The following is a 72089-nucleotide window of genomic DNA, read 5'->3' on the forward strand; positions in this document are numbered from 1 at the left end:
CTGTTTTATAAGTATTTTTTTCCATAGTTCCATTCTTTGATGTTTCTTTTTTTGTTGTTGTTTAGAAACAATTTGTAACTAAATAATTTTTTAATGCCTACCTTAAAATCCCTTTCAGATAATCCAAACATTTGATTTATCTCATTGGTGTCAGTTGATTCTCTTTTCTCATTCAAGTTGTGATTCCTGATTTTTGCTATGATATGTGATTTTTTTTATTGTATCTTGGACATTTAGTCCACAATGTTAAAGACTCTGGGTTCTGTTGTTTAACGGGCAATCACTCTATTTAGGTTTAGCATGCAGATTCTTGCCTAGAATTGTTGCAACACCTTTAGTCAATCTGGGGAAAAATTATGGTACCTGGGCTGCCTCCTGTTGCTAAGTTGGAAGTCAAGAAATACCAAACCTGAATTACCTTTTCCTTTTGGGTGGGGACATAAGGTATCCCATTGTTTTTTTTTGTTTTTTGCAAAGCATTTCACCTTCTTCTTACCATCTTTCAAAGTTTTTTCTTTTTTTTCAGTTGCCACTTGTATTATTTTCAGGTTTCATACTGTACTTAGTGGGGAGGAGCAGAGATAATGAATCTATAGTAGTCCCCCCTTACCCAGGGTAAGAATGTTCCAAGACCCCCAGTAGATGCCTAAAACCAGAAATAGTACTGAACTCTATACACACGTTTTTCTTTTTTCCATACATACATCTCTATGATAAAGTTTAATTTATAAATTAAGCACAGTAAGAAATTAGCAACCATAATTAGTAACAAAATAGAGAAATTATAACAATATACAGTAATAAAAGTTCTGTGACTTTTTCATCTTTACTAAGCACTTATCACTCACTGTGGCAATAACTTTTGCAGTTTGAGGTGCAACAGCAAAACTAGCATGAATTTCTTTTTCCTTCACAATTTCACAAATAGAAGATTGATTTTTACTGTAGATCTTAAAAACCTCAGTATACATTTTTTTCCTTTCCTTTATATTAAGTCAAGAACTTTCCATTTTTCACTTAAAATAAGCACTTTATGGCTGATGCAAATTTCCAGTGTCACTACTTTTGCACTTTGGGGCTATTAGTGAGTAAAATAAGGGTTACTTGAACACAAACACTGTGATACCACGATATTCATCTGATAACCAAGATTGTTACTAAGTGACTAATGGACAGGATACACTGGACAAAAGGATGAGTCACATCTTGGACAAGGTTGAACAGAATGGCGTAAGATTTCAGCAAGCCATTCAGAATGGCACAAAGTTTAAAGTTTATTAATTGTTTATTTCTAGTATTTTCCATTTAATATTTTCAGACATGGTTGAATGTGAATAACTGGAAACATTGAAAGCAAAACCACAAATAAGGGGAAACTACTGTACTTCATTTTGTCTATACTGGAAATGCTCTTGGCTTTAACATTACAAAAGATATTCAATTTATAAAATCATCTTGGTTAGGAAGCATTTCTTTAATGCTTTTGGCAAAGACACAGATCATTTTTGTGCGACTTCTATATGCCATGTAATTCAGGCAATTTCTCGCATGTTAGTACACATAATCAAATAAACATCCTGATGAAAGAATTATATTTTTATATACCGGAAAATATAAAGAGCTAAATTAAAGTTAAGCCATTTTTTTTTCACATCCTCTTATCTGGTGTATAGCTGGAGACATTGCTAAAATAAAACTAATAAACTTTTCTCCTTGCAGAAATCCAATACATGTCTATGTTGCAGGGAAAAGTATCAGTGCAAATTCAATTTCACAGTTAAAGTTTAAAGATATTTATTCTTAGAAGTGACTTAATTTTGGGAATTACCTATTAATAATTTAAATAATCATTGGAAGGACTAAGGAAACGGGAACTAGAGTGAGCACTCAGGAAAATTTCTCAAAAAATAAAACACAGAAGTGAAGTTGCCAAGGGAACTATTGTCTTGTTGTGATTCAAAAGATAAAACATAAGAATAGTGCTAAAATTGAAAACCACCAGGGTCTTTCCCCATCTACTTAGAATCATACCATCAAATTGATTCCTCATTACATTTATCTTTCCCAAGTCAACTCAATTTAGAAATAAAGAGCATATAATCAGGCAGAATGCTAACTTCAAAGGAAGTCTAGTAAATATGATTTCAGATTTCCAGGCTCCACTATACAACACACACTAAAAAGAGGTTGCTGATATATACACATAAATACTTGGAGAGGTAAAATTATCATTTTATTTACATGAGGAAGAAATAAATGATTTACTCTGCAATAGTTACTAGGAACTACTAGAATTCAGAAAATAGAAAATATCCATTTGCAGTACAATGGAAGTGATTAACTGAGGCTTTACTAGATTTGCATCTTGGAAGGTGGATATTATTTGATTATAAGATAGGGCATCCTTTCTTCATATATAATTCTCATAATGTTTTATTCACAGAAGGAACAATAATCTCTATATATGTGTATGTTAAGGCATATGTATATGTATATCTATGTCTATAGACTTGAATTAAATTTCACTTTAATTTTAAAAAGTAGGGGGACTTCCCTGGAGGTCCAGTGGTTAAGACTCCATGCTTCCACTGCAAGGGGCACAGGTTTGATCCCTGATCTGGGAACTAAAATCCCACATGCCATGCAGCACAAAATATAAAAAATAAAAAAAAAAATTCCTTAAAAAAAGTAAAATAAAATAAAAATTAAAAAGTAGGATAATAAAGTTTACAAATGTAGATACGAGAATAGCCTGTTGTAGCAGATGATAAAGGAAACAGTCTGGGGAAAAACACAAGCCACTTTATAATTTCATAAGGCAGAGTGCCAGAGAGGAAAGAGATCCACATAGAGGGGGATCCAGAGATATGAAGAGGATCACCCTGAAATCTTTAGCTGAGCAATAATCAGTGCAAATATATAATGAAGCTATCTATTGTTAGGGAAAGATATGTCCCAAAACAATTAGAGAGACTAATACCCTTAGGTAATGCAAGGTTAAGAATAGATTTTGTTCCCACCATAAATAATCAAAATCCTCATAAATAACAAGATATTGAAAAATATTAAGAGGAATTTTGCCAGCAGTGGTTCAAAATTAGCCCTAGACTAATAGTCCTCTAGTCCTACCAAATAATGCCTAAAATAAATACTACAAAGAACCCAGCTGTTTCCAAGTAACTTAACTATGTACCAGAAACACAAAACATAACTAGGAATGCAAAAATATCAAGCACCCAACAAAATAAAGTATAAAAATCAGGAAAATAGAACCAACTATGAAGAGAAAATTTAATCCACCCAGATATTACACAGATGATAGAATTAGTACACAAAGAATATAAAAAACAAGTATTGTAACTTACAATTGTCCAAGATGCTACAGAAAAGGCTAAAAATATTAAGTAGAAACAAAAATTATTTTTAAAAAGACCCAAATTAAAGTTTTAGAAATGGAAACTACAAGGATAAAATGAAAAACAATACAACTGGATGGGATTAATGGCACATCAGACATTGAAGAAAACAAGGTTAGTAAACCTGAAGACACAGCACTAGAATCTATCCAAAATTAAGCACAATGAGAATAAAGATTTTAAAAAATGAACAGCATTAATGATCTCTGGAAAACTCCAAATGACTTTATATACATTCCTTAATTGGGATGGTAGTTGGAGAGGAGAAGAACTATTTGAAGAAATAATGGCTAAAACATTTCCAAATTTGATTAGTAATATAAACTCACATATCAAAGAAGCTCAGTAAAACCCAGACAGAATAAATATGAAGAAAAGTACACCATGTTATATCATGACCAAATTGCGGAAAACCAGTGATAGAGAAAAATTTTTAAAGCAACTGGGAGATGGGGAGGAATACATTAGCTACAGGGGATAAAAGATCAGATTGATAGCAGATTTCTCTTCATTTAATAAAGCAGGAGACATTTTAAAATTTTTTGAAGTGCTGTAAAAATAAAAGGTGTCAAATTAGAAATCTATATTTCTTGAAAATATATGTAAAAAATGAAAAAGAAATTAAAAATACTTTCAGACAAACAAGCTGATTCATCACCAGAAGAACTCCATTAAAATAAATTTAGAAGGAAATCTTTCAGGCAGAAGAAAAATTAGACCAGAAGGAAATCTAAATAAAAGAAGAAACAAAGAAAACTGGAAAATGTAACTTTTTTGTGTTTAAAACAATAATTAATTAAAGCAAAATAATGACAATGTATTGTCAAGTTTATGACATATTCAGTAGTAAGATGTTTAACAGTAGTGCAACCATCAAGGAAAGAATTAGAACATATGAAGATTCTTACACTATGCATGAAGTGATATAATATCACTTGAAGATAGACTATACTAAATTTAAGATGAAAAATATATTCTTAAAAGAAACTACTAAAATGATAATATAGAAACTATAGATAAAAACAAAAAAAATGATAAAATGGAATCACAGAAATATTCAATTAATCCTAAGGTAGCAAGTAAAAGAGGAAGAATTAAACAAACAGATAATACAAGTAGAAAACAAATAGAAAAATGATAGATGTAAGCCCAAACTTATTAACAATTGTATTAAATGTAAATGGTCTAAAGACCTCAATTAAGAGGGAGAGGTTAGTAGTGTGTATAAAAAAGCAAGATTCAACTGTAGGATGCCTATGAAATCCATTTTAATTTTAAGGCATAATTAGATTAAAAGCAAAAGAATGGGCAATGATAATTCATGTTAATGCTAATCACAAAAAGCTGAAGGGGTAATATTAACATCAGACAAAACAGATTCCAGCAAAAAGAATATTACTGATAATAAAAAGATTATTTAATAATGTTAAAGGGGCAAATTCACCAACACGAACTACATTTCTAATAAGCTTGGAGTACATGAGAAAAAATAGAATTGCAAGAAGAAATAGAGAAATCCACAATAAAAGACATAAATAAATAAACAGAATAAAGCACCTTTTTCTATTTATAGAAAAAGTAAAGAGGAAATCAGTAAGGTACAGAAAATCTGGTTGTAAATTATATAAAAATAACTTTTGGCATGTCTATGATATCTGTATGATTGCAACAGAGGTAAGTATTGTTTAGATATCTCTACTAAAATTTATGAGTGTATCTCTGTTACAGTTTTCACCTGTCATCAGCATTATTACAATAGAATTTTAAAGTTTGTATGTCCACAGTAACCCAAGCTTCAGTCTCTTTGAAACTTACAAATGGAATTGAGTTTTTCTTTGTCATTTGTGTTTCTTATCCTTAGGATGATTTGAAGTCCTTTAAGCCAGAGAAATACAGCTCTGACAGTAGCAACAAAATTTCTTGATTTTTGTATACTCAACCTGGGTATTCCAACCTCCAGTTACAGTGGCACCCATTTTTAGTGGTACTGTTATTAAGAAACTTTGAAAATCCTATCATATACTGGGAAAATTTATTGTTGCCATCAGTCTCAATCAGAAAGAAATACAAAACTGATGGCATTCAAAAAAAATCAAACTGGCCAAACTCTCTGATATACAGATTTCCTGCTTAAATATATTACCCCTGGTTCTCAGGGCCATGAGACCCAAACCCTTTAGTATTCCTCAAATCTCATCAGATGAAGTTTTAACATGTTTTCTGTGAATTTGTGTGTTTTTCCCTGATTTCAGACTTTGCTTCTGGTGGAGCAGAATACTACAGAGGATTCACATAATACACACAGAATTATTGCAAACTATATAAGCTGCCTATCCTTCTTATTCTCTAAAGTAGACTATTCATAACATTGATAAGAACAGAGTAGAGGAACAAAGTAGGTAATTAAATAGTTAATCTCACTAAGGGATTTTAAGTAAAGCAAAAATATGGTAGACCCCTGTAAGTTAATGATCACTCAAGAAAGCAGGTTTGCTTAATCACAAAACAAAGCAGGCTTGCTTAGCAACAAAACCATGCAACAGAGCATGAGACATGCCCCAAAACAATAAAACAATGGTAGCATGAGACCCATATCCTGCCCATTGAACTCAGTAAATTAATGACCCCTAGGACAACCTCTCTGCACACATAAAAAACAATAATTCATGGAAAGGTGACATTTCAAAGTGAAAGATCCTCATTGTGCTGAGACCTGAAATAATTTTTCCATAGTGCCATGACAGTCCCAGCTTCACTATGTACGGACAAGAAAACTCCCCCGCCCAACATAGAGGAGGAACTGATCATGGAAGCATGGCGCCTACTCAAGAATGAAGAAGAAGGTGGTCTTTTCCCCCTCCTTACTTTTCTTTTGGTAATAAAACTGTAGCCCACTTAGTTCTTGGCATGGCAACTTCTTCCTTGCCCACTTGTGTCACAAGTCCTATTCTAATAAATCACTTCTTATCTGTCACTTTGCCTCTCACTGAACTCTGTCATCACTGAGACATAAAGAACTGGAGCTCCTCAGAGCCCCACAAAATGCCACCTAGTGGTTTCAGCATGAAACTTAGACACTTTGTCTCTTAAAAAAGATAGTGAAGAAAGTTACTTTAGCCAAAGACAACATCATAGCCAAGTTTGTTTCTCTTAAAATTTCCTCCAAAATAATGTAAACAACAAAAAGGGAAAGGGAATCTATACCAGAGCCATGTTCTCGAAAACATAAAGGCAGAGAATGCCTAGAATCAAAAATAACTATGAGTAACAAGAAAATAATAACCAAATCCGCATGTGCAGTCACTAGTTTAGCTATCCCACATCCACTTCACCATAAGACTTTGTGTTAAGCAAAGGCAAGAAACAAAAAAAACAAAACAGAAAACAAAAACAAACCAGTAAATGTGGTCAAGAGACAAAGGAGAACTATAGTTAAAGGGTCTACTACTGATATTAAAAGTCAGTCAGAAAGATTTGAGTCCACACTAAATCTTGAAATTTCAAAATTCAAGTGTCTGGACAAAAGTACAGACTATATAGAATAAACCTTAAAAGTTGTGTAATTTAAAAGAACAGGCATGATTAAATGGTAGGAAAAATTTAGAGGTGCAGGAGTAAAACAAAAAGGAAGTCTTAGAAACATATTGGTTCTGAGAGAAAGATAAAAAGAAGGAAGAAGCACCCTTTAGCAATTCACATGTGAGGAAGATAGAAGAAAAATGAGAAAAGTACAGTTGTGCAAGACAAAAGCAAACCATAAATTTGGAACACTCACAACTCCCTCCCCATGAAAACCAAAGAAATATAACCTGCTGAATGACTTCAATATAATTAGATCTGCATGTGCCATTAAACTAGAATATTATAACCCCCAAACCATAAAATAAACAAGAGAAAAATTTCATACATATCAATTGAAGAAAATGTTTTCCCCCTGAATAAAACCACGAACCAGAAGAAAACATTGTAAACACTCCAAAGAGAATTAAATATGTAAAAATAAGTATGTGAGGGTATGAAAGACAACTAGAAATGCTAAATCCAAAAATTAAAAACAGAAATGTACAAAAAATAGGAATAAAAATGTAGAGAGTTAATTGAACTCAAGAGAAAGGCATAATTATCTCAGAAGTGGAAAATAAATTATATCATGCATAAAAGGGAATAACATAAAAGAAAGTAAAGGACAAAGACAGGAGAGCAATCAATAAGAGAAAGAAAATAATATCAAGAAAGAAGTAAAAAAGGCAAAAAGAAAATAGAAATTGAAGACAAAGAGCAACATATTATCAAAATCTTTTAAAAAGTAAAAGAAACCAATAGAACAGACCTAACATTTAAAACTATAATCCACTAAATATTTCCAGAAAAAAAAATCTGAAAGTTGAAAGGGCTTATTGAGTACTTCAGAGTGGGGAGAGAGGAGGAAGAATGATCCACTCTGAGAAATAGCCAAATAAAATACTTAGCTTTCAGAAGTAAAGAAAAAGTCTTCAAGGCAAAGGTCAGATAAATTTCAAAGGCAAAAAAATTAGGCTGGCATCAGGAATTTCAAAATCAACATACAGGGCTTCCCTGGTGGTGCAGTGGTTGAGAGTCCGCCTGCTGATTCAGGGGACATGGGTACGTGCCCCGGTCTGGGAGGATCCCACATGCCATGGAGCAGCTAGGCCCATGAGCCATGGCCACTGAGCCTGTGCGTCCGGAGCCTGTGCTCCACAATGGGAGAGGCCACAACAGTGAGAGGTCCATGTACCACACACACACACAAAAAATCAACATAAAAAGCAAATAACAATGAAGCAGGTTTTTTTTCTAATCCAAAGAACAAAGGTAAAGAATTTTATTTCTAGCCATGTTGTCATTAAAATATCAATATTATAAAGAAAATCTTTTCAACATTAGCTTAGAAAATTCTGCATCCATCAGCACTTCTTGAGTAATATACCAGAGGTGACCTTCCTTCAAAAAAATGTTGCCTGAAAACAACTCAGCAAAAGTCCTAATGGTGAGTATTTTTAAATGACTAAATGTACACCTAAGGCCAAAACAAAAAAAGAGATGAGGATGGAAAAATAATTTTAAAATTAAGTTTTGATAAAACAGAAATAATACAACAATAAAGTAGGAGGAGAAGGGAGAGGAAAATGGGAAATTATTGTCAACCTTTTTAGTATTGTCAATAGGGGTATTAAATGATATAAAAGAAAATGGAAAATTGGTAAATATTTAAAAACTAGAAGACTAAAGACAATAAAAGTGTACAGGTACAAGAGTAACCACTACAATTAAATAATAAAAGTTCCTAAAAAGGTACAAACCTTTTCCTATGTGCAAAAAAAAAAAAAAAAAAACACATCTTGCAAGGAAACAAATAGCATATAAAGCAAATTATACAAAATTATAAAAATTGTGACTGAGCTTATACTGAAGACAGTCATATAAGTATCAATAAATGTCAATTGAATTAACTCATGTAATTAAAAATATTTTATCAATTTTTCTCACAAATCGAAATCTAACTATGCTCTACTCTGAGACACACCTAAAACCAATTCAGAAACACTACAAATAAAGGGTGGACAAAAGTATTATGGTTACCAAAGGGAGAAGGGGAAAGAATAAATTAGGAGTTTGGGGATTAACATATACACACTACTATATGTAAAATAGATAACCAACAAGGCCCTACTGTATAATACAAGGGAACTATACTCAATCTTTTGTAATAATCTATAAGGGAAAAGAATCTGAAATAGAATATATATATACATATATACATGTACATATACACATGTACATATACATATATGTCTATATATATAACTGAATCACTGCTGTACACCTGAAATTAACACAACACTGTAAATCAACTATACCTCAATTAAAGAAAAGTACATCAGGTAAATAAAATGAAAAAAAGCAGGAGTGAATGTGCTAATGTGTAGAATATATATGTAGAATATAAACTCCAAACATTAACCCTGACAAAGAACAGTTTATTAATGCTAAAAGCCACAGTTCACAATGAGCACATAATATATATTACAATTTATGAACCAAAGAACATAGTATCTGCCTGAAGCAAAAACTGCAGAGGATGCAAGGACATAGTTATAGAATCACACTAACAATAAGAAATGTTAATCTGTCATTCTCAGTACAAAGTGAATCAAGTGGACAAAAAAGTTAGGAATATAAAATATTTAAACAAAATAAAACAAGGTAGACTCAGAGATATATTTCAAACTCAACCCCTTGATAAGAGAGAATACATCTTTTTTCCAAGTGTCCATGAGATATTTACAAAGAAAAATGTTTTATAATAGGTTTAAAAGAAGCGATGAATTTTTAGAAATTAGAAATATTGCAAACAATATTTTCTCATCAAATACAAAAAGAAACTAGAAATTACTAACAAAAACAAAGAGAAGACAAATAAAAAAACAGACAGATCTTTTTTACCTAGAAATTTTTTAACCTTTTATCAAACAAATCTATGCACTGAAATTACAGACTTAAAAAGTTAATCACAAAGAAACCAATTCACATCAGAATACATGGCACATTCAATTTATTAATAGACAAAATTCATATCACTAAAAATTTTACCAGTAATATAGAAAGAATGAAAATTAGTGAGTTACTCTTTATAGTTTAGAAGACTAGATAAATGAAAACAAAATAAAGCTGTATGTGGAAATCAAAGGAAGATAATAACGGCAACATATTATGAGCCAAAGCATACAAAAAAATATATAGTTAATAGATCAACATTCAGAGACTGCTAGCTAATTTGTTCAAAGAAAAAAAGAAAAAAGCACAAAAAAACAAAATAGGAAATGCAATGGGAGAAATAACCATTGAAACACAAGTGACTTAAAAAATTCTAAGAGACTAATATGTAGATCCCTGTGAAAATATGAAACCTTATATGAAATCAATAATTTCCTAACAAAATATAGACTATCAACATTGATCTCATGAGTTAGCTTACATATTCCAAAAGGAAATCAAAGAAATTGTGATAGTTATTAGGAAAATATCCGCTCCCCCCCAAAAATCAGCAGAAATAGAAGACTTCACAAGAAAATTCTGCCAGATAATGAAAGATCACATAGTCCAAATGTTGTATAAGTTATCCTAAGCATTAAAAAGGTAGAGAAACTTCCCAGGCCTTTGTAAAGCAAATACAATACTGTGCGTAAAACTACAGATCAATCCTTCTCATGAATATATGACATAAAAATAATAAAATATCAGTGAAAAGAATCTGACAAGTGGATGCTTGTGCTGTCATATAAAGATGCACATCTGAAATGATAATCTCCACACAGTACAGGTACATCTTCCAGCTTAGGCCAGAGAATGACACATAGTAGGTTACTGACAATTGATATAACTAGCATCAATAGTACTCAACTGACAGCATCTGCGTTAACACGACTCTGTTACAGGAAATTTTTATTGGGGAAAATAGGATGGTAAGTAAATAAGAAATTTTACTGTTTTCTTAAAGAAATTCTTACAAACCAATTTGTCTAGCCAAACAGTTTGTTCATGTGGACAAACTTCTCTCATATTGCAACAACAGATTGCTCACAGGGACACAGCCCACTTACCAGACAACAGTTTTTTTAATAGCTTTTCCAAAAATACTATGTTATTTTTATCTAATCCCTATTAGCACCCCACCTTAAAAGACTTACCTTAAAACACTGGACCCTAGACACCAAAAATCTATAAATATCCTTCTCCATCCTACTTCTGAGACACTATTATCAAGTTATGTTCTCCCTTGATGTGGTAAATTTAATGAATTCAGATTTCCTTTATCAATATGTTTCTCTGCTAGCCTTTATGGAGCATAAAATTGTCAACACAATGCCATTTCATGTCGAAAATATAATCACCACGATAGAAGCACATATTTAATTTAAAGCTTTGAAAATCAACTAGTTACAAATAATCCTTCAGACAAATTTAAAATTAGAACTCAAAAGTTGTCAAAGATTTAGAACTAATTTTTGCATTCATTTGCACATGTATCATGTTCACACACATTCTTATTTTAATGGAAACAACGCTTTTTAACAGACAAAATTCAAACAACAAAAGAAAGTTTTGTAAAAATGCTTACCTTTACTATTACTTATTTTATGTATTTTTCTTATAACTATCTGTTATAGTCTTACAAACTATTTGCCCCATGGCCTAGTAGTTTAAGGCTAAATACAGTTGTATTATTCATTTTAACTTTATGACTACAAGGAAGTCACATTACCTCTCAATGCCTCAGAAGAAAAATTGTATCTATCATCAATTCATATTTTGAAACTGCTTTATAATCCTTTACCAAATTATATTATAAAGTTGTTTCCATAGAATCTTTTAAACATATAAAAGAGTGTACAGTATTATATTTTCCTTCATACAAATTTGTAACCCTCACTGAAAAATTCATTTGCTCCAGCTGTCATCACAAACTTTTGCATGTCAATTAAGGTACTAATTGATATGTAGATCTGTTTATTTACTGAGGTGTCTAATGGCCTCTAGTGGTGCACTACATACGTGCACTATGAAAAGCAGACTTGCATTCTCCAAAACATATCACTGAACAACAGCTGGATAAGAGGATTGAGTTTTACAAAATCATTCACGATTTGGAACACCCAGTATGTTTTCTGCCTTCCTTCTAACTATGTATCTGTCAAGGACTAGAAATACATACCTTCTCCGGGTTACAGTTATTCCTACAGTAACAATAGAAAAAATGGGAGTACAGAAAAACATGAAACTATTATATTTATGTAAAGGTCACGTGGGAAAATGATTTCAAATATGCAAAAGACTTTTTTCTTTTTTACCCTTCCCCCTCCCCATATCCTCAGGTCCATGCTCTAGTAGGTCTGTGTTTTATTCCCATCCTACCCCTAGTCTCTTCATGAGATATTTTTTTCCTTAGATTCCATATACAGGTGTTAGCATACGGTATTTCTTTTTCTCCTTCTGACTTACTTCACTCTGTATGTCAGACTTCAGGTCCACCCACCTCACTACAAATAACTCAGTTTCATTTCTTTTTATGGCTGAGTAATATTCCATTGTATATATGTGCCACATCTTCTTTATCCATTCATCTGTTGATGGACACTTAGGTTGCTTCCATGTCCTGGCTATCGTAAATAGAGCTGCAATGAACATTGGGGTGCATGTGTCTTTTTGACTTCATACAAATTTGTAACCCTCACTGAAAAATTCATTTGCTCCAGCTGTCATCACAAACTTTTGCATGTCAATTAAGGTACTAATTGATATGTAGATCTGTTTATTTACTGAGGTGTCTAATGGCCTCTAGTGGTGCACTACATACGTGCACTATGAAAAGCAGACTTGCATTCTCCAAAACATATCACTGAACAACAGCTGGATAAGAGGATTGAGTTTTACAAAATCATTCAAGATTTGGAACACCCAGTATGTTTTCTGCCTTCCTTCTATCTATATATCTGTCAAGGACTAGGAATACATTCCTTATCCAGGTTACAGTAATTCCTACAGTAACAACAGAAAAAATGGGAGTACAGAAAAACATGAAACTATTACATTTATGTAAAGGTCATGTGGGAAAATGATTTCAAATATGCAAAAGACTTTGATTGTTCAAAGTTCCTGAAAATAGAGGAACATCAAACTGTCTCCAACTTTCAGTTTCTTGGAGTGTTCTAAAGTAAACTGACATCTTGATATTAAATAATAGTATTAATAATAGTACCATTAATGATACCAAGCTCTTTCTGAACACTTTTTGTCAAAGAACCTTACTCAAATTATTTCTAATCCTCACAACAACCATGCAAACAGTCCATTTTAAACTTCTTAAGAGTGAGAGAAGGTAGCTGTTTCCTTAGGTAACAAAGTTAGTAAGAAGAATAGGTAACATTCAAATAAATACCTGTCTCATTTCAAAGCTATTTTTCTTTATATGATGCTATATTTCTTATTCCACTAATGATAATGAGACATATGGAATACTTGTGAGAGAGTTATCACTTTTCTTTAGTATCTACATCTGTAAGTTTCCCACCCTAGTCCAAATCAATGTATTTCCTTCCTGCTTTGCCAAAACACTTTCTTTGGTCACTTTAGCCTCCTCGTATTGATCATTGCCCTCATTTGTACCTGGACACCTCCTAACTCCTATTTCAGTACTCACATGAAACATTATTTACCCAGGAAAATCCTTCCTCAATTTCTAAGAAACAATATCAGTTCCCCTTATAACATATACTCATAGACACAATTCCAAGCATTTGAATTATCACAAGTATGATCAGTAATTGAACATGAAATCATATTTTTCAGTCAATATTCTTCATTAGATTCTAAGTTACACAAAGTCAGGGACAATATTCACAGGTAGGACCACAGTGCCTCATACAATGTCTGATACATAGCAGGAGCTCAATAAATATTTAAATAAATAAATAAGGTAATGTTATTTGAGATAAGTTTTCTCTTTGTCTCTCTAAGTTTCTGTTTCATGGAGCAGTTGAGTAATATTCCAAATACAGATAAATTTTAGTGTTGAAAAAATCTTTAATGTTCATTTAGTTATAGGTCAAATACTTGCCCCTCAACTATAGCATCTCTTTAAATGGCACCTGTTCTGTGGTTAAACATCTTTAATTTCAGGAAATTCAGTAACCAGAGAAAACCCACTGGCATATTGTTATTCAAGACCAGATTACTAAATCCAGGAATGATTCAATTAAAATGTATATTTGGGTAGCTGATTAAACTCAAATCTAACAAACTCATTACTGAATTTCTACTTTTCCAACTATAGAAAGGAGGTCCAAATAACAACCAGAAAATATTAAGAATGATATATGTTGACCTTCTACCTGAGTGTAGACAATGCAGATCCTTAGACAATACATACGCTTAGATATAATCTGTGGATCATTTTGACAGTTGGATGAAATTCCATCTGTGCTTCAGGGAAAAGTCTGTTTGCTAAAACATTCACTGCAGGATATTGTTCCAGCTCACTGGAATTGTATTATTTAGAGGATAATATCTAGCCCAGAACAACAAAGCTTTACGATTTTGAAATGCCACCATTTCAAAATGGCTATAAATTGGACTCCTCTAAGAATGTTTATATAAGGTTTGAAGAAAAAAAAACATGGAAAGATAGTGGTACAGTAGGGTAATTTTCCAGTTGTCATAATGCTATTTTTGTATTAAATATTGGAGACATGTACAAACAGAAAGAAAATTTGAAGCGATTTACTTCATTACTAGAGTTACAATTATGTTATAAAACTTTAATGTTGCCTAGTCTTTTTTTTTTTTTTTTTTTTTACATTTGTCTTCTGAAGCATATGTGTTTAAAGTGGGAACACGTAAATACCTATGGCATTACAGGAAGGAAAATCCCTACCTGTATTTAATTTGTCAGTCTTCCCTCGTCCTCAAGTATAAGAAGCTAGCTATGTTAGAATCTCTTACATCATACTGTTAGTGAAAATAATTTTTTTTGCTAAAGTATCTTTTTAAAATCTAGGCTTCTTCACAATAACTATGCTTGCATTACAAACTGCTTTTTCTCATTCATTGGACTGATTGATCATCCCCTACATTTCCTATAAATAAAATGCCAAAATAATATTAAAATTTTGGCAAAGAGAAATGAATATACCTGCATGTGTTTGCAGTCACAACTAATTATATACCCATAGCAGGTGGCAATATATTTTTTTAAACACTGGCTGATGTTATAGAAACACTCACCTTTACCCACAGATTCATGTTGTTCCTCATGGTGCATTGCATTACTTGTTTTCCTCACAAGGAACATTCAAGAATCTGACATTAGATCACTTTCAATTAAATATGAAAGAGTGGCAGACAGAAACTAAGGGGAAGATACATTTTGACTTATGCCAGTATAAAACATAACAGTTTTTACTCTGGAAAATATTGGTGGTGCCAAATAGAATTCCAGGTATTATAGAATCAAAGTTGTCATAAAATATTTATGATATACTTTTATATTGGAGACTCAATATGATTTTTTTCATTTGTTTTCTTTCACTTTTAACCAGAGTGGGAAAACAAGGCTATTAATTTGAGCCCCTCCAAATACTCCTACTAATAAAAAAATAGTCTCAACTCTACCCCCAGCCAAGCACCATTTTTTAAAAATCTCTAACAAAATGGAAGGGAATAACTAATATAGATTTAAAATATATCAAAAAATCACTTTGATGGAGGTAAAAGAAAATAATTTTAAGAAGACTGTAATAATAATAATATAAATAATTCCATGAGACAGAGTTAAGAAACCAAACATACTGAATCATTTCATTGAACACATTATAGATTAGGTAAATTGACAAGGAAGTATGCATACAACTGTGCTTTATTGAATACCTTAGGGCTTAAACTGTAAAGCTTTTAGGGATTTGATTCCTTATATCTGTGCTTGGCCATTTTTTCAGAGACTTCAGATGCTAATATCCAACAGATTCTTTGGAACTTCTTTTGACACAGAGTATCAGATAAAAGTTTTGTTAAATATCTGGCAGATAGATAACTATGTCAGCAAAACAAACCACATCTATTATACAAAGCTATCCAAAAATCAAATGGAAATTTGTGAGTTTTCATTTTATAAAGTTCATTTCTCAAGGACAAGATCAATGCAGAGTAGAGGACAAAGTGGGAAGGCTAGCACCAGTCTTGGTGGTAGTTTAATAGTTCTAGAGGAAAAGGATATTTCCATTTCAGCACATTTGGCCTAGCTCTTATCATAAATCTACAACTTTATATTTCAAAAATTATACTGATATTAATTTCTTCAGCCATCCACTGAAGTGTAGACTGAATACGTATGTGCTGTGTATACGTCACTAAGCTACAACTTATCAGATTTCTCAGCTCCTTTACCCTCACACCACATGCAAACCAAAGAAAATATCAAATATGCTCTTCTATTATTTTGAATACACTACAGGCTTCTTATCTTTTTGGAAGATTTTATTTTATTATGAATCCAGAGTATAATCCTCATACTTTATTATTCAAGTTACTGAGCACATCATGCATTTATCTTAAGTTAGGTTGCAGAAAGCTCTGTATTAATCACATTGTTCCAGTGTCTGTTCTTAGCATGTAACCCTCACCCTTTCAGGAAAAGAAAAAACAAAACCAAAAAAACTAAGCTGCTTTCTTTCTTTTTTTTTTTCATAGCTTTGATATTTATTCTTCATTAACTCTTTTTTTTTTAAATTTTTATTGGAGTATAGTTGCTTTACAATTCTGTTTAGTTTCTACTGTACAGCAAAGTGAATCAAAAATATGTATACATATATCCCCTCTTCCCATTTAGGTCACCACAGAGCATTGAGTAGAGTTCCCTGTGCTATAAAGTAGGTTCTCAGTAGTTACCTATCTTATACATAGTATCAATAGTGCATATATGTCAATCCCAATCTCCCAATTCATCTCACACCCCCTTTCCCCTTAGTATCCATATGTTTGTTCTCTACGTCTGTGTCTCTATTTCTGCTTTGTAAATAAGATCATCTATACCAATTTTTTCAGATTCCACATATATGCATTAATATTCGATATTTGTTTTTCTCTTTCTGACTTACTTCACTCTATATGACAGTCTCTAGGTTCATCTCTGTCTCTATAAATGACCCAAATTCATTCCTTTTTATGGCTGTGTAATATTCCATTGTATATATGTACCACATCTTCTTTATCCATTCCGCTGTTGATGGACATTTGGGCTGCTTCCATGTCCTGGCTATTGTAAATAGTGCTGCAATGAACATTGTGGTACATGTCTCGTCTTGAATTATGGTTTTCTCAGGGTATATGCCCAGTAATGGGATTTCTGGGTCATATGGTAGTTCTATTTTTAGTTTTGTAAGGAACTTCCATACTGTTCTCCACAGTGATTGTATCAATTTACATTCCCACCAACAGTGCAAGAGGGTTCCCTTTTCTCCCACACCCTCTCTACCATTTATTGTTTGTAGATTTTCTGATGATGGCCATTCTGACCAGTATGAACTGATACCTCATTGTAGTTGTTTTTTGTTTTTTTGTGTGGTACGCAGGCCTCTCACTGCCATGGCCTCTCCCATTGTGGAGCACAGCCTCTGGATGTGCAGGCTCAGCGGCCATGGCTTACGGGCCTAGCCGCTCCACAGCATGTGGGATCTTCCCGGACCAGGGCACGAACCCATGTACCCTGCAACGGCAGGCAGACTCGCAACCACTGCGCCACCAGGGAAGCCCTCATTGTAGTTTTGATTAGTATTTCTCTAATAATTAGTGATGTTGAGCATCTTTTCATGTGCTTGTTGGCCATCTGTATATCTTCTTTGGAGAAATGTCTATTTAGGTATTCTGACCATTTCTTGATTGCGTTGTTTGTTTTTTTCATATTAAGCTGCATGATCTATTTGTATACTTTGTAGATGAATCCTTTGTCAGTTGCTTCGTTAGAAAATATTTTTTCCCACTCTGAGGGTTGTCTTTTTGTCTTGTTTATGTTTTCCTGTGCTGTGCAGAAGTTTTTAAGTTTAATTAGATCCCATTTGTTTATTTTAGTTTTTATTCTCGTTAATCTAGAAGGTGAGTCAAAAAAGATCTTGCTGTGATTCATGTCAAAGAGTGTTCTGCCTATGTTTTCCTCTAAAAGTTTTATAGTGTCTGGGCTTACATTTAGGTCTTTAACCCATTTTGAGTTTATTTTTGTGTCTGGTGTTAGAGAGTGTTCTAATTTCATACTTTTACTTGTAGCTGTCCAGTTTTCCCAGCACCAGTTATTGAAGAGGTTGTCTTTCCTCCATTGTATATTCTGGCCTCCTTTGTCATATATTAGGTGACCAAAGGTGCATGGGTTTATCTCTGGGCTTTCTCTCCTGTCCATTGATCTGTTCTGTTTTTGTGCCAGTACCATACTGTCTTGATTACTGTAGCTTTGTAGTATAGTCTGAAGTCAGGGAGCCTGATTCCTCCAGCTCCAAAACCACTCAACATAATAATTAAATTATTATTAATGGTAACGAGAGTCAACCACCATAGTGAGTTACTAACATGTTTACCAATTTCTTTGTTCACCCTCACTGATAACTACCCAATCTTTTCTTATGAATTTAGTCTCCTCCTTGTTGTAATACACTGGCTTTATTTTTTTTAATATTGATTTTTTTCTGTGTTTGACAGTTGTTTTTTCACTCTCAACATGTTGGTTGAAGGTATTAGTTAACAGTTTTATGGATACCTTTGAGTCTGGTGAGAAGTCTGATGTTAGAAACATTATTATTACTTTGATTGTAATATACTATTTAATGATTATTGTTGTAAAGATATATTTATATTTTTTAGTTTCAAAACATTGTGTATGGAATTGTGTTTAGTCCAGTTAATTACTTGGTGTGCTCCTTTACTGTCAGAACTCATGCTTGTCTTCAAATGTAGGATACTCTCAACCATTATCTCTTTTAATTTTGCCATACCCACATTATACATAAGAAACCTTAAAATGGATAATTAGATATATTTTTCTAGAGAAACTTGAATTAGGTGGTGACATACATTTAAGTAGATTCAAAGTCAAACTCCCAGGTATATTTGCATATTGAACAAATGAAGTTGTAAACAAACTAGACTATGGAGATAGTTATAACAGGCAGAAGACACCCTATCAGAGGAGACTTATTGAAAGCTAAAAAGAAAGAACAATCAGAAGAGCACCACAGAGTAACCAGAAAATACTGGAAATAAAATTAATGTCAAAGAATGCCATGGTAACTCACCACACATAACTATTCTATTGCATATAGAACAAAAAAAATGACACAACATAGTAATGTCCATAGATCAGTAAGGAACCCATGGGTGTATTGTCCTAACATTTTTACAAATAGACCATGGGTCTCCAAAAAAGTAACAAGGACATCAGAAGGGAAATTTAAGGTCTGACATTAGCCTAAATTCAGTGAAAAATTATATATAATTAATACAAATATCAGCCAGCTAGCAGGTCAAATACTATTGGAATTAGGGGGAATAAAAGCCAAACAAATAATGTGAGCGTAACCTTTAGTGGACAAGATTTTGAGGCTTGGAGAAAAAGATCAGAATGAAAATATGTCAGATTTTGGATAAAATGAATAGATTGTCCCAGGTATTAACCAAACCAAGACCTTATAGGCTTTGACTTATCTAGATAACACTAATTCTACCAACTGGTAAGCTACAGTGAGAACATCCCCTTCGCTCTGTTGACACATTACCACATAGGAAGGGCATACTTGAAGGCAAAAAACAGTAGGGACAATGACATTTCAGGGCCCAGTTTAATGGATCTTGTTGCCAAGGTCTTAAGGCAGAACCAAATATGGACCAGGTTTCATAAAGGAGATGAAATACTTTGTATTAAAATTCCCTAAGTCATGTTTTCATACTTTTCAAAAAAATAGAAAATGGTAAGTAGTATATTACCAGCTGGTGAGTTAGAGTAACACAGAATATTTTTTGTAATTATAATTATCATTCATTGTCTCTCTTGAAATATTTTCATATCAGCTTTAGACAAAGTATAATATATATTGTGAGAAAAGTAGAACTCTAGCTGAATCTGATGATGTGTTGCTATGAAAACAAAGAATGTCTAACATAATAATTAATAGTGAAATATTAAAAGCTTTTTCCCCATTCAATAAAATATATATATATATATATATTTTTTTTTAAAGGCTTTTCCCCTGAGTTTAGGAAAAAGTAAAAGATGTCTACTCTCACCATTTCTGTTCAGCATTGTACTGCAGATTCCACCTGGCTCTGTAAGAGGAAAATAAATAAAAGACATACATATTGGAATAGAAAAATAAACTAACTTTTTTCCCAGATGGCATATTTGTATATGGAGCAAATGCAAAGGAATCTACAAAAAAAAAAAACAATTACAAATAATAATTTAATTTAACAAACTCACTGGATATAATTCATATATAAAACTCCATTTATTTCTATATACTAGCAACCAATATTAAATAACAAAATTAAAATACCACTTACAGTAACATTGTAAGTAAAAGTCATGAGAAAAAAAGCATATCAAAAGATATTCAAACTTCAATGCTTAAAACTATAGCTCAAAAATTTGTTGAAATAATTAACAAAGACAAATAACTGGAAATATCTGACTCTGCCCTTAGATTGGAAGACTCAAAATTAAGATAACAAGTTTTCCAAGATTTTCTAAAGATTTAATGTAATCGCAATCCAAGTCTCAGCAGACTTTGAGAATGACAAACTTATTCACTAACAGATATAAAGATGTAGTATAAAGATATAGTAACTAAAAGACAGTGTGGTTACTAGTACAAGAAAAGAAAAACCATTCAGACTGAGTCAAAAAAAAAAAAAAGACCCACACACTTGATTTTTAACAAAGACGTCACTTAAAAATGATGGAGGTTATTTTTTCCGCCATAAATGGTGCTGGGTAACATATATTTACATGAAAAACTGAACCGTGCCCCTTAGCTCAGTTAACTCTGAAAACCAAAATATAGAATCTGAAACAAACAAGTTTCCAGAACAATTCACAAGATAATATCTTCATGACCCTGGGGTAGGCAAGACTTTCTTACATTTAACACAAAATGTGCTAACAATAAAATAAAAAATAATTTTTTGCTTTATTATATTAAAAGGCAAAAGTTTAGCCATCAAAAAACACCACTAATAAAGTGAGTAGTCAAGCTACAGATAGGAAACAGAAAATATGTGATATGGATGGATATTTGGATAGAGACATAGATATATAAATAGATGAATATGATATATTTGTTACATATATGATAAAGAGCACATATATAGACATACATAAAGATAATAAAAGCAATAATAAATAAGTTACTCACACTTTCAAAGGAATAGCAAACAAATAAAAACATAATAAATGGGAAATAAATTAAACCAGAGACTATCCAAATGGTAAGTATGATATAAACCATATGTAATATTTATAACATTGCTAATTTTCAAGGAAATGTAAATTATAACCACTATACCTCTAGCACAATAGCTAAAAGGAAACCAAAAACTGATAATAGTAAATGTTGTTAAACTGGAGGACCTCACTGATATATTGCTGAAGAGAGTGTAAGTCCCTATCCCTTTGGAAAATTGCTGGGACCTATACAAAAAGCCAAATATTTTCCCACCCTATGACTCAATATTTCCAATTCTAGGTTAAAAAAATTGTATATTGATCTTAATAGCTAGATTTCCCTCACTTTTTTTTTTTTTTTTTTGGCAAGTAAATAATTTTAGTTGTGGAAAATGTAGAGAAATGTGGAAGATTAGATAAATCCTAAACAGAAATGAGTAGATAAGACAAAATCTTTCTTTTTCTTTTTTATTACTACATAAATAAATTGGAAAATACTGGTGGTAATAATTTAAGTGAGTTCTTGAATTGTAGTACTAATTTGTCAATCTAAAGAAAGAAAGAAATCAAAACAAAAATTTGTTTCATCACACAAAATGAAGATTCCAGGAAATCTGGAAAAATATTTTTACTATTCATGTTTTTTCTTACCAAACTTAATATTTTACCACAGTAAAATATTCAGATTAACTGTGAAGCCCATTAAGCTCTGTAAATATTTCAGTTACTGAGAAATGTTTCCTAAATAATATGTTAAATATTTTAAAATGTTTCAATATGTTCTCTTATGTCAACTACTTAAAATAATGTGGTTTCTCCCCACCCCAGTTTAGGAGCTATTTAATAAAATAGGGGCATATACTCTCTATATAATAGAAATATAGAATGTACAATTGAAAGAAACAAATTCTGATTTTTAATGTAGCAACAATTTAGGCTCCAATAATTTAGCTCTATGATCACTGTATATTGAGGAATAGAACAGCTTCTCATCTTGTTTTTTTTATAATAGAATTGTTATGAAAAATTACAAATGCCTAAGGAGTGGCCAAGATGGCAGAGTAGGAAGAGCATGAGCTCATTTCCTCCCATGGGAACACAAAAACTGTAAATACTTAAAGAGCAATTCTTAAAGAGAAAGACTAGAAGACTAGCAGAAGACATCTTCTACAGCTAAACACCACAAGATGGGTAGGATGGGTGGAGACTAGGTATGGTCAAGACCCATATTCCTGGGTGGGTGACCCACAAATGGGAGGATAATGACACTGCAGAGGTTCTCCACAAGGAGCAAGGAGTCTGACCTCCACATTGGGCTCCCCAGCCTGGGGGTCTGTACTGGAAGATGAGCACCCAGAATATTTGACTTTGAAGGCCACTGGAGCTTACCATCAGAAAAGCCAGAGTGTTCTAGAATATAGACACTTCACTCTTAAAGGATGTACACAAAATACCACATGATCCAAGACCTAGGACAGAAAAGAGCCTGGGTAAGACACACCTGCTTAATTTTGGAAACACCCCTGGAGAGGCAGGCAGCAACTGGAGATCACCCTGGAAACATAGCCACTGGTGGATGCAATGGTTTACATTCACACCAACAGTGTATGACGGTTTCCTTTTCTCCACATCCTCACCAACATTTGTCATTTTTGTACTTTTTGATGGTAGCCATTCTGACAGGTATGAGGTTTGACTCACAAAACCTCATTGTGATTTTGACATCCATTTCTCTAATAATTAGCTTTTGACAAAATTTATTATCCATTTATGAAAAAAACTCTAAACAAAGTGAGTATAGAAGGAACATATCTCAACGTAATAAAGGTCTTATATGACAAGCTCACAGCTCTCATCACACTCAGTGGTAGAAAACTGAAAGCATTTCTTTTAAAATCAGGAACAAGACAAGGATGCTAACTCTTGCCATTTTTATTTACCATGATATTGGAAGTCCTAGCCACAGCAATCAGACAAGAAAAAGAAATGGGGCATTCAAATTGGAAAGAAGTAAGTACAACTATCACTGTTTGCAGATGACTAAATACTATAAAGGGAAAATTCTAAAGACCGCCCCCCCAAAAAAAAAACCCACACAACTACTAGAGCTCATCAATGAATTTGGTACAGTTGCAGGATACAAAATTAATATACAACAATCTATTGCATTTCTGTACTGTAACAACAAAGAAAACAATTCCATTTACAATCACATCGAAAAGAATCAAATACCTAGGACTAGACCTACCTAAGGAGGTAAAAGACCTGTACTCAGAAAACTATAAGACACTGATGAAAGAAACTTAAGACAACATAAAGAGATTGAAAGGTACATCATGTTCATGGATTGAAATAATTAATATTGTTAAAATGACCATAGCACCCAATCTACAGATTCCATGCAATCCCTATCAAAATACCAATGGCATTTTTCACAGAAATAGAATAAATATTTCAAAAAATTTTATGGAATCACAAAAGACCCTGAATAGACAAAATAATCTTGAAAAAGAACAAAGCTGGTAGTATCATGCTCTCTGATTTCAAAGTATACTACAAAGCTACAGTAATACAAACAGTATAGTACTGGCACAAAACAGACACACAGATCAATGGAATTAATTGAGAGCCTAGTAGTGAACCCACACTTACATGGGCAATTAATCTACAACAAGGAGACAACAATATACAATGGGGAAAATATAGGCTCGTCAATAAACAGTGTTGGGAAAATGAGACGGCTACATGCAAAAGAATCAAACTGGACTACTCCCTCACACCATGCTCAAAAATAAATTCAAAATGGATTAAAGACTGAAATGTAATACCTGAAATCATAATACTTCTATAAGTAAACATATGCTGTAAGCTTAGTGATATTGGTCTAAGTAATATTATTTTGGATATAGCTTCAATGGAATAAAAAGCCAAACATTAAAAAATGGGACTACATCAAATTAAAAAGCTTTTGCCCAGTGGAGGAAACTATCAACAAAATGGAAAGTACACCTACTGAATGGTAGAACTTATGTGCAAGTGATATATCAGGTAAGTGTTTAATATTCAAAATATACAAAGAACTCATTCAACTCAACATCAAAAAATCAAATAATCCAATTAAAAAATGGGCAGAGGATGTGAATAGACATTTTTTCAAAGACATAGAAATGAATATCAGGCCAATAAAAAGATGCTCAATGTCACTAATCATCAGGGAAATTCAAATCAAAACCATAATAAAATATCACCACACACCTGTCACAATGGCTATCATCAAAAAGATATCAAATAACAAGTGTCAGCAAGGTTGTGGAGAAAAGGGAACCCTCGTGCACTGTTGTTGGGAATGTACAGTGTTGCAGCCACTATGGAAAACAGCATGAAGATTCCTCAAAAAATTAAAAATAGAACTCTCATATGATCCAGCAATTCCACTGCTGGTTATTTATCTGAAGAAAATGAAAACATAATTTGAAAAGATCTGCACTCTTATATTCACTGAAGCATTATTTAAAATAGCCAAGATATGGAAGCAACCTAAGTGCCCCTGAATGGATAAATGAATAAAGAAGAACATTTCTCACTCAAATCATTCTGGCCCTAGCCATTGAGAGTTCGTTCAATTGGCTTATTTGTCCCTTTGATATACCGTCATCAAAGCACATGTTAATTTTTCAAGTATTTCATTATTTTCAAGTATTTTATTACTCCAGCCTCATCTTGTATATTTTTTGCCCCAGTGTCAGAATCAGCTATTTTTTTTCCCTGAGGAATTCTGGTTCCTTTATTGCAGAATGGTATTAGAAACCAAGGTCTAGGTGCAAGATACGCTCATTGTTACTGAGATGTCATTACTTCTAGGCCTTCTCAGAACAGAAGCAAGGAAATGCGTGTGTGTATCCTAACCAGTATATATTCACACACATAAAATATTTCTATATGTAACCACTTATATCTATATTAAGCGAACCATGAATTCATATTGATATCTTCGAATGTAATCCATTACCACATGGATTTCTCTGGCTTCCTCCTTGCTTATGTGTATACTCCCACTCCAAGACTGAGAAAGCAGGCTCCCATCATTCACCATTTACTTAATTGATCAATTCTAGTTTACATGTATATCAGTAACAAAATTGTTAACCTGTACCCTCTTGGGGAAGGGGGAAGTTTATGTACTCAGCTAGGATACAGTTTGTGTATTGATTTTTTCTGCATTTATTTAATCAGTCACTATATTGTACACCTGAAACTAATATAAAATTGTAAATCAACTATATTTAAATAAAAAATTTAAAAAATAAACTAATTGACCTCCACATTTAAGTTAATGTAAATTATTGTATAGAAATTATGTTTCAGTATATTTAAATATCTAAAAAGGTAATTCAGATATAAAAAGCATAATATATATCCCTGAGTTCTGGCTGTAAGTTATGCTAGGACAATTAATTTTTCTGTACCTTGGTGAGGGAGAATAATAAAGTAAAAAATTCTCCAAGCAAAATAAGAGTGTTCAAAGATTCTTACTAGCCAAAATGCATGATAAACTTATCTCCTAAATACTAATGCAATAGGCAAAAAGAGAAGTGAGGAAGAAACAAATTGTTCTTCAAGAATTTTAATAGTCTATATAGAAAAAATCAAGAGAATATATGAACCAATTAGTAATATGTTAGAACTGATAAAAAGAGTTTAATAGAATGACTTGGCACAAAATATACAATGTTCAATAATTTCTATTCATTATAAATAAGCAATTATATATCATTTGGAAAATAATACCACTCACAATTGGTCCCAGAAGTAAAAGTTACATAGAAGCAAATCTATCCAATATTTGCAAGAATGTTATGGGAAAAAGTATAAAATGATAATTAGAAACTAAAACTTTCACTGATTTTTGTCATTAACAGGTTATCATAAATTTTGTTTTTAATAATGATCAATTCAAGATTTTCTTCAGTTCTAGAAAATTCTTAGTCCATATATTTTAAAATTTTGCCTCCTTTTACACCGTTTTCCCTATTATCTTTTTCTGAAAATGCTATTAGACTATTGTTGGAGTATCTGAGTTTTGATTTCTCACCCAACACAAAATGATTCAATTCCTGTTTTTTTAATGTATCTTTCACATTTTCTATCAAATTATATAAGCTCCCTGAGAACAAATACAATTGTCTTTTTTTTTTTTAAATCACTAATTCATCCCAAGTTCCTAGGATAACTGTAGGCACACTGCAGGTACTCACTGCATATTAGTTGAACGAAAAAATTCATAATGCATAATGTCTCACTGTGTTCTTGGTGAATTCCCCAGTTATAGTCTTATAACTAGAGCACTAAATACAGATTTGTGGTTAAAAGCATGGACTCTGGTACCAGAATACCTTGAAGATAATTTAGCTGATACACTGTGTCCTTTAATTTCTTTATTTGCAAAAACGGGGATAATAGAAGTTTGTTGTGATGTTAATGTATAATGTGCTTAGAGCATTGCCTGGCACAGAGTAGGCAATGTCTACTGCTAATCTGCTAATTCCCTATTTAGCTGTCTCAGGTCTGTCAACTAGACAAGCTACACCTTTATAATTTTAGGGATTCCCTGTTGTATTTCCAATATGTTGTTATTATTCTAAATAACTACATGTTTTAAATATTTTTAAAAACTATTGAAGGGGCCTCCCTGGTGGTGCAGTGGTTAAGAATCTGCCTGCCAATGCAGTGGACATGGGTTCAAGCCCTGGTCCAGGAAGATCCCACATGCCGTGGAGCAACTAAGCCTGTGTGCCACAAATACTGAGCCTGCACTCTAGAGCCCACGAGCCACAACTACTGAGCCCACGTGCCACAACTACTAAAGCCTGCATGCCGAGAGCCCCTGCTCCACAACAAGACAAGCCACCACAATGAGAATCCCATGCACTGCAACAAAGAGTAGCCCCCGCTAGCCACAACTAGAGAAAGCCTGCACGCAGCAATGAAAACCCTATGCAGCCAAAAATATATTAATTAAATAAATAATTTTTTAAAAAAAACTAATGAAGTTTAATATAATTCTAAAAATGTACACATATTTTATTTGTAAAGATTGATGAATTTGCCCAAAATGAAAAGCTCATAATCTGTACCCAAATCAAGAAACATAGTGTTATCAGGATCGCAAAAGCTCCCTTTTCTTCATTTCAGGCATTGCATAATACCTTATTATTGTACAGGATTCCATAATGAAAATATTCCATATACATCACAATTTATGTATCCATTACACTGTTGGTAGTTGTTTAGGTAGTCCTCAGTTTTTAAAACCAACAGGTTTTATTTAAATAGCTTCTATTTTTTAATCACTACGTTAATTCCTCCTTTATCTCTTTTAAAATTTAAACACCACTGTTTAAAATACCTTCAAATTGTTATATTGGTCCTATATTTTATTTTGACCAATGATTATTTTGACTGTTTAATTTGTTAGTTTTCTCTTGTACCTTGTAGTTCTTATTTGTGAGCTTCTAATTTAAAGATATTTTTTCCTCATATGTATGTTATCCCTGGAAAATGATTTCAAAGACCATTAAGGTATATAACATAAACCAAGTTTACATTAGTGAATCAAATTTGATTTCTCAACCAACAGAGATGTGTTATCCTGGGGCTTTAAACACGTGAGGAAAAACCAATTCCTCAACCATGTATGCATGGTTATGCTTCTGCCCTCAGTCACAGGCAGATTTTCTTTTTCAGCTACAAACTCAGAAGCCAGGTAAGGTATTCTAATAGCAATTATTATGCTGTCTTCCTAGCCCTCTATCTAAGTTGTATATGCAGAATGCAATGTCTCTCATCAAGTAAAGAATGAATTTGATCCCATCTTCTTATAAGCAGTGGGATCCCTTCCTGGCCTGAGCACCTCATAAGTAACTCTCTATAGAGCTGTGCATTTTATATTTCTGCTCCATAAGGACATTTTTTAACACCAGTATATATTTACTATTATTTTTACATTTTATCTAGCATATCCCTTTATTTAGAGAAGAGTTTAAAAAATTATTATATTCAAAATCTTAACTTAGAACACTTATATTAACTTTATAATAAAAAAAAAATTGTTTCTATTTCCCTACTCATGAAAACATCTCTACTTGAAATACAAATATTTAAAATCAAAAGCAATTTGCCACTTATACCTCTTTTACAATAAATCCTAATTTTATTTTAATTCCAAATTTTTAGCTCTGCTTTGAGTAGAATAATCTTTCATTCATCCTCTTATTTAGTTAACTTGTGTAATAGTTTTCATTACATGTCAAGTATTAGAACATTGACTAAGAGGAAATATAGTTATAATAGCAATACTTGAATAAAGCATTTTCTTTCTCAACCTTGTGACCCTTATATTTGGTATATCAAGTGAATGTAACAATATTATTTCCAACCTTTATAAATTCATTCACATTATTCATTTGTGAGTTCATTAATTATAGAAGGAATCTACACTTCTTTTTAGGTCCCAGTGTAATTTGTGATGAATTCTATGTGATATAATATAATTTTCAATTATAGGCAAAATTAAAATTGCCTAAGAGGTTTATAATTTCTCTTAACATGGTGAAGGCAATCCAAAGCATCAACATATTCTCTGGTGTAATCATTAGGAGCAGGAACATTAATTAAAATGATGGTCATATAATTTATTAATCCTCATTCAGTAAGACATATTGCATTTTTATCTTCAAGAATCTAATTATAAATAATAAAGGATTTGTATACGTACCACCATAATAGCATTATTAGACACAAACACTGACTACCATGAATTTTAAGTCCCAAACCACAATATGAATACTTACATACATTGTGTGTGTGTGTATTCATTAGTTAACCTGTGCAACAATATATATAACCATATACATATATACTCACTAATACACTATGTATATATATGTATGTCAGTATACATACCCTCATTAGTATGGATATAGATATATAAATATCCATATATATTTAGTATACTCATATAGAGTATATATATCCACATAAACTGAGTATTGATATAAAATCAATATGCCTTTACATTTAACATCTTTCACATCAACCACCTCAACTGTATGAGCCTCTTCCATCCTTGACCCTACTCCATCTTGTTCACTTTCCTTAGTTTTCACATATATTCCTGAAGAGAAACTAAGAAAATCATATTCTGGCCAGCCTTTGTAACTATCTCTCTCTGGTTAAGAAATTCTTTCAAGGGATTTTAGTATCTCCCTATGCTTAGATATATCTGAGAACTGGTATCTATTATATACATCAGAAATTTTCGGTCTCATCTCTTAGAGAAACACACTTCAAATATCATAGAACTGACAATACTGCTTCATATCATTATTTGCCCATCTTCTAGAGCAATGCTTCTCAGAGTTCAATGGCCATACTGAAAACCTAGTGCCTTGTTACAAAGGAGGCAAGAATATACAATAGAGAATAGGCAGTCTCTTCAACAAGTGGTGTTGGGAAAGCTAGACAGCTACATGTAAATCAATGATATTAGAACACTCCTTCACACCATATATGAAAATAAACTCAAAATGGTTTAAAGACCTAGATATAAGAAGTGACACTATAAAAGACCTAGAAAAGAATATACGCAAAAGATTTTCTGACATAAGCCATAGCAATATTTTCTTAGATCAGTCTCCCAAGGCAAAAGAAATAAAAACAAAAATAAACAAGTGGGACCTAATCAAATTTAAAAGCTTTTACACAGCAAAGGAAACCGTTAACAAAACAAAAAGACAACCTATGGAATGGGAGAAAATATTTGTAAATGATGCAACTTACAAGGGGTTAATATCCGAAATATACAAACAGCTCATACAACTCAATATAAAAAAACAAAAAACCCAATCAAAAGATGGGCAGAAGATCTAAATAGACATTTATCCAAAGAAGACTCACAGATGGCCAATAAGCACATGAAAAATATTTAACATTCCCAAATATTAGAGAAATACAAATCAAAACCAAAATGAGACATCACCTCACACCAGTCAGAATGGTTATCATCAAAAAGTTGACAAATAATAAATTCTGGAGATGGTGTAAAGAAAAGTGAACCCTCCTACACAGTTGGTGAGAATGTAAATTGGTGTAGCCAATTAATTAAGTAGATAGGCTGTGTAAAACAAAATGCCCAAGGAGAGAGGAAAAGATGAATAGTTGAAGCACAGGGGATTTTTAGAGCAGTGAGCATATTCTATATGACTATAATGATGGAAATGTGTCCTTATACTTTTTTTAAAAGCCACAGAATGTACTACAACCAACGATGAATCCTAATGCATTCTATGGACTTTAGGTGATAATGATGTATCAATGCAGTTTCATTAATTGTAATAAATGCACCACTCTGGTGGGGTTGTTGATGTCAGGGGAAAATTATACATATGTGGGGGAAGGTGGGGTATAGGAACTTTCTGTTCTTTCCAGTCAGTTTTGCTGTGAGCCTAAAACTATTCTAAAAATAAAGTCTATATATTAAAAAAAACGTGGGAGATCCCGTAACTTTGATTGAACTTTATGTTTTTCAACTACAACTAGGTTTTAACAACCTAATTCATTTTGAATATCAGAAATATTAGAAATTAGTAAATGCTCTGTTTATTTTGTAATTGAACATTACTCAACCTATGATTAAGTGAAATAATTTTCAAAATATATAAAAGTACATAAGTTTCAGACACTGCTATCATGATATACCCTGCCATGGGTCAGGCTCAGTATCTGCTTATGATGAACATATCTCCATAATGTCTTTTAGAAATATCCAAATATCAGAGAGTATTCTGCCTATGTTTTCCTCTAAGACTTTTATAGTATCCGGCCTACGCTTAGGTCTTTAATCCATTTTGAGTTTATTTTTGTGTTTGGTGTTAGGGAGTGTTCTGATTCCATTCTTTTACATATATCTGTCCAGTTTTCCCAGCACCACTTATTGAGGAGGCTCGCTATTCTCCATTGTATATCCTTGACTCCTTTGTCATAGATTAGTTTACCATTGGTGCATGGGCTTATCTCTGGGCTTTCTATCCTGTTCCACTGATCTATATTTCTGTTTTTGTGCCAGTACCATATTGTCTTGATTACTGTAACTTTGTAGAATAGTCTGAAGTCAGGGAGCCTGATTCCTCCAGCTCTGTTTTTCTTACTCAAGATTGCTTTGGCTATTTGGAGCCTTTTGTGTTTGCATACAAATTGGAAAATTTACATAAATCACCATAAGATCTTTTTTGATCCACCTCCTAGAGTAATGAAAATAAAAACAAATATAAGGAAATGGGACCTAATTAAACTTAAAAGCTTTTACACAGCAAAGGAAACCATACACAAAATAAAAAGACAACCCTCCGAATGGGAGAAAATATTTGAAAAGAAATCGATTGACAAGGGGTAAATCTCCAAAATATACAAATAGCTCATGCAGCTCAATGTAAAAACAAACAAACAAACAGCAACCCAATCAAAAAAATGGGTGGAAGATCCAAATAGACATTTCTTCACAGAAGACATACAGATGGCCAAAAAGCACATGAAAAGATGCTCTACATCACTAATTATTAGAGAAATGCAAATCAAAACTACAAAGAGGTACTACCTCACACCAGTCAGAATGGCCATCATCAAAAAATCTACAAACTATAAATGCTGGAGAGGGTGTGGGAGAAAAGGGAACCCTCCTATACTGTTGGTGGGAACAAAAACTGGTTCTGCCATTATGGAGAACAGTATGAAGTTTCCTTAAAAACTAAAGATAGAGCTACCATATGATCCAACAGCTCCACTCCTGGGCATATATCTGGAGAAAACTGTAATTCAAAAAGAGACATGCACCCCAATGTTCACTGCAGCACTATTTACAATGGCCAGGACATGGAAACAACCTAAATGTTTATCAAGAGATGAATGGATAAAGAAGATGTTGTACATATATAAAATGGAATATTACTCAGCCATTAAAAAGAATGAAATAATGCCATTTGCAGCAACATGGATGGATCTAGAGATTGTCATACTGAGTGAAGTAAGTCAGACAGAGAAAGACAAATATCATATGGTATCGCTTATATGTGGAATGGAAAAAAAAATTGGTACAAATGGACTTATTTATGAGACAGACATAGAGTCACAGATGTAGAAAATAAAAACTTATCTTAGGGGGAAAGGAGGGGAGGGATAAATTGGGAGATGGGGATTGACAGATACACACTACTATATATAAAATGGATAACTAATAAGGACCTACTGTACAGCACAGGGAACTCTACTCTGTAATGACTTATATGTGAAACGAATCTAAAAAAGAGTAGATATAGTACATGTATAACTGATTCACTTTGCTGTGCATCTGAAACTAACACAACATTGTAACTCAACTGTACTCCAATAAAAATTTTTTAAATTATAATAAAAAAAGAATAAAGAAAAAGGAAAAAAATGAAACATCAAAATATATGAAAGCTTTCCATTTCCAATTTTGCAATACTTGCATTATTCTAATTTTTAGGCAGAATTCCAATTTCTCAATATATCTCACTCACTTGGTCTTAAACATAATTTTCACATCTATATAAGCTTTTCAAATTAAGCAAAACGGTTTTGAAATGTGAGGATACCTGACTTAATACAGATTATTAAAAAAGAAATTGCTTTGCTTATTCAGAGGTTTGCTGTAAAACTTGGAAATATAATTCAAACCAGTTTTAATGTCAATACATTTCTCATCTTGTTGAATCTCAACTACATGAATTTATTTCATATCCGGGATGCCATAATACAATACAGGTGATAGAGTAAAGCTTATAAGGGAGAACACAAAACAACTAAAACTCATAAAGTTTTACTTGAAAATATGCAATTTCCTTAAAACTTTCTGGGAGTTATTGTGAAATAAAAGTTAGTTTACTTAATAACATAGACTCACATACATTTGAATCCTAAGCATAAAGTTTATACATCTGCATAACTGTATAATGTCTACTTTAGAAGAATAAATCTGAGATATTATGAAGACAGCAACCATAATTTTGTTCTATGTGGCACTTCAAATGTTCATGCTCAATAAATGTTTGTTAAAAATAACATTTCTGGGGCTTCCCTGGTGGCGCAGTTGTTGAGAGTCCACCTGCCGATGCAGGGGACACGGGTTCATGCCCCGGTCTGGGAAGATCCCACATGCCGTGGAGCAGCTGGGCCTGTGAGCCTTGGCTGCTGAGCCTGCGCGTCCGGAGCCTGTGCTCCGCAATGGGAGAGGCCACAACAGTGAGAGGCCCGCGTACCACACACACACACAAAAATCATTTCTGCAATCACAAGATATTTGTGGTGTTCAGGAGGACAATTAGCCTGCTGTTATCCATTTACAAATATAAGGGGATTCAATTGGGTACTGAGCTTTACAGGCTTACCATTTAAAAATGATTTCTTATTCCTGCATAATCATAAAAGCTAATCAATCATTTCCACAGTAAAAAGCGAATTGATACATAATAATTCCAATGTATGTGTTTAACTATGTGTATATAAATAAAAATAAAATTTAAATCAAAAGTATCTATTGTGATCTCTGTCAGTGTTATTATGATTAAAATTACCAATTTTCAAAATTCATCTCCAGGTTTCCCAATTAACATCATGATCAAGACATACTTTTTGGTATACCAACTGCTTGTAATAGTAAGATGTTATCTCTTTCTCCTTTTGTAGTTTGTATTTTTTTAAAAATAATTGCTCAGTCTTAATGGACTTGAGAACATGGGGAAGGGGAAGGGTAAGCTGGGACGAAGTGAGAGAGTAGCATTGACATATATACACTACTGAATGTATAAGAGATAGCTAGTGGGAAGCAGCTGCATTATACGGGGGAGATCAACTCGGTGCTTTGTGACCACCTAGAGGGGTGGGATAACGAGGGTGGGAGGGAGACACAAGAGGGAGAAGATATGGGGATATATGTATACATATAGCTGATTCACTTTTTTATACAACAGAAACTAGCAAAATATTGTAAAGCAACTATACTCCAATAAAGATCTTAAAAATAATAATAATTGTTCAATCTTGCTGTAATGTCAACAGTACTTTCTCAGTAAACAACTCCATATGGTTTGGTGATAACAAAAATGTTTTACAATTTACTTGTGAACCCTCTTGGAAATGTTTCAACCCTTTCTCATTCAATCCTTTCCCATCCAGTAAGTAGAAGCTGACAGGTGCTATGCCTAGTTAGCTTTGCATACAAACTGCATCTTTATTAGAAAAATGTCCACCTATAATTTAATCCCTGTAATTTTCTTTCCTTAATCTAACTCCTCAATAGAAACATTTATTGAATGTCTAATTGTACTAGCCGTATGCTAAACACTGATTATGTAACTATGAAGAAAGCTTGTCCCTCCTTCAAGAATTCATAAACTAATGGAGTAGAAAGTAAAGTTGCAAATCTTTTAGTAGATCATGTAAAACATGTAAGTAAAAAATGTAAATCACAACTAATGGTAGACAAATGCTTAATTTTGAGACTCCTCTTTAAGCACTTGAATGAAGCTCGCTAAGAACAATATCTGAGAAACCAAAGCAATCTAATGATTATAAGCTCATATATGTAGACCTCTCACACCCATATAACTTTCATAATGACTCTTTTTTATTCATTTCTCAAAATTTCTTTTTGAACCCATTAAAATGAACATTTATGTGTGTATTTGTTTGTATGAGTGTGTGCATTAGTGAACTCTTGCTGAAGGGGCACATCTGTTTTCTCATATTTAAAAACTTTAGTCTTTGGAAGGAAGTGAGTATAACAAAAATGGTTTAAGTCTGATTTTTAAAAGTTTTCAGATTTCATTAATAAATCATTAATAAATGATCATAACTGAACCGGAAGCTTTTTTGTTGATGCTCTATTTTGAAGACTAAGCAGAGTTTCCTAAATTCTTGAGGATTCAAGCCCTCTCAAATTTTCTTCAATAAATTAAATTAAAATTGTTAATACTCCAATTTTAAAAGTTAAAATGGCATTAAAGTTCAGGCAGCCCCAATTAAAATTTTATAGGGTACTGTTGACTAAAATCCCCTATGTTTAAAGACTTTAGAATTCCTATAGGCAGCCCATCTGACTTAAATAGTTTAAGTAATATTAATATAATAAGACATGTTTAACATTAAATGGACATACAGCATAATCAGTTACTAAAAACAGGCCTGATTATTTTTCACTCTGCCCCTCTACTTGATTCCTATACATAATACCTTAGATAATAAGTTGAACAGCACAGGAGAGATATCATACAACTAACTACAATGCTGAAAATTTATGGCCTCAAAACCCACATGGTTTTCCAATGCCTTTTGGTATGTTCCAAAATGTCCCTAATTAGTCTTTTTTTCTGTTCATCAAATTATCTATTTCAAAATATCTCTGCTCTCTTTGATCTCCCTATTCTACCATCATGCCCACTTAATTTTATCAATGACTTCACTTCTAACTTTATAGAAATAATAGTATTTGTTACAAATATCCAGGAAGGTCTCTCTCTTAAGGCCAATTGTGTATCTAAAATGGCTCTATTTTCAAACACCACCTGCCTGATTTCATGAACTTCATGTTTCAGGAGTTCAGCAGCCCTGGAGGCATTGTCTAGTTATACTGCTATTCTTTAATATACTTTCATGCATATAAGAGTTTTCCTACTTTCTAAGCCTCTTATAAAGCATGAAGTAAAGAGCCTTGAAGATTGAAAAAAGAATTAGAATTCATCTTGAGTGGTTAGGGTTTTGGTTCTCAAATTTAGTTTTTCCTTCTTCTGTTTTTCTTCTTCAATTAATTTGTCTAACAACTTTCTTTTCACAGAGGAAATAATAATAAGCCAAAATGGATTCTGGGTGATGTCAGGTCAGGTACTATCATGAAATCAGCAATCAGTTTACAGTGTTAAGATGAACTTGTCCAGGTTTCAGGTAGTAGCCAATAGGCTTTTTTGCTACAAATGCATACCAGTCACTGGGGACCATCAACAATCTATGTTTGTAATGCTTTGACGCCTCTCATTTATTAAGAATGGTCCAGTGACAGGAAATAAAATCTGTGCTATTGAGGTCACTTGGTATATTTAAAACAAAAGAGAAGTAGTACATCTTACTTTTAAGATGTATGAAATTACAACAGCCTTCAAATGTGTGAAATTACAAACAAAAGCTTTTCTTAGTTCTCTTTCAATTACTGTTTCTGTGAAAGTTCTATTACAATGAATAGTTTCCTCAAAAGGTCCCTGAACATTAATTCAGAAGAGAAAGGAGCTTCTTTTTCTAGGAATGAAATGAGAGCCAGTTTTAGATTTCTGGCTCTCCTGACTAACTGTAATGTTTACCATCTAAAATATCATCTAACTATATACAGAAAACCCTAAGGACTCCACACAGAAACTACTAGAGCTAATAAATGAGTTCAACAAAGTAGCAGGATACAAGATTAAGATTCAGAAATAGGTTGCATTCCTTTACACTAACATAGAAATATCAGAAAGAAAATGTAAAAAAAAAAAAAAAACCTTTTAAAATTGCACCAAGAAAATAAAATACCTAGGAATAAACCTGACCAAGGAGGTGAAAGACTTATATGGTGAGAACTATAAAACTTTAATAAAGGAAATAAAGGAGGATTCAAAGAATGGAAAGATATCCCATGCTCTTGGATCAGAAGAATTAATATTGTTAAAATGGCAATACTACACAAGATAAGCTACAGATTTAATGTGATTCCTATCAAATTACCCATGACATTTTCACAGAACTAGAACAAATAATCCAAAAATTTACATGAACCCTAAAAGGCCCAGAATTGCTAGAGCAATCCTGAGGGAAAAAAAGCAAAGCAGGAGGCATAACTCTACCCAGACTTCAGACAATAGTACAAAGCTACAGTAATCCAAACAGTGTGGTATTCGTACAAAAACAGTCATATGAATCAATGGAACACAATAAAGAGCCCAGAAATAAACCTACACACCTACGGTCAATTAATCAACAAAGGAGGCAAGAATATCAAATGGGTAAAAGAGAGTCCCTTAGCAAGTGGTGCTGGGAAAGTTGGACAGCTGGATGTAAATCAATGAAGTTAGAACACACCCTCACATCATGCACAAAAAATAAACTCAAAATGGATTAAAGACTTAAACATAAGACATGACATCATAAAACTCCTAGAAGAGAGCATAGGCAAAACATTCTGACATAAATCTTACCAATGTTTTCTTAGGTCAGTCTCCCAAGGCAATTGGAATAAAAACAAAAATGACCTAATCAAACTTACAAGCGTTTGCACAGCAAATAAAACCAAAAAAAAAAAAAGACAACCTATAGAATGGAAGAAAATATATGCATATGATGGTGCAGCCAAGGCCTTAATCTCCAAAATATACAAAACAGCACATACACCTCAACAACAACAACAAAACAACCCAATAGAAAAAGCAGAAGACCTTAAAAGACATTTCTCCAAAGAAGACATACAGATGGACTGTAGGCACATGAAAAGATGCTCAACATCACTAATTATTAGAGAAATGCAAATCAAAACTACAATGAGGCACCACCTCACACCAGTCAGAATAGCCAACATTAAAAAGTATTATACAAATCACAAATGCTGGAGAGGGTGTGGAGAAAAGGAAACCCTCTTATACTGTTGGTGGGAATGTAAGTTGGTACAGCCAATGGAAAACAGTATGGAGGTTCCTCAGAAAAGTAAAAATAGAATGACCTTATGATCCAGCAATCCCACTCCTGGGAATATACCTAGACAAAACTATAATTCAAAAAGATACATGCACCCCTATTTTGATAGCAGCACTATTCATGATAACCAAGACATGGAAACAACCTAAATGTCCATTGACAGATGAATGGATAAGGAAGATGTGGTACATATATAAAATGGAATACTACTCAGCCATAAAAAAGAACAAAATAATGCCATTTGCAGCAACATGGATTCAACCAGAGAGTATCATACTAAATGGAGTAGGTCAGAAAGAGAAAGACAAATATCATACTGTATCACTTATATGTAGAATCTACAATATGGCACCAATGAACCTATCTACAAAACAGAAACAGACTCATAGACATAGAAAACAGACTTGTGGTTGCCAAGGGTGAGGGGGGGAGGGAGAGGGAGGGACTGGGAGTTTGGGGTGGGTAGATGCAAACTATTACATTTAGAATGGATAAACAACAAGGTCCTAAAGTATATCACAGGGAACTATATTCAGTATCTTGTGAGAAACCATAATGTAAATTAATATAAAAAAATGTATATATGTGTATAACTGAGTCACTTTGCTGTACAGCAGAGATTGGCACAACATTGTAAATCAACTATACTTCAATGAAAAAAAAGAAAAAGAAAATCATACAGAACCAGCAAGAAAACCAATAATAATAAAATAAAATATCATCTAACAATTGAATCTTGCTACCCAGGAAACAACTAATTCATTAACAAAAAAATGACAGAAACAAATAAAGAAAAACCAATAATTCATTAACAAAAAAATAGCAGAAGCAAATAAAGAAAAACTGTTACTATGGGAAGATACAGAACTCCTATAGGAAATGTGTAAAATATCCTGAGTTTGGTTGTATGCTTTGACCCATTTATGAGCAAATTTGAACCAGATATTGTATTCAAACCAAGGAGAAATTAAGGAAACAGAAAAGATTATTTAGTATATAGGTCTTAAAAGTAAAATAGTTAAAGGTAGCATTAGACAAGAAAAGCATAAGAAAATACAGCAGAAAGAATAAATTAATGCATATCAAACTGTCGCTATCTGTGTTAGTGTTCCATGGATCTTGGGTGGGAGATGGCTACATCTACTGTAGTTGTCTAATTAATCTAGAGTCTTGGATAGAAGCTATCTCCTTCCAAAAAGTATCTATAGCTGGAGAAATCCTAATAATGTTCAGTTTGAGGTCTCTGGTGGGGATCAACTTCCTGTGATTCTGTGAGAATAATATATTTCTTTTAATTGAGATATATAAATCCAAGGATTAATTCATTAGAATATCACTATTGTACTAATTGTTAATGTTTGATAGGATCCTCTCCTTCAAAATTCAAGAGCTGCTTTTCACTGATGTTTCTTACTGAGAACACAGTGTTTGGTAATTTAGGAAAAGCTGAGCATACCTGTTATTAATTAGACTATATATGTTGCATGATATTATTTCAGTATTTGCCCACGACAGCTTGCAATAGTGTCGAGCTGAGAATAGGAAATACCTCTTGATGTGTCAACCATATGCTAACTCATAAAGGAAAAGTTATGCACAGAGGAGTTGATCTTATTATCGTTAAAGCCAGTGTAAATATCTTACTTAGGTCAGAAGTCAGCAAACTGCAACCCACTTGCCAAATCTGACAGTGGCCTGTTTTTGTATGGTCCCACTTCCAAGTCTAACACTTCATGAGTACTCTCTCTCAGCACTACGAAATCCTTAAAGTTCTCTTTACATGATAGTTCCTCTCCAATCAAAGCTTAAGGATTCTTTTCATTAAAATTCACATTTAACTCACTATGTGGTTTCTTTTTTTGGCACAACATTGTAAATCAACTATACTTCAATGAAAAAAAAGAAAAAGAAAATCATACAGAACCAGCAAGAAAACCAATAATAATAAAATAAAATATCATCTAACAATTGAATCTTGCTACCCAGGAAACAACTAATTCATTAACAAAAAAATGACAGAAACAAATAAAGAAAAACCAATAATTCATTAACAAAAAAATAGCAGAAGCAAATAAAGAAAAACTGTTACTATGGGAAGATACAGAACTCCTATAGGAAATGTGTAAAATATCCTGAGTTTGGTTGTATGCTTTGACCCATTTATGAGCAAATTTGAACCAGATATTGTATTCAAACCAAGGAGAAATTAAGGAAACAGAAAAGATTATTTAGTATATAGGTCTTAAAAGTAAAATAGTTAAAGGTAGCATTAGACAAGAAAAGCATAAGAAAATACAGCAGAAAGAATAAATTAATGCATATCAAACTGTCGCTATCTGTGTTAGTGTTCCATGGATCTTGGGTGGGAGATGGCTACATCTACTGTAGTTGTCTAATTAATCTAGAGTCTTGGATAGAAGCTATCTCCTTCCAAAAAGTATCTATAGCTGGAGAAATCCTAATAATGTTCAGTTTGAGGTCTCTGGTGGGGATCAACTTCCTGTGATTCTGTGAGAATAATATATTTCTTTTAATTGAGATATATAAATCCAAGGATTAATTCATTAGAATATCACTATTGTACTAATTGTTAATGTTTGATAGGATCCTCTCCTTCAAAATTCAAGAGCTGCTTTTCACTGATGTTTCTTACTGAGAACACAGTGTTTGGTAATTTAGGAAAAGCTGAGCATACCTGTTATTAATTAGACTATATATGTTGCATGATATTATTTCAGTATTTGCCCACGACAGCTTGCAATAGTGTCGAGCTGAGAATAGGAAATACCTCTTGATGTGTCAACCATATGCTAACTCATAAAGGAAAAGTTATGCACAGAGGAGTTGATCTTATTATCGTTAAAGCCAGTGTAAATATCTTACTTAGGTCAGAAGTCAGCAAACTGCAACCCACTTGCCAAATCTGACAGTGGCCTGTTTTTGTATGGTCCCACTTCCAAGTCTAACACTTCATGAGTACTCTCTCTCAGCACTACGAAATCCTTAAAGTTCTCTTTACATGATAGTTCCTCTCCAATCAAAGCTTAAGGATTCTTTTCATTAAAATTCACATTTAACTCACTATGTGGTTTCTTTTTCACGATTGGACTCAGACTGATACACTAGCCAAAGTTTGTGGTGAGTGCAATGAATTATCTGGAACTATTTGCCTGTGGTAAAGGATATTATTCTGATAAAGTGAGATCTATTACAACATGTCCTGCTTAATATTTTCCTGTTTCAGTCCTCACATATGACCCATGAACAAACACGTTAAATCTAGGTAACTGAAATGAGTTTCTAATAAAATTATTTATGGCAGGAATAGCTTGTAAGCAGAGGCTAGACAGTTATGAGTTTCCTCTTTATCAGATAACGGAAGAAGAGATTCCGGGCTTTAAATATTACAATAATGAATGAAAATGCATGAGAATTTCATTGGAGGTAAGCTTATTTATAGAGAAACATCGTGTTACTTTCAGTAAGCAGCAGAGAAAACATCAATCTTAAAAAACAAACAAATAACAACAACAAAAAACCAAAAACCTAAAACCAAGTTAGCAGATGCATCTAATAGTTTGGTGTTTGAGGGTACTGCCTTATGCAAGATGAGTCAAGAGTGAGACTATAGTGAGCTTCTGCTTTCTAATGATTACCACGCATTGAGCCAGAACCGCAGTGGCTTGTCTAGATCTCCCATATAAGAGGTAAAAATATTTATGATAATTAGAAAGGGAAAAAAGAAGGAAGAAAGAATTCAGAGCTTGGATCCAATAGGAGACTTATGTCACTGGCACAGCTTTGAGAAGGTTTCAATTAGATTTTTATGGGAACTGAGACTGTCAAACATTGGCTCCCACAAAATACCACCAAAATAATTTGTCAACAACGTTATTATGAGCTTATTTTTAGTGCAGTAAGGGAGAGAACTGTCTTGATAGATTCTTAGTGTCTTAGGCAAGGTTGGGCAAATTTGGAATATTTACATGGTTTTCAATTCTCTTGTAAAGTGGGTATTCCAACATGAAGGCTTGATTAGGATTGAGAAAGGATCATGAGAGAATTGGTTGGGGCTGGTGAACACAGAAAGAGAAGGATTTTAAGGCAAGGGTTTTTAAGAGGCTTGGGAATAAACAGTCGTTTAATGCTGTCTATAGCATAGAGACTGAAGTTTGCTGTTGACTTAAAAATTTTGGCAGGAAGTTGTTAAAGAAAACTTTTTCATGATGCTTGTTAAAAGCAGTAAGAATGACTTTATTAAAGAGTGACTATTGCAATGGGAGGTTTGTAGAAGGGAAGAGAGATTAAGCTTAACTCTGCGTACAACAAGGACAAGTGAGAATTTATAGACAAGGAACAGGGTAGGGGTCTGTGGATGGAAAATTACTAAGAGGAAACATTAGGAGTACGGAGGATTCTGGCTAAACCAACTTTACAAGATCCTTGTTGAAGGAAGGCCAGCGTGCTAAGATATCCAGGGATAAGGAATTTGATCAGATGAGGAGGGTGATGAGATAGCAAGGGTGGGGGATTTTTGGTAAGTCATCTCAACTCAGCAGAATTCTTGCTAAAACTGGACTAACTAGGCAAAGGACAGAACCCAAGGCCTAGTAGAGGCCCAAGAGAGCTAAGAGGAGCTGGACTCAACTTTGGTCAAAGAGAGAGTCTTTGCAAGGGCGGCTAGGGGAGTTGGAGTGGGTATGTGTAATGGACAGTGAAGTCATTGACAATTGTTTATCTTTCTTAGAAGAGTTTCCTGAAATAGTCTAGTCAGGTTGTTAGAGATGGAGGAATAATAAAATTATGTTAGTGTCTGTAGCTGAAAGTTAAAGTCTTATAATGTAAATATGTTGTGTGCGAGTAGTTGATTTCTATTTTCAAAACTCATGTAAATACCATTTGGCAATCCAAATCAAGGGGAATAAGAACACATTTCAGTGCTTCACTTCAGGGCTCATCATTTGGGAGTGGAGAAGGTCCCTTTAATCCCACCTTGTATCCTGAAGTTGGATGTTGAGCTAAGTGTCTCAAAACTCATTTATTTTTTAACATTTTTGTTTTGACATACTATAAGTGTGGTATAGCCCATTACTTTAGAATGAAGATGCACATTGCAAAAATTAACATGCGTGATAAATGAAGCACTGTTCATAGGTAGTTTTATAAAGATGTTTTTCTCAAGAAAAATGTGCACATGAGGAAGATGAAATTTCAAGTGTACTCTCTGACTATAAAGAAAGTGGGCAGATTTCCAGGTTTCCCCAGGATTCTAAGATTTCAATAAAAACTGCCAATAAAGAAATGAAAGAAGTTTTTTGGTTTCTTCCCCCCTATGGATGTCAAGTCTTTTGTAGAACAGAGAAGCAGACTAAGGTCCTTAATCGTTATTATTACTCTAAAACTTGGAGGTGGCTATATGATTAAAGTTTTATTTTAATTTGCAGACTCTACTACAGCAAAGCATTTAGAGAACTCATTGAAATGCCTAACTCTGTCAGGTTGCTCTCATTAGCTAGACACATTCATTGTCAATGAAAATGAGGGAGAAGCAAAATTTGGGTTTTGACATGCAAATGAGTCCCCTAAGCTCCTTACTTTGCTTCAGAATTTATGTATCTCAGCTGTCACAACATCACTTCCTGAAGCAAAGTAGGTGTGTTGTGGCAACTCTTAATGTAGGGATTCTAAAGTTAAACAAGGTGTGTGATGTGGCTATTTGTACTACATGACATGCAAAACATTCACCCAGGCTACTGCTCAAGAATCTAAGGGATTTAGAAGGACAGGCCTAAATGAAAAGGAATTATCATGCTAAATCAGAACTATGGTGCATCTAGCATAGCAATGAGCAACTAACAGAATTTTTAAATACCTTTAGGTTTGCATTTCCTCAGGACATCAGATGTATGGAGGCAACATGTATGCAGAAACATCATCATCAAGTTTCAGCTATAGTAGTCTGAACTTCCTAGTGAGTTACACTGGTTATGTCTCACAAACCATTTTCTGTAGAGAGTTTTATTGTAATCTTTTTTTTTTTTTGCTTTCAATACTTTTTATAACATTATACCAATTGAGACACTATGGTACCATTTAAGGGATAGACACATTCATCATTAAAACGTAGTGGAGATCCAAAAAACAGACCTATTCATATAAAAGATTAATGTGTGACAATGCCAACACCACAGATGATTTTTTCAAATTCTTTTTCAAATTCTTTTCCTCTTTATGTTGTTACATAATATTGAGCAGAGTTCCCTGTGTATAATCTTCTAATAGATGAGGAAATTGAAGTTTGGAGAAGTCAAGAAACTAACCAAGGTCTCAAAGTTACTCAGTGGCAGAGTAAAAATTCAAATCATATTTGCATTTTTCACCCAAGAATTCCCCAATTTCCTCCTTAAAGTCCTCTTTATCTAGAATGTTCTTTCCCCATCATCTTAATTTGACTAAAATTTAATCTCTCTATGAAATATATAAATAAATATCTACACACTTATATCTGTATCCATATATATCCTTTCCAATAAACTGTCCTTAACTTCCTACAAATGGGTTAATGCTTCTCCTTGATGGTCTCATATTCTTAATATTATGTTTAACACATAATAATAGTTAAGTTTATGTGCCTTTCTCTCTCACTAGATAGCACACTCCTTGATGGCTAGAATAGTCATTCTCAGTCCTTAATCATGTTTATACTCCAGTTGGCTAACAATGATTTGTAATGCAGAAGGTATTCAATAAAAGTTTAATTTATGAATGATTGAACTAATGTCTCAATTATGTTGTAGGAAAAGCTGTACCACTTTATTAGCTCTGGTAAATCTTAATTTCTTGGTTTTTAAAATAAATGTGGAATTATAGTCTAGCTGCCATTCATGTGGCCTGGTCATGTAATTTAAGACTTACATGACTCATCAGTTTCCTTTTAAGTTATACTAGGACTCACTCAGGTCCCCTCCAGGTTTTTAGCTATTCATGTTACTCATCCATATAATATGTATTCCAGCCTCTCCCAACCTTAGCCTGCAACAACATTTGGAGTGCTCAACAAACAACTTATAGAGTTTGATATTCATGACCCTGTGCTATTTTTTAAACATTTATGTGGGGGTGGATGTAGAGACGCTAGATAAAATGAATCAAGTTGAACACTAAATATGTTTCTCCCAACTACTCTGAGCAGAATACTGCAGGATTTTACTGAGTGATAGTACTAACTTCATCATTAGACAAACACAGTTGAAATTCAGTGAACTGAATGACCTAAGAGAAACAAAATTAAATCTCTTGAGCCCCATTTTTCCTATATAAAAATAGGAAGAAAAATAAATGTATTATTAATGTGAAAATTAATAATATAACGCACGTGAACTCTGTACTCCACAGATGGTACTCAACATTAGGGTCCTTTCTCTCATTCTTTTCCATTTTAAGAGGTCTCTTTCTTCAGAATTTCTCATTTATAATAGCCTTTGTGGTAGGTAAAGCCAAAATAAGTATTGCCATTTTTTAAACTTTTCCTTCCAGTTCTACACATTATTAAGTTATCGATAGTCTCCTCCCTTTCATTTTTTTCCCAAAATTTCATATCAAAAGTGCTCATCATGTCTCTGGCTTGAGCTATGCCAGAGTGAATGTGTGGGAAGCAGGAGGGAGTGATGAGGCTTAGGTTCTGCTCTTCCTGCTATTGTTCCTTCAAAATTTCTTTCCCTGAACAGATTCTCATGATTCATCTCATACACATGCCTTTTTCTTACTGTTCTCTTTCCCCTCTCTTTATCTGTTTAGGTGCTTGCAACATCTCCTAAAGTAGCCCAAGCTTTTCCACAGATTTCTCTCAGCATGTACCCTTCATTTGCAAACAAGAAACTTTCATTTTCAAAAATGAAGTAGTACCAGTCATGGGGCAATTATCATTTATAGATCCCAATCTTGCTCAGAGACACCAGACTATTTACTGGCTGAGCCCCTCAGGCCTTTATTCCAGGCCAGTTGAGCAGTAAATTTCAAAATAGTTTCATTAAACTATTTGTATGTTCTTGGCTATATTGTACCAGAAAATCCCCCCTTTCACATAAAATCAAATATATAGAATTTGAGATTTTTGTTCCTGTTTTCAATTCGTGATGACCCTTAATGCTATTATATCTAAAAATTGAGAAGATTCAAAATAAGAAAAAGAAAGTTGGAGGAGGGAGATGTGATTCAAAAAATTAGGCAAAGAAATGTAACAAGACATGAAAAATATTTCTACAGATATCTGTATGTGTTTAAATTTGCAGTTGAGTTATTATTATTCTTCACTGTCACAGGAGATGTTAATCTTATCACAAGAAGGGACTATATCTTATTAAGCACAGTCAGCATGCATAGTGGAATAGGAAGATTTACATCTCACATAGGAAGCACAGGGTTCAAGGTCTGACATATGATATCATGTACTCTTTTCTTCTTTTTTCATTATTGTGTTTCTAATATCAAATCTGGTCATAATAGGTGTTCAAAAGTACTACTGAATGATTGACTCATTTAAAACTGAATTTGAACCACAAAATGTCATCTTATTTATATATGTTTTAGGGAATTTCACAAAAAATTTAGCAGAGGTTATTTAAAGCACCTTGCTAAAGGAAGGTTGGGTTAATCAGATGCAGCTAGTTGAAGCCGTTTTGTTTTAGATATAAGTCATAGACAATAACAATGAAACCTAAAAAAGTTAGGGAGGTCTTTATGACTTTCTTTTATTATTTCAGATATTTACTCCTATTTTCTCTCCTTCACTGCCCTGTAACTTCAGCAACATCCAAGTAAAGGAAATTTACTTTCACCTGCTGTGTGCCAGACTTCTTCACCTAAACCATAACAAGTGCACATATTGTACACATAAGAAGTACACACATCATTTTAAATGGTACCACGCTGACCCAACACACTTACTTACAGCTTTTCTTAAGAACACCGTGACTCTCCTACAGGGATGCCTTAGAGTGCCACATAGGAACCACAAAGATCACAAGTGGCCCTTATAAATGAAGCACAGTGACTTACTTATAAAATTACCAGATATGCTCACTTAGCTTAATGGGATACTAAGTCTCCAAAAAAGAAAAAAAAAAATTAGTCTCTCATACTGAAGTATCTTCCAAATCTGGAAATGGAGTAAAACTGTAAATTTATGTGCAGTTGAAATTTCTAAGTCACACTGCTGTTTTAAGCTACTTTTCTTAGTAATTTAAAAATTGCAAGTCAAGAGTGAACAATTAATTACATGCAGAAAAACTACTTAGGAAAAACAAGTAGTGTTCAATGGAAGTTACAGTAAAAAAAATAAAATATAGAATTGATAGACACTAATTTAAATTTTTGATTCACTTGGTTTAAAAAAATTGCTTCTATAGATGTAAATAGTATAATTGAAATAACATCACACTAGGACTGTAACTTGATGAATAGGCTATAGCTAGGCCTTTTGATTTGATGATCCAGAAAAACAGAACCTAATATTATGTAACAAGATATAACAAGAGGGCGCGGAGCCGCTTCCGGCCGGCACAGCCGGCCTCAGCCGCCGCGGGCCCACGTGGGCGGGAGGGGACCGGGCAGCGCTGGCGGACGCAGCCGTGGGTGGGGCGGGCTCCCGAACCTGCGGCCCTGGCGTAATCCTTTTCCCTTCCGGACTTCCCTCTCCTGCAAAACCACCCGGATCGGCCTCTCTTCCCGCTGGCCTGGCTCATTCATTTCACTCCTCCCCCGGAGTTGGCCGCCCTCAGAGGAGTGGGCGGGCCCGGCTAGCAGGAGGAACCCGTGTGGAGCCTGGTGCGGTGGTGCAGAGACCGCGGAACTTAGGACTCCACAAAGGACTTGATGCCCGAACCAGGTTTTCGGGAATAATCGGGAGTTTGTATTGTGGAAGGTGCGGGGACACTGCACTAAGTGCATTGTCTGCATTATCACCGAGTCTTCCCAACAACTCGTTGTGATGGAGAGTGGTATTCTCCCCATTTTATAGTTGCGGAAAATGAAGCCTCAGTAACTTTGCCCAGCCTACTCACACAGTAAATGATAGCGTCAGAAATTGACTTACCATGCCTCTTCAATGCCTCTCTTCTATACCTGTAAGCCAAATGTTTGACAAATGCCCTTTGAACATCTTTCGTCTCAGCTCTGTATTCATCTGCCCTCTGAGGGGATACAACGAGGTAGAAGCCTCAGCCCCTGCCTTCTAGGTTTGTACACTTGAACCAGTCGACCGAAAATGCAAAGCGCTCCAGTGAGTGGTGCAGGCTGTTCAGAGGCGGGAGAGATGGCAGTCAGCTGGAGTGCATCAGGAAGGATGCTGATTTGAGCTGGGTGTGATTTGGAAGAACCTGTTCCAGGTCCCGGACAGCCAAAGCAAAGACTCGCAGGATGGAGATGAGGCCTTTCCTTCCCGTGTAGTTCCTTGAAGGGCCTCAGATAGCAGCCAGTGCAGCCAGTTTCTGAGAGATTCTGGTTTCAGTGAGGAGTCTGGAAGATGCTCCTCCTGGATCCCATTGAATATCTTGTGGTTTCAAGTCTCTTCTAAGGACTGTGGGATGATAATACATATACTTTGGGAAACAAAGCCCCATGTCAATGATTATATGGGACTGGTGGATGAAGCAGACTGGTTTATTTACTGCAGGACTTCTCAGAGCCTTTAAAAATGTCAGTTTGCACTGAGGGTCTTGAGCTCAGGCTTAAAGAGCATATTATAAACATTCTGTTTCTTTGATCCTGAAATGCATATTTTCCACCTTTAAAAAATCTGGATGTGTGGGCAATTCCCTGGCGGTTCAGTGGTTAAGACTCTATACTTCCACTGCAACGGGCACGGGTTCAATCCCTGGTTGGGGAACTATGATTCCGCATGCCGCGCAGCGTGGCAAAAAAAAAAAAAATCTGGATATGTTCATTTAATATAGGGCCTCAGTTTTTCCTCTCAAAAGAAAATTGGCATTATGTCAGTGGTTTTACAGTCAGTAGTGTCTTTAGAATCAGGATTGTTTCATGGTTAACCAGTGATGCCAGTCGAGGGAATTCGAAGCCTTTTTAGTGGATGACATTCAGAATCTGGAAGCAGGCTCAGCTTAACTGAGACTCTTGCTCAAAGCTTTTAATTGTTTCCATTGGTCCAGTGGTTAAGACTCCACGCTCCCAGTGCAGGGGGCCTGGGTACCATCCCTGGTCAGGGAACTGAATCCCACATGCATGCCACAACTAAGACCCAGCACGGCCAAACAAATAAACATTTAAAAATATATATTTATATATTTTTTAAATGTTTCCATCTTTCTCTGCTTCTCAGGATTCTGCCCTACCCCTCAGCTCTTCATCTGATGGCTGGCATCTCGAGGATCTTGTTTTGCTAAGATTATTGGAATTCCTGTGATCATCACATGAACCCTTCCCCTGGCCTCATCACCATCCTGTGTTCCAGAGTGTTCTAACTAAGGAACCTTGGTTTAGACACCTGAGTATTAAGCTGTCTTCCGGAGGAATTCTCCAGTCTTGGTGGAGTGTGGACTCCATTTGGGGTATCTCTTTGGCATGATAATCTCCTGACATATCTCTGTGTCCCTAGATGTAATCTTTTCATTTCTGGAAACAGGCCCTGCTGCCTCTTCAGAACCATCAAGCCTGTACCTGAAAGTGTCTCCCGGACTTGGAGTTCTCAAGTTCTCTTGGACTCTCTGCTTTGTTCTGGAAATATGTGGGCTTCAGCTCAGGCAGTGTCAAAACAGGTCAGGCCTACAGACCTCCCAGGTGGACAAAACCCCTCTTCCTCACCCACATAGCTGGACTCATCTTGCTGGATATGAGACCTTCCCTCTCCCTCTGTTATCTTTTCTTTGTGTAATACTCACATGACTGACATTCAGTCATGCATGTGGGCACGCCTTTGTTCCCAGTACCTCCACTGTCTCTTTCCTAGTCCTGCTACAGCTACTCCTTAGCCCAGGACCCGAGACAGAACCGTCCCTGTGGCAGCAGCTGGCATCATTTCAGGAGGCAGTGACATTTGAGGATGTGACCAGAGATTGGAAGTGTCAAGAGGCCTCTAAGAAGGATTGCAGCAGGGGCACAATGCTGGACAGTTGCAAGAAGCCAGTCCCTCAGCGATCCTTCTTACAGTTCTCCATGATGCCACAGAGAGCTGGAAAAGATCCCCCTTGTGTTTCAAATCCAAGTGAAATGGAAAAGGAGATAAGTAACATGAGAGAAAAGTTTCTCATCAGCGTGACAAAGTTAGTGGAAAGCAATAGTTACAACAGCAAGGTATTTTCCAAAGAAAAGTACTTTCAAACAATAAAGGAAGTGAAAGAAGCTAAGGAGAAGGGGAGGAAATCACGTGATTATCGCCGTGCAGCAAAATATGACGTGATCTCTGTAGAAGGTACAGAGAAACTAATAGAGGCTGCTCACAGAGAACGAGATCGAATACGGTATTATGTACACAAGGAAGAGCTGTTTGATATTCTTCATGACACACATCTCAATTTTGGCCATGGCAGACGGACACACATGCTCAAGGAGCTGCAAGGAAAATATGGGAATGTCACCAAAGAAGTCATTGTCTTATATCTGACTCTGTGTAAATAGTGCCACTAGAAGAACCCAGTATCCAAGAGAGGCCTCGCACCCAAGCCCATGCCATTTAAGGACATTGACTCCAGATGCCAAGTTGAAATCCTTGACATGCAGTCAAATGCTGATGGTGGGTTCAAGTTTATTTTATATTACCAGGACCACTTGACCAAGTTTATTACTTTACGGCCATTAAAAGCCAAACAGGCCCATGAGGTGGTCGCTGTCCTGTTGGATATTTTCACAATTCTTGGTACACCCACGATGTTAGAATCTGACAGTAGCTTGGAGTTCACAAACCAGGTTGTCAATGAGCTCAATGAGGTATGGCCAGACCTAAAGATTGTCCCTGGTAAGTACCACCCTGGCCAAGGCCAGGGCTCCCTGGAGTGAACAAGCCATGATGTCAAGAATGTGCTAAGTGCCTGGATGCAGAGTAACCATTCACATCACTGGGCCGAAGGCCTGCGATTCATGCAGATGGCGAGGAATCAGGCCTATGATGTTTCCTTGCAGCAAAGTCCATATGAGGCGATGTTTGGTTGTAAAGCCAAATTTGGACTCTATTCCTCACACTTACCCTGGGAAACCGTGGCTGTTTTACAAACAGAAGAACTAGAAATTGCTGAAGAACAACTAGAAAGCAGCCTTTGGACCAGGCAGGAAGAAAGAGCTGAGGTCGGAGCCGACCGATCTGACATGGACGAGGACGTCAATCCCACTCCTCCCAAAGCTGCAGAGCCCAGCACCTCCCAAGGGGCCCCAGGTCTCTTCTGCTGGTGAACAGACACCTGCCTCTGGGCACCATGTAGCCACCTGAGAACTGTTGCCAAGGCCCCAGATGAAAGGAATGAAGGTCACACTCTCAGGAAAGCTGTCCATGGTAGTGCTGGCTCACAGGGGGAAAGCAACTTGGGTCTCTGATCTCAGGCTGCCATAAAAATTTACCACAAATGTGGAGGCTTAAAACAACAGCACTTTCTTCTCCCATAGTTCTGGAGGCTAGAGGTCTGAAATCAAGGTGTTGGCAGGGTTCGTCCCTTCTGGAGGCTCTGAGGGAGAATCCATTCCATGCCTTTCTCCTTTGGTGGCTACTGGCAGTCCTTGGCTCCCTTGGCTTAGAGCAGCACAAATCCGGTCTCTGCCTCGTCTGCACGTGGGTCTTCATGTGGCCTTCTCCCCTCTTGTCTGTGTGCTCCTTTTCTGTCTCTTACAAGGACACTGTTGGACATCAAATCTATGTCGTTGGACTTAGGGCCCATCCTAATTGAGGATGATCTCATCTCAATATCCTTTTTTTTGAATTAATTAATTTGTTTACTTTTGGCTGCGTTGGATCTTCGTTGCTGTGAGTGGGCTTTCTCTAGTTGCGGCGGGCTGGGGCTGCTCTTCGTTGCAGTGTGCAGGCTTCTCCTTGCTGTGGCTTCTGTTGTTGCGGAGCGCGGTCTCTGGGTCTGTGGGCTTCGGTGGTTGTGGCACGCGGGCTCAGTGGTTGTGGCGCATGGGCTTGGTGGTTGTGGCTCGCGGGCTCTGGGGCGCGGGCTCGGTGGTTGTGGAGCACGGGCTTGGTTGCTCTGTGGCGTGTGGGATCTTCCCGGACGGGGGCTCGGGCCCGTGTCCCCTGCATTCGTGGGCGGATTCTTGGCCACTCTGCCACTGGGGAGGTCCCTCAAGATCCTTAATTTCATCTGTGAAGACCCTTTTTCCAAGTAAGGTCACATTCACGGGTGCTAGAGGTTTGGACTTGGACGTATCTTTTTGGGGGGCTGCAGTTCTACCAACTACAGTCAGTGGAGGAGTATGTTTGCCTGCAGAACATGAACTGATGGGGTCTGAAGCCTGTAGAGCTGGTGGGACTGACCTACCTATATCTAGTGCCTGTTCCTGCTTCTAGACACATAACCCAAAAGATGGGGGCATCAGAGAAAAAGATGTAGGTGAAGGACAAATAACGAGAAGAAAAGAGGTCGATCTAACATGCCCCAGAGATTGCCTGCCCCACCAGGCAATCAAGTTTCCTGCTTCAAGAGAAGCCTGATCGGGGCTTTCCCGGTGGCACAGAGGTTGGGAGTCCGCCTGCCAGTGCGGGGGGCGCGGGTTCGGGCCCTGGTCCGGGGGGATCCCGCGTGCCGCGGAGCGGCTGGGCCCGTGTGCCGCGGCTGCTGGGCCTGCTCTCTGGAGCCCGCGGGCTGCGGCTGCTGGGCCCACGTGCCACAGCTGCTGAGGCCCGAGCGCCTGGGGCCCATGCTCCGCAGCGGGAGAGGCCACCGCGGTAGGGGGCCCACGCACCGCGGCGAGGAGTACCCCCTGCTCACCCCACAGCTGGGGAAAGCCCATGTGCGGCGGCAAACACCCAACGCAGCCAAAAATAAATAAATAAATAAGTAAATTTTTAAAAAAAAGAAAAAAAGAGAAACCTGATGTACCATCCCCGCTCTCACAATGGCACCCACAGGGATTATTGTGTGATGTGTCTGAAACATATTTTAAAAATAGGTCAAAATTAAGGCATGGCTGGGATTTGGGTCTGAGTCTGCCAGGTTTCTATGCCTCAGGCACAGCACAACATGTATTCTTGGAAAGGGTCAGTGCATTCCAGGAAGTGACTAGTAGCAGGGAAACAACTAAGGACTCCAGAGCAAAATACAAAAGTTGGCCTGAGGTCACTGCTCCAACCAGAGAAGAATAGAGCAAAGGCCAGTCTGAGTCATAGTTCAGAGTAAATGGAAGAGTAATGCCCAGGATCTGTGCACTGCTGTATTCTCAAGGCCTGGAAGAGTACATAGCGCATCGGAGGTGTTCAGTAAGGGTTTGCTGAGTGAACAAATGATTCTTCAGAGATGGACACTGGGAAGGAGAAGGGGCCTGCAGTCCCTTATTCTCCTGTTCATTCTTCCTGCATCTCAAAACCATTCTGATTGCCCCTGGCGCTGGTTTCCTCTTCTGAAGAGGCAAGAACAGTCCTGATGCCTCGACTAGTAGCAGGGAAACAACTAAGGACTCCAGAGCAAAATACAAAAGTTGGCCTGAGGTCACTGCTGCAACCAGAGAAGAATAGAGCAAAGGCCAGTCTGAGTCATAGTTCAGAGTAAATGGAAGAGTAATGCCCAGGATCTGTGCACTGCTGTATTCTCAAGGCCTAGAAGAGTACATAGCCCATCGGAGGTGTTCAGTAAGGATTTGCTGAGTGAACAAATGATTCTTCAGAGATGGACACTGGGAAGGAGAAGGGGCCTGCAGTCCCTTATTCTCCTGTTCATTCTTCCTGCATCTCAAAACCATTCTGATTGCCCCTGGCGCTGGTTTCCTCTTCTGAAGAGGCAAGAACAGTCCTGATGCCTCCTACCTCATGTGTCATTGTGAAAGACAGTGAGATAATGCATGTGAAGTTCTAGATGTGAGTTGTCCTTGCTATCAGCAGATCTTATCCTCCTTGTGAGAGTTGTAGATCTCTGTCCATTGCCATTCCTTTGCCGATTAAACAGTGTTAAGCTGGAAAAAAAAAAAAGATATAACAAGGAATCCTTTATACCGTATTAAAGTAGAAACTTGAGTATGATTTAGCAACTACCCTAGAATAATGATTTAAAAGTCAAAGGCCTCAGTTCTGAGCTTTTCTTTCATGTGAGTTGTTTAATTGGTATTAAACTATATTTGCCAACAGACCTGGGTACACCTTCATGAAGACCTATGGAGACATCAGAGCATTTTGTTCACTCATCTGTTTCCTTATCTGGTCTGCATGTTTGCCTATTCAGTAGTAAAATGGAGCAACGTGAACTGAGTCTAATGAGTCATTCCAACCAATCTTTGATTAGAGACCAGGTTTGTGACCTGGCTTGACTCATTGCTTTTGTTATTGCCTTGGTTTTCTTCCTATGTGACTTTAGTGAGGCTACTCCTAAGTTAGTGAACCTCTGTTCCCTTACCTGTGAAGTAAGTATATTATCTTTCTTCCTTTGCTGTAGTATATATGTATTGCAAAGATAATGTATATTAAAGCACTGGGAAAATAAAAGTTAGTATACATGTATTAGTATACCTATTTGTATATTAGTGTACCGTATATTAGGGAAGATTACCTTGAAGTTTTACTTTGAAAACCCTTAAAAACAAGCAAATCCAAATAAAGAAGACATGGTCTAGTTTTCAAAGAACATGTAATCAAATAAAGAGGAGTACAAAACAATATGGGGGCTTCCCTGGTGGCACAGTGGTTGAGAGTCCACCTGCCAATGCAGGGGATACGGGTTCGTGCCCCGGTCCAGGAAGATCCCACATGCCGCGGAGCGGCTAGGTCTGTGAGCCATGGCCACTGAGCCTGCACGTCCGGAGCCTGTGCTCCCCAACAGGAGAGGCCACAACAGTGAGAGGCCTGCGTACCACAAAAAAACAAAAAAACAATATGGTATATTAATTTTCTATTAAAGTTCAGATTCTTTATTCTAACAGTTAAAAACTACTCTTGAACACTTCAAGTGGATTTTTAATTTCACTTATTGCACCTGTCAACTCTAGAATTTACATTTGGTTCTTTTTCATAAATGCTGTGTCTTCACTGATAGTCTCTATTTGATTATACATTTTTACTTCTTTAGCTGTATTTGACCAAATTTATAATGGTTACTTTTTAAACCTGACAGCTAGTTCCTCTCACAGTCAGTTTTTGTTGTCTGTATGCTTATCCTGTGTATGGGTCACATGTTCCTGTTTCTGTGCATGTTTCACTATTTAATTGAAAACTGGACATTTAACCAATATCTTATAGAGGCTCTGGATACTAACTCTCCTATCCTTTTGTTTTTGGTATTGTTTGTTCGTTTACCTGTTTAGTGACTTGACTATTATTTTTAATGTTTTTATTTATTTTATTGTGGTAAAAGTCACATTTTAGTGAAGTGTATTTTACCCACATAGTGAAGACTTTGGTCTCGCTCATCAGAAGTCTCAGCCTTGAGTATGTACACAGTCACCTTGGGATAATAGTGGTTTCAGTAGAGGTCTGATTATCTTTCTCCTGGACCTCTCCATTGTATTGCACCCCACATGTGAGGCTCCACTAATTACCAGGCTAATACTCTATTGTTTTTCACAATGCCCTAGAGCACAAATTTCTCAGCACTCTGATACAACCAAATTTGGGCAAAGGCAGTTACTGAGGGCAGTCTATGAGAATTTTTTTCTGACTCCAGCCTGTTTCTTCATTGCTGTCTCTCTGGTTCACTAGCCAAACTATGGTTTAGTTTATTGCTCTTAATTAAGATGAACTATTGTTTCTGAGAATGCTGTTAGTCTCCACCTTCCTCACAGTTTCTAACAAAATTAATTCCTTTGGGGAGAGTATTGGAGCTCTATTTCTTATGGACTTCCTCTCTTCCTGGAATTTTTTTTTTTTTTTTTTTTTTAAGATCTGGGACTGACCCTGACATCGTGAATGTGGCTGGCTCCAAAGCAGAGCCCGCATCAGGAAAGAGACCCCAGTGCATCTCGGGAGAGTGTGTGAACTCAGGTCCTCTCGCTGCCCCCAGCACCTGCCTCCCACATGACCTCTGGAATAATTTTTGAAGTCATACCTTGAATAATACTTTGAGCGCTGGGAAGGGCAAAATCCTCCGGTCTTCTCAGTCTTGGGTGAAACCTCCACTCTGTGAGATGAACGTTATCAAGGCCTCATTTTTCTCAGTTGGCTTCATCTGGGGTAGCGCCTCAATCTTGTACGTCAGGGCTGGGTGGTAGAAAGAAGCTTCCAGCTCTCAACTGTACTCACCAGGAATTTAACCTCTTCATACTGCAGTTGGAGGAGATGATAAATACTGGCATTTTGCTTCTTCTGGTGATATAGAGTAAGCCTTAGCTGAGGGGGGATGACAGTGAGTGACCCCTTGGCCACGCCCACCCAGAGCACGGGTGCAGTTTCTGCCAGTCTGAGTTGTCTGTGGCAGGAGGACAGGGTCATGGCTAAAATGCCAAAGAATCTTGTTTCCTTACTGAGTTTCAGTAGATTTTTTTGAATGTGTTTTTTCATTTGCTGCATATCCTTAGAATGGTTGATTTTTTTTTTTTTAATATTTTGTACTAACTTTACTTGTTTTGCAGGGCAGTGGGTCTGTGGAACTCGTTATGCTGACATCCCAGAAGTGGAACTCCTAGTCTTAGCTTTCACCATTTATGAAATGAAGAAACAATACCTATGTCACAGACTGATGTTTGTGATTAAATATAATAATATATAATAAGATTTTATAAACAAAAAATTAAGCACATGCATTAATATATTGGTTTTAGTGAGATGGCATCTGGAAAACATTTATAAAAGGCAAATATTAGGGGTTTTTTTTGAAAAATGTGAATGTTTGAGTCAGACTTTAGAAAGAATAATGGAGAAAACACCAGTTAGGAACAGGAATTTAAGCCTAAGACCACATACCCTCTTCCTATTTCTAAAAAAAGTAAAATAAAAATGTTCCAGTACTTGCTTTCTGGACATATTGTGGAGATTAAAATGGGAATATTTGGATAAATGTGGCCATGCAAAGAGCTATTTTCTATATTTTGGTTAAGAGATTTTCATAGAGGAAAGTCTATTTAGCACATTAAAATTGCATAAAATGCATTGTAATATTTCATTTATACTCATTAATTGAATTGGAGATAAATAAGTTATCTTTATTAGATAGACATGCATATTAAATCATGGGTACAATTACATTATGTCTAGGATTTTCCTTAAAATGCTTCAACAACACCAAAGGCATGATGGAGAAAGAGGAATAAACAAATGAAACAGCTTGGCAAATGTTGGACAATTGTGGAAGACAGATGGTGGATATGTGTAATTTTATTATAAAATTTTCTCTACTTCTGTATATGCTGAGATTAATTTTTTTTTTTCTAAGTGTATAGAGTAATGCCTGGAAAATGGGGACAAAAGATAGATCTTTTATATCTAGAGGGCATGACAACAGATGGCAGACTCCTTCCAATCATGGAGGGTTTTTTTTTTTTTTAATGGTGGGAAGGGTTCAAGATGGCTACTTACTTGGTTCCATTATTCTCTTTTATTAGTATATAGGCTTTACTCATGAATATACAGATGCAAATTTGAAAGTGTCTTCGTTTTCAAAATCCACAAATTTTCAAACACTAGATTCTAATGATGTTTGCAGAGCACAATAAAAACTTCTTACATTTTACTTTATTTAGTTAGTTTTATTTATTTTATTTAGTTTTACTTTATTTGCTGTTTGGCCTGAGTTGCATGTGGAAGGAATTAGCTCACAGTAGTATACAAACCTAAGATTAGCATATAATTTGTCATCCAAACAGACATTTTTGAGAATAAAAGTAGATGCTATTAATAATTATACAAGAACGCAGATGTAGGTTGGGCAAAAGTGGTCATTGGGTCATATGTACACCCTACACATACTTGAAAGGAGAAAGACAGTATATGCAGTATGAAACCTTCCTCCAAAAACTGAATAAAAGTATTAAAGAGAACCAAATGTATAATCTAATTCAAATCTCTCCTCTCTCTCTCTCTCTCTCTCTCTCTGTCTCTCCAGCTCAATGCGTTAATAAATTTCAAAATTGGGTCCCAGGAAGTTGAAATGAACTTCTTGCTGAAAGTATACAACTCACGAGTGATCTAAGATCATAATCTGTGGATTCTGATAACCAGTACAATGCTCTTTCGACTCAGTGAATAACAACAATAAATTTGAAAACATCAAAATCTATTTATAAGCCCAGTTTTACAACAGCAGTTACATATTTTAGCTAAGTGATAGCTAGAAAGAGATGCCAATTTTACGTGTTGATAATTGAAGCACATAAATTCTAACTACACAGAATATAATTTTAAAGTTTTATAATTAAAAAATGGTAAGGAGATGATATAAGAACATAAAAAAGAAATTTCAAGCTCAATGTCAGAAATTATTTCTGTCAGCGGACATATTAGGGAAACTAGGGCAACATAAACATGCAAGAGAGAGAAGTTTATTTTTATGTGAACTTATGGATGTTTACTGTCCTTATTTCCTATAATTTTATAATAAATTACTTAGAACTTTCTTATCTAGTATGTACTTTTTTAGTGTAAACAAATAGGTCTTTTTCATAATTGTCAACTTAGTATGCTTAGAATTCTACTAACATTACTTCAAATATTTCCTTAACAGAGCTTTGTTTCAGGGATGGATTCCTTTTAATGTAATTCTGAGAATTTGTCCTGACAAAGCATTGGAGTACAGGCCTGATAACCTTTCCTCCTACAAAGAGAATTTGCCTGAAGCACTTCTTTTCCAAATGGCCTTATGGTATCTTCATTGGTACTGACAGTCTTCTCTTTGTAACGCTGAAGAATTGACAGCAGCAGCCATCCTCCCTGTAATCTGGAAATCAAGACAATGTTACTGATCTCAAATAACTAAGAATAGAGAAGAGCTTTGTCTACAAAATCTGGTTCATTTCCCCGATTTCAAGTATTAGACTTGAATCTAAATTACATCTCCTATGAAAGTGCCACATTCATTTAATGTCTGACTTTGATACCCACAGCGCATAGTACCTAGTAAGATGACAATAACTGAGAATCTTAATTACATACCTATTATCTGGGAACTGGGTTAAGCGCACACGCACACACACACACACACACACACACACACACACATACACACACACACTTCTCCATGAAGAATGTAATAATATTTTTAACTTAATGGCATGATCTGAAATAAAGCTAAATTAGGCAAAGTAGTTTTTTTTTTCACAAGAACTAATATGGTATCGAATATAATTGATTAAATTATATCTTAATGGCCAGAAAATATATACTGCTAAAGAGTTCACAAAGGATAAATCATCAAATCATAGTATCTACAATCTAAATAACACTAAACCATTAAAACACAAAAATTGGCTTCATTCATTGAACGACTGATTTTCATGGAAAAAATGTAGTATCTTAAATAGCTTTTATATGATTTCTAAAATTGGTAAATTATATTTTATTCATTGTTAGGTCTGTAGTCTAGTATTCCTTAAGAGGAACAGCAAGAGGGAGAAGAATGTTGATCAAGAAGAGTATTGATGGCTGTGTTTCCCACCAAATTTTTAAATGACAACAAGCAAGAATTTCACAACTCACCTACAGAAGAGTTAATCAATATATATTTTGAATCATTTATTCATTTATTTATTCTAAACTATTTTATAGAGGGTCTACTTTGCATCAAGTACTCTGTAAGTCACTTCCAGACAACATGCACTTAAAAAGGCACATGTATGTCCTAGTATATAGAATCACCTTGCTTCTGCAAAAAAACCAAAACAAAACAAAATTAAATTAAGCTCCTCCACCTTCTCTCCTTTAGTCCTTGTTTCTCAAAACATTGCTCGCCTCCAACATTTTTTCCCTTTAGCTCCCAAAAGTGTGATTTGTTACCCTCTAAGCCCATGTTATCTTCCCTCTTTAAGCCTACTTTTTTTTTTCAGAGTCATGAATCAACCTTTGAATCTTAGACTGGCTTTTCAGAATATAGTGGCTGTTTCATTTTTTTCCTGATTTCCAGCAAGGATATAGGAAGCTGAATGAGATTGTAAACCTCACTCCTTGAAGTCTAGTGATGTTTGAATGAAAAATAAGATCCTTCTTATTCCCTCTCATTTAACAGCACTGAATACTCATTGAAGGAAGATAAAAGTAACTAAAAGGTATATGATTAGTTCTTAAATAGCTTGTAATTTAGGAGAATCCAATCATTCTGAATTTTTTTTAAATCTTAAGGAGGTTAAAATCCTGCCTGCTGAAAAGAAGTCTTTTATTTTCTATTATTAATTGATGTTTCATAGTTACCAAGCCAATAATTTGATTTATGCACAGGAATATGAAAAGTAGCACATGGCAAAAGCTGAATATATCTGCCCTTTAGGAACTTCAATTAGCAAAATTAAACATAACAGAAACTAAAAGTTATTGCATAAACACTGAGAACATTAAAACAACCACCTCTCTTTATGGATGGAACAAATATATTTCAAAACAAGTCTCTAGAAGTGGAAAATTAAGAAATTTATCCTGCTGGTCATGTATTTTAAAAATGTAGATGATATGAAAATGTGACTCATACTTCTTGAAAATAATACTGTTTGGTTATTAATTTAAAACTAGAACATATTTTAAGGTGGTATAATCGGAAAGCTTATATAAGAACAAATTATAGCTTGTAAAAATATTTGTGACCCTTTAGAATAGTTAATCAATTTAGAAGAATTCAGACTGTTGTTATGAAATCACATGAAGGTATGATGGCCAAAAATAACCATTATCTACAATATACCAATAAAAACTGTTTGCTTAGCATAAGTATAGGAAATTTTTTTTAAGTACAGATGTCTTGTTCTTGCCATAAAATAATTGATTCAAAATACTTATGGGTTGATCCTGTACATTGTATTGATATTTTCAAAGTTATTAAAGTGATTCTAGTATCAGCCAACCACTGTCCTTACATATGCACACTCCATTTCAATAGGAGTATAAATCATGAATTTAATTTTTGCAATCATTACTGTGCAGAAATTGTGGTAGCTGAAGAGAGGACACAGAGAAAATATGTTGTTAAATTTTAGTTTGAGGAATAAGTAACATGGTTATGCTAGCAAAGAAAGCTATTAACAGACAAGGATAGCTGTGCATTTTCCTATATTACTAATTTATGTAGATATATACATATTTGAAAATGTTTTATTTTGTCATTAACACATCCAGATTTACACACACATGTTCTCTCACACACACAAATATGCGCTCACATGCACTTTTGTAGGCAAATGTCTGGAATAGGAAAATAGATGACAACTTGTTAACAAACAGGAGCTTAGAAACCCAAAACTGGGTTTGTGAATGGCAAATGCAATAGAAAAGAGAAGTGAGATATGGGATAGAGAACAGAGGAATAAACTGAAGGTTTATTTATAGGATAGGGATTCTGCAGTTCCCCACTTACCCACAAGCAACAACACCGACAACAAAATTGTGCAATAACAAGATATGACTTATCTGAAGTCACTGAAAATTTTGGAATAAAATAAGGCAGTTATTGTGGAAATCTCACTTTATAATAGTAACTTGAGGGTCCCTATTTTAATGGCATTCTCAAACAAAGAGAAAAGAAAGAACATAAAATATTCCAATCAACTTTTGCAAGTTACTGGACAACGTACTCCAATAAAACTAGGGTAAATTTGAGAAATAAAAGACGTGATACACAGAAGAAGAGAATGAGGTTAAGAATGTTCATGAAATGAGAGTAAGATAGAAAGTCCTAGGATGATGGCTATGCAGCAGTTCTCAAAATCTACCAGGCTGCACAGGAGCAGAAGGCTGGAGGAACCCAGAATGGACATTCCTCAGAAAGCAAAGTAATATTAAAAATTATTTGAGAGATATAACTGTATGGGTGATTGAGTTGAGAAACAGCTTATAGAGCTATAGGACATTAAGGAAAAACTTTATCAGATAGCCATTTCCGATTTTCTTTGAAAACACAGCATGTAAGAGATACATAGAGGAGAAAGACAGAGAGGGAGAGAGAGAGAGAGAGAGAGAGAGAATATGAATGATTAACTCCAGGAAAAAATGTCTAAAAGTTGTGTGAGAAAGGAAATGTATTTATTTATTTATTTATTTATTTTATTATTTTTTGTGTGTGTGTGGTATGCGGGCCTCCCTCTGTTGCGACTTCTCCCGTTGCGGAGCACAGGCTCCGGACGCGCAGGCTCAGCGGCCATGGCTCACGGGCCCAGCCGCTCCGCGGCATGTGGGATCCTCCCAGACCGGGGCGCGAACCTGGTTCCCCTGCATCGGCAGGCGGACGCGCAACCACTGCGCCACCAGGGAAGCCCCGGAAATGTATTTAATATACTACTTGGGGGAACAATGAATAACTACATCAACATACTAAAAAAATAAATTTATACAAAAATGAGATATGATTTATTGGGAGGATGAGGTTTAAGGAAAAGGGGGTATAGATTAGTAAAGAAAAAGAACAACAACCACCACCACCGTCAGTTGAATGCTATTATGAGTTACATAATGTTCTAGTTGATTTAAACACATTAACTTAATTAACCCACATAAAAGAGAGGGTTAAAATTACTATCCTCATTTACAGATGAGGAAACTGATGCAGAGTAAGGCTAAATTGCAAGCCCTGTATTACTCTGATAGTAAATGCCTGGGCTGAAATATAATAGAGCAGTTTTTTTCAAGGAATTAATGAAGGCATAACCATACATTAATATTAATTAAGAAGATGAACTTAAGAACGAAAGAGTTGAGAGTGTTTTCCTATTGGGAATGACATGGTATGGTAGAAGAGTTGAGTCTATATAGAATGACTGAAGTTAAGGGACTGCTTCTTTGTGTTATAAGCCTTCATTATTACTACTATTTGACTTTTTAAACTATTCCCATGAAATACTTTGACAAATTTTTAAGGTTTTGTGAAATCATTAGCTAGTCTAAACATTTTGGGAAGCAAATCATATCTCAACATATGGAGCTGAGGAACATAATAAAATAAATGAAATTGGACTATACCACAAACTTAGCTAGAATTAAAATCAAAGTGGTAAAGGAAACAAAAAGCTATTTTATTTAAGAAAGGCATTACTTGTACTTAGATAGCATTGCATTCGTTTATAACTATAAAACATTCTTTCTGTATACTTCTCAGTTTTTTTGTCACGGAGTTCCTATCTATACCTTAATCTTAATCACTAAACTTACATTTGAGCATCCTGCGGGGGGGGCGGTGAAGGAAATGTTGTTTTCCCAATTTGACAGTTAGAACAAAGCCAAGATTAGTAGCTAAGAATCTTGACTCTGATTGTAGTGTACTTGCTCTTATAGACCACAGTGTTGATATCAACTCTTAGTATCTACCTAAAGTTGAAAGTACCTGAAAGATGCTTAGGGAAGATGGGAGCCCTTATAATAGTCAAGTAATCTAATAAGGAAATGCATGAATGTCCTGCCCTCTTGGAAGTGTTTAAAACTTCAGAACGGGAATGTGAACTTGTCCTGGAGAGTTGGAGCATTCATTTTTCCATAGAAAGATGGATTTCTCCTTGTATTCTCAGTAAAAACTTTATGATCTATGATACTATGGCACAGTAAATAATCCATCTCAGTACAGAGATATAATCATCCATTCCTATTAAAACTCAGTGGAGGACAAATGGCTGTCTACACCAGTGTTCTGGAATTCTCTGTTGTAAAGACTAGAAATACTATTGCAAAATAGGAATTCTGGGAATTCTAGAGTTTATTCAGTATATTCAACAAATGCTGTGCCTCTTTTGTATGCCAGAAAACATAATAGGCAATGGGACAATGGCATTGAACAAGAAAAATTAGGTTCCATCTTTCATGAGCTTACATTCTGTAGGAGAGAGGACGATAACAAATGATGAAACAAATATAAACTCAGGTAGCCCTAAACACTAGGAAAAAAATAAGGCAAAGCTAGAGATGTTACAGAGGATGACTAAAGGGTTTCTTTAGGTTGAGTATTGGACATATCTCTCTGTCAAGCTAATATTTGACCTGAGACTTGGATTAATAGAGAACTATGCAAGGTTTCAAAAAATGAGCATCCAAGACAAAGGAAACAGTAGGTACAAATACTTTAACCAGGGGAATAAGCTCAGCACATTTGAGGAACAGAAAGAAGGGCAGTAAGACTAAAGCACCTTCCCAACCAGAGCAAGTCACAATGGCGTGATGCAAATGGCTTAGAGATGTATGGAGATATCAATACACTTAGTCCTCAAGGCAGCTGGGCATAATGCATGTGTCCTGAGCTCCTGGGCCAAATTCACTGATCCTGAACAGTTTTTAAAATTTACCGCAGTGTATCTTTTTCTATGTGTGTCAAACTTGAGGAAAAATTGACAAGCATGGAGTTAAGAGCAGAATGAATCTGGGGTACAGGTGAGTGTGCAGAGTGGGCAGAGGTCAATTTATATAAAGCCTCATAGTTCATGGAAAATAGTTTAGAATTTAGATGGGAAGGCATTTACAAGGACTGACATGATTTAATTTGTGATTTGATAAGATATCTCCAGCTGCTATATGGAGAGGCACCAGGCAAGATAGAATCAGGGAACATTCCACATGTTGATCATTAGGATGACCTTGGGGTTGTCACTTGCTATCTTAGTACCTCTGCTTCTTTATCAAATCATCAAAGATAATAGCATTTGTCTTTGGGTTTACATCACAGGTGTCTTGTGAAGGAAGTTGGATGATGTCAGTGCCTGCCCTGAGAAAGATAACATATAAAAGGGAGATATTTTTATTGTTATCCTGACACCACACATTCCAACCTGACAACTATCTCTCACAGATCAGCTTGTGAACAAGGACTGATTAGTGTACTAACTTCCCAGAAGGATAGAGATAACAAGAGCAGTGAGTCACTGGGATTGCTTTGACACTGATCAGTTCCCACTGGCCATGCTGCTCAGAATGAAGAGATATGTATTCATTCATGACCCTTTTCTATCAATTAAACTCCTGAATAACCCACAAAGACATCTTTCACTTCATTGCCATGTTGTTATATTGTAGTTAAACTGTCCAGTTAACAATCATGCCTGCAGGTGTTAAACAGAACAAGCCTCACAGTTCTATCCTAAATGACGCAGAGCAACCTGTAGGCCTTATATAGATCAAGTTTTCAAGTTGTCTAGAGGTGAAAAACCAAGAGCAATAATTTCTGTTTTGTTTCAGGGTCTAATTGTTTCTTCTTGAATAAATAAAATAAGGTTCTTATTCCACTTCCTCAAACTCTAAAAATTAAAAATTATGACATCACAGTGACAACAAACTGAAAAGAGTTTGTTATTTATGTATTAATTTTTTAATGTAAATACAAGAATGATTCTCTCCTTCTTTCAAAATGCAAAATAGTTTCAATAGGTAGGTAGCACCTGAAGGCAGTTAAGAAAGGGATATAAAAGTGACAAAAACCTAGAGCAAGAGAATGCTGAGGAGGTGCAATGGAAGTGCTCAGGAAAGGGAGGAGTTGATAAGGGGGTGAATGGATACCACCAGATTCAACCGAGAGGAAGGGTTAATTTTAGGAATTATTCCTTAAATAAGTGACTGAGCACAGATCCAAAAAACAATGAAAGTTTTGACTTTTGATCAAAGCACGGACACTTCATTATTATAGGAGGGAAAGCAGAAATATAATTATAGTTTCATCAAGTAAATATATGGATTAGAAAGAAGATATAGAGTTTCTACATCAGCCTACATTTATTTTTTCCTCGAATTTTGAAGCAAGCTCAACAGCTGTGAGTCCGTCAAGAAGAGTGTCAGAGGAGGTTTGAGGAGAAAAAGAAACTTGAAATAACTTCAAATGCAGGGACATAAGCAATCTCATTGAGTGCTGCAATTTCAACTTTTCCTAAACTCATTTCAATGGGTCATCATTGCTCACAGAACTGTGTTCCCTAATAAGAAACTTTCCGACATTACAGGGATGACACTTTGTTCTCATGAAGAGATTCTCAGGAATGTTCTGGTTATTCTATTATGAGTAATAAAAATAATGCAATGAAAATAAGTAATGAAATAATGAAAATAAGTAATGAAAATAGCATTAGTTTAAAAATCAGAATATCATTCAAGTATTAATTCCACTGTATATAGGCTATGTTGATCTTTGACAAGTCTCTTAATTTCTTTTAAGAGGAATTTGTAAATGAACTATAATATTGGAGAGCAGATATGCAGTTGCCTGGACATAAGGGAAGGAGGAAATACAAAGGGCACAAGGAAACTTTTAGTGGAGATAGAATGTTCATTATTGTGATTGTGGTGATGGTTTCCTGGGTACATATATAAGACAAAAACTTATCAAATCATAGGCTTTAAATGTGTGAAGTATATTGTATTTAACTACACATCAAATAGAACTGTAAAGGAAAAAAATAAAGTTAGTTTGTAGGATATGACTTATTTAATCCATATAATTTTTATGAATTCCAAATAATAGTACATGTACAAATAACTCAAATTCTTTTTTTATTTTTGTTTTATATTGGAGTATAGTTGATTAACAATGTTGTGTTTCAGGTGTACAGCAAAGTGATTCAGTTGTACATATGCATGTATCTATTCTTTTTCAAATTCTTTTCCCATTTAGGTTATTACAGAATATTGAAAATAACTCAAATTCTTAAGTGCTCTAAAATGGAAGAGGTTTTTTTTTTAAGTAAAGTTTTACAATATGAAAAATTGCCTAAACCTTAAAAAACAAAAAATACTTGTATCTGAGACTACACAATTGAAGAAGCGTGAAGGAGGTTTCTTCCATCAGAACAAAGGAGTAGTTGAAGTAACGTGGAAGTTCATTGACACCCTAGCCCAAGCTGTCAGTTGGTACATGGAATATCTATGGGTAAGAGTGCTACATAAACCGTTATTAGGGAAATTTCATGAGAAGATGATGGCTATCTTCAGGCTCTTTTTGTCCTCTTCAGCATCTCAGCTACCTAGGCATCAAAATCTGTCATGCTGAAAAAGCCCTCTTAGTCATGCTTCTAAACCCAGTTGAAAAGCAGGTGGTTGACTCAACCATAATAATACATTTAGGCATTTATTGTATTGCCCCTAAGTGAGAGACCTGTGTTTTAAAAGTAAGTCTATAGAAACTCATGTATTCATTCAATCAACTATTCTACAATTTATTTATCCCTCTTATAATAGGCACTTTAACCATAAAATGAGTAATATAAAATAACCATTTATCATTTTCTGTTACTAAGAATGTTTCTTCTTTTCTTTTATTCAACTTTAACCAGCAATTCAAGTGTCAATCCTAGTTCTACTTTCTGTGTGTTTGTTTTTCCTGCTCCCAACTTATTGTGCATCTAAAACTGGGACCATATTTTCTGACATCTAATTCACTGATGTTGTTCATTTTACATCAGTGAAAATATATGTCATGGTAGAAGTTCTCTTTTGTTAGTTTATAAAATATGTAATGCACATTAGGAAACATTAAAATATTTTATTGAAATTCAAATTATAACTGCAGACTTATATTTCACCAAGGAAATTCTGTAAGATCTCCTGAGTCAGTTCCTTCATACTGCCTATGAGATATCCCTCTGCACTACGCACTTATAATTTATTATTGTCTTTTATATTACCAATGAACTTGGTACATATATGTATAATTCCTAGTACATATATTACACTTATTTGTTTACATCCCTTAAGCCCTTAATGCAGGATGTATTATTCATTTTTATATCCTCAGTACTAAGAACAATTCCTGGTACTTACTAAATGATAACTTGCAAAGAAGAAAGGAAGGAAAGAAGGAAGGGAAGGAGGAAGGGAAGAAAGAGGAAGGAAGGAAAGAAGGAAGGAAGGAAGGAAGGGAGGAAAAAAGAAGGGAGGAAGGAGGGGAAATAATTAAAGAAAGAAAGATAGCACTATCTTATGAATAGGGGTTACATCAGGGAATAAAAATTTAAAGCTAAAAAAGCATAGAAGGTAAACCTAACAGAGTTTACCTTCAAACTGCTCTGTTTGTGCATATACACATTATACTAGTCTTCCTGCTTTTGACTGAACTACAAAGAATTCAGGCTTTATCTAATATATTCCTCAGTACAAGTTTCCAGTTACTGATTAAGATATATGGTTCCATGTGATAGACTTTAAAAACATTTGTACATCCCATGTACACATTGACTTACATCTAATTTACAGAATATCCAAATGCCAATCAGAACAATAGTCTATAACCCATAGTTAGATTTCTCTTCTCAAGAGATAATCATTCAATTCAGAGATGAAAACATATGCCATCTTAATTGCCTAGACATCACATAAGAGTTATGAAGAACTCACTGTTGTATAACTAATGTATATTTAATTGAAAAGGCTAACTTTTAGTGTCAGGAATCAGTCACTTGTCAGAGCATGGCATATATTTCATCCTAAACTTACATTTTAAGTATTTTAAGTGCTTTATGATCAATGAAACTGCATGCTTTCAGCATGTGTTCTTATTATTTTAGGCAAAAGGCATATAAAATCAGGTTGCACATTGATTTTTCATAAAAATGTTACACTACCACATTTAGAAAGTAAATTTATATAGGAAAGAGCTAATAACAATCTTATATTATGAACTTTGAATGGTATTAACTCATATTTAGAAGATTTTTCATTGTCATTTTTCATTACTGTCATTAATATCGCATGCTCTTTATATTTAGTCTTTGAGGGAATATTAAAAAGGTTGATGTTAGCAAAATTTACTTGTAAGTAGGAAATATTTGTAGCTCCTTTCATCTACGCTAAATAAAATTTACATTTTCTAGACAGTTTATAATATCCAACATCTTAAATTTAGAATAAATTTTCAAGTAAAATTTTTTAACCATTTATTATTTTTTTAACTTTTATATTGGAGTATAGCCAATTAACAATGTTGTGATAATTTCAGGTGCACAGCAAAGAAACTCAGCCATTCACATATATGCATCCATTCTCCCCCAAACTCCTTTCGCATCCAGGCTGTCACATAACTTTGAGCAGAGTCCTCTGTACTAATAGTAGGTCCTTGTTGGTTATCCATTTTATTTTATTATTTTTAAATAGATCTTTATTGGAGTATAATTGCTTCACAATACTGTGTTACTTTCTGTTGTACAGCAAAGTAAATCAGCCATAAATATAGCAGTGTGTACGTGTCAATCCCAAACTCCCTAACTCTCCCTTCCCCCCATCCTTCCCCCTTGGTAACCATAAATTTGCTCTCTAAGTCTGTGAGTCTGTTTCTGTTTTGTCAATAAGCTCATTTGTATCATTTCTTTTTAGATTTCACATATAAATATAGCAAGTTAACATTGAAATTGATTTTTCTTCTTTATTAATTTAACTGTACACATAAAAGCACTTATTGTTTTCAAAATTACAAAGTAAAAATGGCAAACTAGCATAAAATAAGCACATCTTAACTGCATGTATTTCTTAATTTATATGTGGAATCTAGAAAAATGGTACAGATAAACTTATTTGCAAAGCAGAAATAGAGACACAGATGTCGAGAACAAACTTATGGATACCAAGGGGGGAATGGGGGAGTGGGAGGAATTGGGAGATTGGGATTGACATATATACACTACTATGTATAAAATAGATAACTAATGAGAACCTACTGTATAGCACAGGGAACTCTACTCAGTGCTCTGTGGTGAACTAAATGGGATGGAAATCTAAAAAAGAGGGGATATATTTATACGTATAACTGATTCACTTTGCTGTACAGCAGAAACTAACACAACATTGTAAAACAACTGTATTCCAATATTTTTTTTTAAATTAAAGATGCCTACTTTTCAAAAAATAAAAATAAAAATTAATGTAAAAATTGCATCATTTCCTGCTAAGGTTTGAGAGCAATATCCATGTAAAATGCTTTGAAAGTGGTTTTAAGTGATATGCCAATTCATAAACCACAGAAACATACACACACATGCACAGACACAAGTTCTGAGACCATACAACGACATATACTATGTGTAAGTGGGTAAAATGTTAGAAAAAAATAGGGAATGAGTTGTACCAGGAATCACAGTTTTATTCATTTAAATAATTATTTACCATTGCTCAGGATTTAGTCATCAAGCTTCTTTTTACTATGCTGACTATCACTCTAGTGATATAATTTAGGATATATAGTTTTTAATTTCCATTTTGATTCTTGTTTGACCCATGGATTATTTACACATGTTTATTTATAATTATTTGCTAATTTTCTATATAATTTTCAGATTGATCTCAGATTTAATTCCATAGTATTTAGAAAAATACTTTGTAAGACTTCAATTCTTCTACATTTCTTAAGACATGTCTTATGGCCTATTATATTACTATCCTGAATATTCCATGTGTACATGAAAATAACTTGTATTCTGCTAATTTTGGGGAGAATGTTTTATATGTCAGTTAATTTTGTTAATAGTGTTGAAGTTTGCTATTGAGTTCATCTAGTGCTTTTTATTTCTTTTTCATCCAGTAGTACTTTTCATCCAGAATTTTCATCTGGTCTCATTTATAGTTTTTGTTTCTCTATTGAGATACCTTATTTGTTGAGAAATTGTGATCACATTTTTATTTTATTATTTGAACAGTTTTTAAAAAATATATTTGATATATTTATAGTAGTTTTTTTAATAGAAACTGGATTTTGTTTTATTTTTCTGAAGTTTTTTGTTTATTTGTGGTTTTGTAACTTGCCTGCACTTAAACTTATCTGTCTTCCCTATAATATATGCTGGGCCTTTTTAAATCCTTATTTTTATTTGTTTATTTTTTAATTTTAGCTTTAGGGTTTCTTTCTGTGCCTAGATGGCATATTGGTTAGCCAGTGTTTTATGAAGAGGTTGTGTTCAAACACTTTATGCCTATATGGCTTCCACCCTCTTCTGCCTAATATCTGTGTGGATTGATGCATTCCAAGTTGCAGTAAGTTATCAAGTCTCCCTTGGGTTTTATTTTCCACTGGGCTGTCTCAGGTCCTCCCTATGTATGCGCACAGTTTTTCAGTTAGCCAAGGATGTGAACAGAGCTCATCGCTGACAGTCTATGGCTCACTAATATCCAGCATTTGTCCACTTAAATTTCTTTCTGTTCCACTGCTTGCTTGCACTGATTTAGACCAAAATCTTATGAAATCAAAGTGGTATTTCCCTCATTTGTTCAAAACAAAATTTAACAATTTTTTCCTGACAGTGATGCAAATTTTTGTTTAAGGCTCAAGTAAAGTTCATCACATCTTCCAGCAAAGCTGCTGGTTTTCCCATCAAGTCTGCCTCACACTGGTAAATTTACTGATTAAGCTTAAGGTTGGTGGTGGGAACAGGCAGGAAGACAAAATACTTTCACTGTTATTACCCAAAACTCTAGTATTGTTTTAAAGAATTAATACTTCTCAAATTTTTGTTTGCTTTTGATCAGTTTCCAGGCCATGATACTATTGCAATTTATAATATAACAACAATTACACTTATTTTATACTTATAATTCATCAATTTTACATTTATTTATACTTATTTTTGCAAAGGAGAGTTGCCAACCCTATCCCTATTAAATATCCATAATCTCGAGTGTTTTCCCAATTATCATTTAAGAAAATATTTTAAAAATGAGAAATAACCTTTATCCA

General features: G+C 34.8%; 1 pseudogene; it reads left to right on the forward strand.

Annotated features, from left to right (window-relative positions):
• The first annotated feature begins 6153 nt into the window (after positions 1-6153).
• On the forward strand, positions 6154-51597 carry LOC102976082 (KRAB-A domain-containing protein 2-like; annotated as a pseudogene).
• The last annotated feature ends 20492 nt before the right edge of the window (positions 51598-72089 follow it).

The sequence above is a fragment of the Physeter macrocephalus genome, chromosome 16, assembly GCF_002837175.3.
Source record: "Physeter macrocephalus isolate SW-GA chromosome 16, ASM283717v5, whole genome shotgun sequence".
NCBI classification, from domain to species: domain Eukaryota; kingdom Metazoa; phylum Chordata; class Mammalia; order Artiodactyla; family Physeteridae; genus Physeter; species Physeter macrocephalus.